Source organism: Humulus lupulus, chromosome 2 (genome assembly GCF_963169125.1).
Source record: "Humulus lupulus chromosome 2, drHumLupu1.1, whole genome shotgun sequence".
NCBI lineage: Eukaryota > Viridiplantae > Streptophyta > Magnoliopsida > Rosales > Cannabaceae > Humulus > Humulus lupulus.
The window spans coordinates 5,763,533-5,835,621 of NC_084794.1; the positions used below are offsets into that span (position 1 = coordinate 5,763,533).

The following is a 72,089-nucleotide window of genomic DNA, read 5'->3' on the forward strand; positions in this document are numbered from 1 at the left end:
TGAATTAATTGGAGTTTGTGCATAGCTATTGTAAATATATGTATAAAAGAGCTGATGGAAGATGTTTTTGTGAGTTTTAGCTAAATATTATAGAGAAAGTGTATTACAAAATACATCACCAAAACATATTTTTTTTTATAATTTACCTCAAACTTTTACATTATACCATACACCAGCTTCTCTATTTTTTCTCTACATCATTTAAATATTATATTTTAAAAATATATATGTTATACCCAGATTTCGAGCCATGAGAATTGTGACCTCGAAAGCTGGATTCATAATGAATGAACTCGTAAAGTCTGGAATATGTTCGAAATCTAAACAACGAGCCTGCGAAGCAGAGACGACTTCGAAGATGGTAGCCTCGAAATCCTCACGAGCTCAAAGGGTAGGCCTTGAGGTGCATCTGTTCTCTGGGATGACCTCGGATCAGGGGCTCTGAGCCTGACACGCGTACGAGCTCAAAGTCATGTGGCCTCGGGAGATTTTATAGCTCGAAAGTCAATAGGAAACCTGGGAGAATAGGGCCTTGGTGGTATAGGATAATAACTTTGAATATCCTAATGAGTTATCTATAAGAGACACGGTCTACATTTATTACTGTAAATCCCCTACAATCAAGGGATATTGTTTGATCAGTTATACGCCCCCTGATCTTCAGGGGACGTTTCCTTTTATATCGGATTACAGGCATTTAATGTCATTTAATTTATTTGCATATAAAGAGTAACTACCTGAAATATGTGGGATAGTATTATGAAATCTTCTCTATAAATAGAGAGGTCATGCACCATTGTAAAAGAGGGAATTTTTGTGATCTTGAGAGAAAACTCTGAAGAATTCATCCTTGAAGAATTTTCAGAGATCATCTTGAGTTTAATAACAAAGACTCGTGGACGAGGCAGATTTAAGTGCTGAACCACGTAAAAAATCGTGCTCGTATTATCATATTTTTATTGGTCATTACTGATTATTGTTTACGTGCTCTTCTTTCATTGTTGACGAAAAACGGCGTCAACAATATATTTTATTCATTTTAAGAAATAAAATAATTAAATATAATAGTATCACACTCATATATATATACAAAAGTTTATAAAAAAATAATAAAATATTTATAGCTTGATGAATATTATTTCACTACATATAGAGAAATACTATTTATTTAGTATTTATTTAGGTAAAAAAAATATATGTTTACATCACTCATTGGAATACTATTTAACAATTTTTCACTATATTATAAAGAATTATATATTTTTGCTCATCCATTGGGAGTCCTCTCACTCTAGATGCTTTAAAATGGGTTTTACTCTATTTTAGAGAAAAGATGAAGAGTGAAAATGATACCTACATCAAATGATGTAAATTAACTTTTCCTTAATACAATTAATAGTAATTTCTCTAAACTTAGAGGGTACCATTCGTTGCCTCAAACTTATTTTATTATTTTTTTATGATTCAAACTTATTTTATTAATTTTCTTTAGCAAATTTACTTTATTTAAAACTTATATATATACTAGATATAAACAATGTATAATGCACGTTTGTTTAGTTTTATTTATAGAATTTATTAATTATTTTTATTAAATTTGCATAATTGTCGTATAAATTTCAAATAATTAATGACATAAACATATTACTAGAAAAAATTAAACCAAAACGTTGTTTATAATTTTTAAAATATATATAATATGATAATATTTTAGATCATAAACTACCATATTCATTTATGATATTATTCAAATTACACCTTAATAATTGGAGAATAAGTTTATTTATTCTCGATAGAAGATAAATGTTATTCTAATTTCTTATGTAGTTACACAGTCATACTATTTATTGTCACATATATATATTTATTATCACATGACACACATATATAATATATATTTATAATATTTATTATTATTCGACATGAATATATATTTATATAAGTTAGATCAAATAAAAATTTAACATGTTTTTTAAAATATAAATAATATTTTTTAATAAAAATTAAGAATATGTATTATATATTATTATTAATAGAATATAAATATAAATAATTATTTTTTAATAGAATATAAATAATATTTTTTTAATAGAATATGTTAGAGAATAGAATCTCCCATGGAAAATGTGTGAGATTATCATACCGTTTATATACAAAAACATGAGTTACTCCACTCATCACCAATTAATTTTGAGATGGAACTTCATACTTCTTATCATACACCATACTCCACTTTCTAGCTAACTGATATTTCACATTCTAATATAATATATATATATATATATATATATTCATCCATGTATTTTTTTTAGATATGTTTCAAATATACTTATATATATATATATATTGCATTTAGTTTAAACTTTACCAATTCATGTATATGCATATATATAATTGCAGGAGCTACTACCACTACAAGAAAAATGTTTATAGAGACAGAAATAGTCCGCCAGTAATATACAGATTATTAGCGGCAGAGTACTGGGTCTGCCCTAATAATGGAGAAATTAAATAAAAAAATTAATTTTTTTATTAGCGGCGGACTTACCCATTATTAGCGGCGGGTAGTCCGCCGCTAATACAATGCCCGGGAAACAAAGAAGAGGGCGTTTCAAAATTGCAAGAGGGGGGTATTTTCCCTTATTACCGGCGGACTATCCGCCGGTAATGTTAATATCGACGGGCCTTTATCCGCCGGTAATAACACTTATATCGGCGGATTACACTGGCCCCGCCGCTAATACTGTATTACCGGCGGGAGCATTTTAATAGCAGCGGATTCCCGCCGGTAATAATGCTATATATGGGATTGGATCGTCTGTCCCTCCCATTTCTCCTCTTCTCTCTAAAAGTTTTATTCCTATCAGTCTGAGCACCACCACCGTCCGCCCCTCCGTCTGAGCCCCACCGTTCAGTCGCCACTCTCACCGCCTCATCTCATCGCCTTTCAGTCGCCACTCTCCTCTCCCTCGCGTTTCTCAGGTTTCTCTCTCTCTCTCTCTCTCTCTCACTTCAAGCCCTAGTATTGTGAATCTGTTATTAGTTTTGTTTCTCCATTTCTTTTAGATTGGGGTTTCTCCGGCCTTCATCCGAGCTTGCAGCGGCGTTCGTTTGAGCTTCCAGCAAAGGTACGAATTAAATGATTAAAATTGTTGAATTTGATTGATCCTAATCTATGAATTTGTTTTTTTAAAATCTTTCATATATTTTTTTTAAGTTTTTGAAAAAATGTATAATTTACATTTTTTTTTTCTTCTTATTTGAGCTTATTGTGCATTCTAAACTGATAATATAACATGAGTATAATTGAGTGTTATTTTCAAATGAAATATAGAATATCTATATTGTTAGATACCGTACAGAATTCAAGATTTGAATATAGAAATTGAAAATTTTATTTAATAAAAGTTTTTACAAATTAATTAAAAATTACTACATATCTTGTAATAATTTATTTTTTAATTAATTAAATAATAAAAGTTTGGTTCAACATTATTTAATTGAATAATTTAATTTAATTTAATTTTTTATTAAATAACATTATCTAATTGAATAATTTAATTTAATTTAATAAAAGTGTTAAAAATTAATAATGATTAATTAAATAAAAAATAAATTATTTTCATAAATGATTTTGATTTGTTTATTAAATATTATTATCTAATATTAACTAGTATTAAATTATTTGAATATAGAAATTGAAAATTTTTATTTAATAAAAATTTTTACAGTTAATAATGATTAATTAAAAATTACTACATATCTTGTAATAATTTATTTTTTAATTAATTAAATAATAAAAGTTTGATTCAACATTATTTAATTAAATAATTTAATTTAATTTTTTATTAAATAACATTATCTAATTGAATAATTTAATTTAATTTAATAAAAGTGTTAAAAATTAATAACGATTAATTAAATAAATAATAAATTATTTTAAGAAATTATTTTAATTTGTTTATTAAATATTACTATCTAATATTAACTAGTATTAAATTATTTTTCTGTCCCGGTATGCTTGTGATTGATGGTTGTTGACTACAACCATCGATTACAGGGATATCAGCACAGAAATGATAAGTTTAAAGTATTAATAATAAAATAATGAATGATTTTTTTTTTAATTTGAATAACATTATCTAATAAAACATCATAAAATAACATAAGATATTATAATATTGTATAAGATTTAAAAAATGATAACAAATTTTTTTTGTTATTTATTCCTATTCACATTACTAACACTTAGAGACTCTTGTAACACTTTAGATGGCGATTGACAAGACTTTGACAACATTGAGAAATCGTGCTTGTTAAGAATATTGGAATGGTCCACAATCTTTTTTGACGATGGCCTCGGAACATAAGGATTCGGATGGAAGAATTAGGTGTCCGTGTGTCAAATGCATAAATAATAGGCTTGAAATTTTACCTGTTGTCGAAGCACATGTATTCGATAGGGGATTTTATCGAGGTTATGAGAGGTGGATTTATCACGGGGAAGCGGAACTAGATGTTGTTGATGGGGTAGTTGATGATGATGAAGTTGACGAGATGATTCCCATAGTGGAGGACTTCCTTTTACTAACAACTGAGCAAGTAGACAATAATTACGGCGCAAGTCAGTATTATGACGAGTTATTTGAGGAAATTGAAGCTGAGTTGTATCCTGGATGTGATTGGATTTATTCCCTTAACTTCTTAGCTAAGCTATTACATTTGAAAGTTAGAGGGAAGATTCCTAACAACATATTCGATGAATTATTGAAGTTGTTAAAGCTTTCCTTTCCGAAGAAAAATAAAATTCCATCAACGTACTTCGAGGCTAAAAAGAGATTGAAGAAATTAGGGTTGGGATACGAGTCGATTCATGTGTGCTAATATGATTGCTGTTTATTTTACAAAGAGCATGCAAACAAAGAGGAATGTCCAGTTTGCGGAACTAGTCGATGGGTTACTTTTGAAAAAACTAAAGGAAAAAAGGTGCCGCATAAGGTGATGCGTTACTTCCCATTGACATCCCGGTTGAAAAGACTATACAGCTCAAGGCTTACAGCGAAGGACATGCTATGGCACCACACTAGGAAATCGAAAGATGATGGAGTGATGCGACACCTGGTGGATGGGACGGCGTGGAAGAACTTTGACGTCAATCATCCTGTTTTTGCAAGTGATCCTAGGAATGTTCGTTTAGGCTTAGCTGCAGATTTAATCCATTTGGCAACATGAACCTAGCATACAGCATGTGGCCTGTGGTGTTGGCGAACTATAATCTTCCACCTTGGTTATGTATGAAAGACAATAATTTGATGTTGACCATCCTTATTCCTGGTCCAAAATCACGGGGTAAGGACATAGATGTATTTCTAAGACCATTGGTTGATGAGTTGAAAGAGTTGTGGGTTAACGGAGTTGTTACAAGAGATAGTACGTGTTATATTATTTTATAATATAATGTAATATTATATTATATTATAATATAATGTTTTAGATTAAATAAATGTGACAAAGAGTGTCACATATTGTAACATATAATAGAGAGTTACAATATTTAGATATAGGAGATATATCCAAATAATGTAACATATTTGGTGTTACAAATTTGTAATTTCCAAATATTACTCTTTATTGTGTAAATTTGTTGTTACACAATATTGAGATGAATTTCATAAAATCATATGTGATATGACTGTTAGAGATATGATTTTAACCCCAATAATGTGTTTTGGGAGTTACAAAATCATTTGGGAGGGTTTGGAACCGTTTGGAAAAATAGCACATTTTTTGTGCTGAAATTGGTCGGTGGTCGCGGCCACTGAATGTTGGTGGCTGCGGCCTGTGGGACAGAGACTAGTGGCCGCGGCCACTAATGTTTCTAGCCGCGGCCACAGGCCAAAAACTGACCAATTTTCCGTTTTTTCAATCTTTGTTGAACGGCTCAAAAAACCCAAATAACTCCCAAATCTCTTTTTTTAATTCCATATTTACAATTAAACATTGGTAACAACCATGGGGGTTGGTGGAATTTGAAATTCAAAGGGTGTCTCTAAACTCTATAAATAGGAGCCTATAGCTCACTTGTAAGACACAACATTTCTATCCATTAGATCACTTGGCTAGAAACACCTTGAGGCTTGATAATTCCATAAAGCAATTCCAATATCTGAGAGAGATCCCTTAGTGCTTGAGTTAGGGGGAAATAAGCTTTTGGACAAAGGTTTTATACCTTGTTCAAGTTGGTGATCCTCAACACTCTTCACTTAGGTTGTGTAAGTGAGAGTTTTCTTTGTTTTGTTCTTACAATTTCCTCTATTGCTTTTCTTCTCATTGCTCTTGTTTTATTTACTTGTAATTTTGTTTAGAGTTGTAATCATCTCTTCTTTTGTTCCAAACACTTTTACTTTATTTGTAATCTTTTGCTTAAAGTTATATTTTTCACTATTCCATTCTTCTTCTCTTCTTCTTCTTCTATTTTGTTTATTTGCACTTTCAGTTATAGAGTTGTAACCTTATTTAATCAATCTTTATTTATTTGTAATATTATTGGATAGAGTTGTAATATTCTTACCTGTAACGCCCTGGATAGCTAAGACCGCTACACTGTGTGTTTATAAAGGTGTGAGACTTGCTAATAAAGTCGTTTACTCAAAACGTGTCATTAGCTAAAGTGTTCTAGGGCTAAAAGACATTTTGGCCACAAAAGAAACATTTTATAGATTATAAACCATTTACAGAAGGGATCCCCAAAAGTACAATGTTTAAAAGTTGGTTTACAAAATTCGGCAGTTAAGAGTAAACATTAGCCATACTAAGGCAAAATACAAAGTTTTGGTCCTTTTGTCCCTGTAATCTCCTCAACCGTGGCGGTTGAGCGGCCTGACATGTACAGTCACCCTGCAGAGCTCTCAAATCAGGGTTGATCAATCTTGCCCTTGCCTTTACCTTTATCACGCAGCACCCGTGAGCCAAGGCCCAGCAAGAAAACAACATACACAGCATATACAATATTTTCAGACAGATATTCTAGTAAGCATGTTCAAATATTCAACCCATAGCATATAAGCATACTTCAAGGTACAATAACTTCATCTATACTTAGATTATTCAACACGCAAATTAATCACATTCATAGCCAAATACAATAATCAACGATCACAAATACTAGGGTCGACACCTTAGGTCGTACCCTCTGTTTAACCCACTGACTCCGGCCCGCTTAAACCGAGCTCGGTGCATAATAAGTTGTCCTCGGATACCAGTGTCCAAGTCGTGCCAATTGCACAAGTTAACCGTGGCACCCTTAGGCCGTTGGTTTACAATTTACATGGCATAATACCATTCTTTCAGTCATATATATCAGGGAGCCCTTAGTCCCGTTCAAATATTCATCCAGGTGTAGTTTTCTTACCTAGCTTCTAGATGAATTAGTTATGGGCGATACTCCTTGAGCGCGATCCGATCCCCGAGCCCTAGCTTAGCACCTAGTCACAATCATGACGAAGGATACCATTAACAATCTTAAATGAGTTTCTAAACCAAGTTCTAGTCCTCGGAACATTGAACTTCACCAAATATGGTAAAAGACTCAACCTCGAGCACCCTAGGTTAAATTCCCAAGCCTAAAATCTCAAAATCCCAAAATCCCTTAAGGGCCCCGGCATGGGCCATCCATGCCGCGGCATGGCCCCAGACAGAACCCTCCATGGGCACAAAAACAGGTAAGGGCAGCGGCATTCCTTAGGCCATGTCGCGGCCCGCCCTCGTTCCTCAGCACAACTCAACTTCCAAGGGTCATGGCTCACCAAGAACCATGTCGCGACCCGACCCCTTCGAACCCAGAAAAACCACCATTTTTAACTCCCAAACCTCATGAAAACTCACTCAAAACCACCGCAAATCCATAACTCAATTATCCAAAGACTTCCTAGAAGATTCCAACAACTTAACCCAACTGAATCCTAGGCTAGAAACCCATCAAAGACCCATTTCAATTACTAAAACTTCCTAACTTAAAAACACAAAACCCAGCCATGGAAACTCTAAAATTCAACCATCAAACCTTGAATTGAACCTTACCTCAGTTGTAGAATCGTTTCTCCAAGGACCCCCTGGCCTATCTTCAGAGTTTCAAGCTTCAAACTCCACCTTAAATATCAAAATCACAACTATCAAAACTCAGCCATTTTTTCCTTAAAGTTCCTAACCATAGAACGAAAATCAATGCTTACCTTGGCTCTAACTCAATCCTTGATTATTTCTTGAGCTCAACCTCTAATTCAGCCCTTTAATTCCTCAAAGATTTAGCTTGATTCCAGTAATTCCTCCTCAACTTTCAATGTTGTTCTTCCTTAGGAGAGAGAACAGAGAGAAAGAGCTGAGAAAGGGTCGGTTTAATTACTGTGTCTAGTATTTTCTAAAGTCTTCCAAGTATATCCTTAGGTTATTAGACTAATCCCAAAGCTCGGGGTGCCGGAAACGTCCCCGAGGGCAAAACGGTAAAATCCCCCAATAATCCCGCCTAGACATCCTAACCTCAAATATATCTCCAATTATTTATTTTCATCACCCGATAGTCTAAATCACTACCCGATACCTAAAATACTCCTTGACTTGTCCAAAGTAATTTATAATGCCCCGTTGTGACTTTTCCCACTATCTAGCCCTAGGATCGCCTCAAGTCGCCGTCTGCAGATTTATCCGCATAATAATGTAGTTCTCACATATATCTCATACATATATATCATATCATCATATAATATCATCAATTATCATATGCTCACTATTAATCATATAATTACGCATTTAAATCAATAACATTCATTCTAATCCCAATTATGCCCTCCCGGCACACCAATCAAGGCCCTTAAGCCTTATTGGTGATTTTGGGTCGTTACATTACCCATATCCATTGAGGCAATATATATTTTCCTAACAGTAAGACCAATACTATGTTCAAGCTGCGCGCAACCCTTTTATGGGCAGTCAATGATTTTCCAGCTCGAAGTAGTTTGTCTGGATGGAGTGGTCAGGGATACAAAGCTCGTCCCACATGTAATGAAGACACATCTTCCATTCGAGTGATCAGTAAGACATCTTATGTTGGTCACAGAAGATTCTTGCCCAGTTCACGTCGAATGAGAAGGGACACTGAGTTCGACGGCCAAATTAAGAGAAGACGTCCTCCGAGACGATTTACTTGTGAGGAAATATTATAACAAGTGAACAACCTTTCACCCCAAGTTCCTGGAAAACACTTGCAGTTTGGAGGTGTGAAACGTAGAAGAGTTGCGGAAGACAGAAATTGGAGGAAAAAAAGCATTTTCTACGAGCTTGATTATTGGTGTACAAACATTTTAAAACATAACATTGATGTCATGCATGTCGAAAAAAATGTGTGTGATAGTCTCCTCGGCACAATCTTGGACAATGACAAGTCTAAGGACACCACTAATGCAAGATATGATTTGAAGAAGATGGGAGTAAGAGAATCATTGTGGATTTATGAAGATGAGAATGGAAAGTTGATGAAGCCTGTAACTCCCATTTCTTTTTACAAATACATTACAACAATTATGAAAAATAAGAGAAGATAATTTTATTCATACTTTTGAGTGCATTACAATGCTAACCGAATGCTAGAGCTATTAAGTAAAGTGGAAGAATAACTAATGAATATGCAACTATAACATTCATGGGCATTTCATTAGTATAATACCCATAGAATGATGCTAAATACAAGCAAACAATCACTAAAGTTATAAAAAATAAAGAGAAATTCATGATTTGACGATGAATTTTATCTAGAAGGTTAAGAGATGAAGAAGTTGTGCAAGTAAATGGTTGAAGGAACAAGTATTTATACTAGCCGTTTATGACCGTTGGTGAATAGTGATCCTGACCGTTGGTGAATAGTGATCCTGACCGTTGGGGATATAGTTGTTTTCTATTATGATATTTTAACAATTCTAAGTTGTTGAAGTAACCAACAGGTGAGAATAATTAATTTATGGGTGTTAGAGAAATATTTTCAGAAAAGTTTGTGAGTAAAAAATGTTAAACTAAGTAATATAAGAAGATTGAGAAATTTTCATTTTTTACTATTCACCGGGTACTATTCATAGTGGGTCTCACAGTGGGGTCCGCAAGGGTCCCACAGTAGGGTCCCATAGTGAGGTCCACCCCATGGTTCCCACATGATGATGCAGTAGTGATATAATGATGACTTTAGCAAACCACCATGTTTGTATTTTGAATATTTTATTTTTCCACTATGCTTATATTTTAAATATTTTATTAGCATAACTCAAAATTTTCCTATAAATAGCCCTTCTAAAACTCATATTGAATCACAAAAACCTCATTTTCTTTCTCTTACTCTACCAAAAAAAAAAATCTTCTTAACACCCTTCTAAAGTTCTAAACCTCGAAGATCTAGGTGAAGTTCTGTTCATAACGCTAGCCTACAAAAACTTTTTAGGTAAGCCCTTTCCCGAGTCTTTCATTTCAGTTATTTAGTTATTATATATGTATAGATTATTTTACTATGCCGTTATAATGCCAAAATTTATATATAGATTAATTTACTATGCCGTTATAATGCAAAAAGTTATATATAGATTAATTTACTATGCCGTTATAATGCCAAAAGTTATATATAGATTATTTTACTATGCCGTTATAATGCCAAAAGTTATATATAGATTATTTTACTATGCCGTTATAATGCCAAAATTTATATATAGATTATTTTACTATAATGCCAAAATTTATATATGGATTATGTTACCATGCCGTTATAATGCCAAAAGTTATATAGATTACTTTACTATGCCATTAAAATACTAAAATTTATATATGGATTATTTTACCATGTTGTCATATTTTACAATGCCAAAAATTGAAATATAAACTATTTTTTTTATGTATCGTTATAATACTAAACTTATATAGGCTATAGTCACACTTTGGACTATTTGGACTTTTATTATATGACCTTATTCCCTATTATTATGGACTGATACTATGACCTGGACATTTCCGTATGACCATGACCGCGACTTTTAGACCGGGATCTTGCCATGGACAATTATAGTATGACCATATGCTTGGACATAAAATAAACAATAAAATAAGAAAAAAAAATAGAATAACAACAACTATAAACTAAAATTACATCATGTAGATTTTATGTAAGTTAATAGTTTGTATTTTTATCAGGAAGCTAACGATTTCGGTTGTTTTATCAAGACGCAAGGTAAGTAGAATCCTCATCTACAATACAAGTCTTTTTTGTGTCTTATGTGCATTTATATGCTTTATATGTTATCCTGCCATGTTCTTATGCATAAGTTATTTTCAAGAATGTTATATTTATTATGCATAAGCACGCTTAATGTTCACAAACAAGTTACTGAAAGCGTTAAAGTAGAGGTGCTGCTTGGGAGACTTAAGTCCCAAATATGTAAGGAGGGAGATGTACTTCCCTATATAATGAATGTTTATGAGGGAGAAATTCCCTATTATCATGTTTATGTTTAGGTGGGAATGTGATTCCATATGTAATGCCGGCGGCAGCATCCTCTAGGGCCCAAAAGAAAGGAAAGTGAAAGAAAGAAAATACATAACATGTTGCACGTTTATTTTAATGCATATGAGGTAGTTATTCTGCTTACTTTGCCTTAGCTCATCAGACAATGTTTTGTATTGTAGGTAAGAGGCCCCAAATATAAATTGTTGATGAGTATACGTGGAGCCAACATGACTGTACATATGGGGCTGACCTGAAGGGAGTGGAGTTCTGCTATGCTATTTTATAAATAAACGAGAAACTTGATTTTATAATTATATTTCATTAAAAGTATTTTGTGAACTTTATAATTTACTTAAAGCTTTAAAAGTATTTCATGAACGTTGTAATTTACATAAAGCTTTTCAATTTATCGGTTGGATACATCTTCATTTCTATGTTAAGGTGTAGTAACGCCACGAAAATTATTTATAAAAGTATTAAGATTTGTATGTAAGATAAAGTTTTTATTTAGTTGTGAGTATTGTATGGTTTGAGGTTATGAACATTAGTTATGTATTGTTTAATAAAGTTTTTGTAAATTCAAAATTTCAGTATTGTTATATTCAGGTTAAACTTTGTTTTTACACTATATATATGTATGTTAAGAAAGGAGGTCGTTACAAAGTCGCATGCTTCTTACATGTTAACTCCTGCTCAGAGACAACAATTTTGTCAATTTATTAAAGAAGTGAAATTTCCAGATGGCTTTTGTTCAAATTTGAAGAAAAAAGTAATCGAGAATGAAACAAATATCATTGGGTTGAAATCCCACGACTGTCATGTTATAATGCAACGATTCTTGTCAGTGGGTGTTCGCAAGTTTCTCCCAAAAGATATATCGACCACCATTTCTGAACTGTGTAATTTTTTCAGGCAAGTATGTTCGAGGACTATAAATATTACAGATATGGAGGAAGCACAAAATGACCTTGTTCTGATATTGTGCAAGATGGAGTTGATTTTTCATCCGGCTTTTTTTGATATAATGATTCACTTGGTCTTACATTTGCCTGAAGAAGCGATTTTGGGTGGATCGGTATTTATGACGTGAATGTATCCTTTTGAAAGATACATGAAAAAATTGAAGAACTACGTGGGAAATAAAGCTCATCCTGAAGGGTCGTTAGGTGAAGGCTATGTTGCTGATGAGGATTTGACATTTTGTACGATGTACTTCAAAGGGGTTGAAACAAAATTTAACCGTCTTGATCGCAATGAAGATGAGGTGTATGTCCCACGACACCTTACTGTGTTTCAATCTGAATGTCGTCCCCTGACAAAGGGCACTCTCAAGCCTCTCGACCTTGCGACTCGTGAAATGGTTGAATGGTTCATACTTGACAATTCTCCCGAAATTCAGGATTACTTAGAGTAAGTTTATTCCCTTTAAAGTGAAATTTATGTTCATTCCAAATTGTTTTATCTAATATAGTCAAAGCATTCAAATTTACAGCGAACACCTAGTAGAGATCAAACTGAAATACCCAGATGGTGATCATAATTTTTTACACAAGAAAAATTTTCGCCGGTGGTTTCATAAGAAGGTAAAATTGAGATTATTTTTAAACCTTTATTGTTGTAATGATATTTTTATCATTCTAATATAGGTTTATTAATTTATTTAGATATATGACTTGCACAAACTTGGATCTTTAGAGAATGGTGATGAGTTGCTAGCTTTAGCATCTCAGTCAGATCACTTGGCAACCTACTACGAAGGTTGTATAGTTAACGATGTTCGATTCATCGCTTACGACCGAGATCAAAAGCGCACCACACAGAATAGTGGACTGTCTGTTGCGGGAACTGAAGGTTTTAACTATTATGGCACGCTTCAAGAAGTACTAATGTTATCTTTCACTGGTGTCTATTCAGTTGCATTGTTTAGGTGCAAATGGTTTAACACTAATCCAAGCAAGAAGAAAACAATCACTGAAAATAATATCACCAGTATAAACGTCAGTAGCGAATTGTACAAAGATGAGCCTTATATACTTGCTAGCCAAGCTAAGCAAGTATTCTATCTCGATGATCTACTTAGAGGCCGACACTGGAAAATTGTTGAGGATGTCAATCATCGTCAAATTTGGGACATCGAGGACGATGAAGCTGATGGAGATGTTGATGTTGTACATGACAGAAGCTCATCAAATTTTGTGTTGACCGTGGATCTCTATCAGTTGGTTATGGAATCTCATGAACCTGCAACATATATTGGCACTATACAAAATTTACCTGCTAATCAATTGGATGATAATATCATAAATGACGACTTAGGCGAAGAAGAAGTCGATGAAGAAGATGAATTGCTAGTTGATATTTGTGAAGACGATGTTAATCATGTGTCTCCGATTGATGTTAATTTAATTAATGATGAAAGTGACAGTGATTATTCTACATAGTTTTTATATTTTTGTAATAAAGAGAATCGTTTAAAATATAATATATGAGACTTGTAATCATTTTGTTCATTTCCATTGGTGATATTTGATACTAACTAATAGTTTTTGTTCCTAAGTACAATGTCAGCGGATATAGCCACCTCTCACGGCGGAGATGGTGGAGGTCTAGACCCGCCAGATCCTAGTAGAGTGCCCTCTTCCTGCGAGTCAGGTTAATAATAATTTTCAAATTTTGTTCATAGCTTGAAAGTCAAGCTCAACGAATGTTTAATATATATTAATATTTCAAATTTTGATTATTGTTGAAAATGTGGATAGCTGAAGTGCCGATAAGAAAGGGTCGTGGCCTGGCTAATAACATACCACTTGAAATTCGAAGGCGGAATGCCGGGAAACCACTAGATTTTCAGCTTGATCCTAGGACGGACAAAGTGGTTGGCTTGGAGGACCAAGCTTTTGTCCGCGAGACAGGCCTCCAAGTCACCTTGTTGTTGCCAGGACATTACTTGGATTTTGCTGTGTACCTCAACAATTTAAGGAACAAGTCGTACAAAAGATGAAGGTAAGAATTTAGAACAAGTCTTGTGGTATATATTTTTTATTAAAATCATTTACAAACTAAACTAACGTGTTATTTTTTAATGTAGCATTTTTATAATGTTGATGGTCATCCAGAACCCGAGAGAGTTATGAAAACTATCTACACAGAGATGCGCAAAAGATATTCTGAGAGAAAGAACATCAGACATACTCACTTCAAAAAATATTACTCTAAGCCAGAAGATTTGGAGAGTGTTCTCATTTCCCCACCTGACCATTGCACCAAGGAGAGTTGGAAAGATATTGTTCAGTTGTTTTTTAGCCCAAAATCGACGCAAGGCACAAAATCGATGGCAGCTAAGCGTCACAAATTTGTAAGTAAAAATATTAATTTAATTTAACAAAATTTAACATTCTAACTTCCTATCTCTACATTTGTATAGGCGAACCCTGATGAACATGTTATTGATACTTGGAAAGAAAGCCATTTGAGAAAATCAACAAAAGTTTTTGTCAACGACGCAGCTCGAGAAACTTTTGTGTTATTATTTTCATTAAACTATGTTACAGTTGTGTTTCTAGCACTTTTTATGAACAGGGAAAAATGACGAGAGAGCTTGAGAGGGCACGACTTCAAAGCCAGTCTCAAGGACCGACGGAGGGATCTGAAACTGGATCTGCTGCTGATTCCTCGTCGATCGATTAGTACGAGATTATGAGTAAAGTACTTGGGGAGAGGTCTGACTTTCAAAGAGGAGTAGGTTACAGCAAAGGCAAAGGGAAAAAATCAGCTTCCAACTCCACAAGTCAAAGTCAGTCACAAGCCCAACCTGCTCATACACCTCAAGAAGACATGGCTACTATGACGGAAATGATGAAGTCAATGCGTGAAGAGATCCGGATGTTGAAATCTCAACAAGGTCCATCTGGTAATCCTCAGCATACCAGTACAGAAACTGAGTCGCGGTTTGAAAGCCTTCTGCAACGATATTTACCATCACAACCTGAAGGTGGTATATCTTCTCAAAGTCCACCTCCTTGGTCGATGCCACAACAACAACAACATTTTTATCCACCTCAACAGAATTATCCAAACATGTATGGACGCTCCTCCTAGTCCCCTCCTTTTTATTACCACGACGTCCCTACAGGATCTCAGACGTCACATCCTAGGCGTCGTCACTTTGGGGATTCATTGCAGCAGCAACATCCACATCAGATGTATGATCAATTTGTGAGTTCGTCGCAACAGCAAAGGTATGGTCAGTTTGAGAGTTTATTGCATCATTCTCCCTCGGCGCGAACACATAGTCGAAAATTTGGATCATCTTCGTAGCAGCACTCTCCACAAGCACCACAGTTTGCTTCACCACCATTGCCGCGCCCTAATACTGGTGATCAAGATATTGACCTTAATGAATATTTTACACCTGGTTGGTCTGATCAAAACAATAATAATTAGATTACGTTTTTTAATTATATTAAGACAATTGAAATTTTATTATGTTTATTTTATAATTAGTTCATATGTAATTAAAATGAGACAATTGATATTTTTATTATGTTAATTTTATGATTAATTATAATGCTATTTTTGTTTGATGAATATTAATTGTGTTATTAATTTTAATTTATGTTAAATATTATTATTTTTAAATAAGTATTATATGTATATTTATTATGAAATAAAATAAAATCAATTATTATATTTTAATATTAGTATTTTATTACCGGTGGATTTATAGAGGCGGAACCCGCTGGTATTAAATGAGTCAAACGAGGTTGACAGTGTTAATTTATACCGGCGGAGTCCCGCCTCTATTAATCCGTCGGTATTAATACAATACTGGCGGGTGTATCAGTCGGTCGGTAATTCTACTAATTACCGACTAATTATTACCGACGGAGCATTACCGGCGGAATCCTCTGCCGGTAATACTATATTTTTTTGTAGTGTACATGTGCACACACCATGGATGCAATGTAAAGAAACAAGTTCAAAGGTTAACGAAAGATGAAGGTGTTGTAGTGACCACTTACGAAGGAATGCATACCCATCCTATTGAGAAGCACACTGACTGTTTTGAACATATCTTGAATCAAATGCACATTTACACTCCTTTCTGATTCAATATATATATATATATATATATGAGAATTCTCCTATAGGGGTTTCACTTTAAGCCCTACCGATAGGGCTCTCAGTATTTACAACCCGTGAACAGTTTTCAGCACGATTTTTTTTTTATGACCGTGTATATTGTAGCTATTTAGAGCATCCTGCAAATTTTTAGAAAATTCCGAATAGTTTGCAGTACCGAAAACTAGGTTCAAACATGTTGTTGCACGCGTGACTAATTTTTTTATGCGCGTAGAAAACAACATGTTTGAACCTAGTTTTCGGTACTGTAACCTATTCAGAATTTTCTGAAAATTTGCAGGATGCTCTAAATAGCTACAATATACACGGTCATAAAAAAAAATCGCGCCGAAAACTGTTCACGGGTCGAGAAACACTAAGAGCCCTACCAGTAGGACGTAAAGTGAAGCCCCTATAAAAAAAAATTGTCATATATATATAAATATATATACTGTATGCGCTTGGAAAAATAATAAACTAGCTAGCTTAATTATTATTAATTAGTACTTTATATACATCATATATATGGTAATATGGTATCAATATATATTGTATAACGGCTAGCTAGAGAGAGTGATTAATTAATTATTAATTAAGATACTATATATTTTATATTGATTATAATACATATATATATTAATCCCTCGTACTTAGCTTAGGAATATTTCGCAGGTTTGTAATAATAATATTCTTTGATTCAGCCAATGTTTTATTCTTCTCCATTGGTCACATGCCATCTCTTCTAATTCATATATACCACTAACTTAATTAATTAATTTATTACTTCATATGCATTATCTTTAATGTTGAAAATAACTTAATTATTTTTAACGTGTTTTACGAAATAACATTCTTTTCATACGTTTTTGTCATGTACTTTTGACAATATATATATATATATATATCACGAATAATTATAGGCAAGAAAATTATTAAGCAAATTGTGTAGTACTATATAAAGAAAAAAAAATACTATTTTGTAAAGTACTCTTTGTTTAATTTTGTTACACTTTGAGTCCATGTCATCATGACCTATTAAAGTTTCTTCACTTGTTCATATTCAGTATAATTTCAAATTTTAAAATATCCCAATGACATTTAACATAAAGATTACAGTACTAGATAATAATCATAAGAACCTTAGACTTCTGCATCATGAATTATATTGTGACAGTTATAGTAACACAAGATCTATCTCTCAATATCATGAATTGTAGATATATTGTTGGAGCTTTTTTAAATGAATTATTAAAAATTGGAAAAAGTATAGTTGTGTGTGATATGGGAAAAGTCTCACGAAGAATTGAAACACTCTTCTAGGAGTCTATATAAGTTGCAAGTGCCATGTATTGGGGTATGCCTCAGGGGTACCCAGTTTTGTGCACATGGGTGATGACTCACACACTTGACCACTACACGCGCGCACCACCGCCTTCCAGCCTGGTGTTGTACTTTATTTTTTGTGAAAAAATTATTTAATAAAATAAATATTTTTAAAAGGTGATCCAATATTTCCTCCCCCACGTTTGAAAAACGTTTTTCTTACTGTTTTATACAATATTGTCTTCTTTACATAAGGATTATCATAAAACCGTTTTTTTTTTTTTTTGACAAAAAGAAAAAATCACCATAGTTATAATCGAATTTTCTCTGAGCTTGAGGGTGTAAAGAGCGAAGCCTTTCGGTGCAGAGAGGAATCGTATACAGAGGCTGTTTTATCTGGAGGACGGCGTGGTTGATAGACTGCCATGCACACTAGGGGCAGAGCCGTGAAACGTCTTAAAGAGAGCGACATAGTCCGCAACTCAGCCATAAAAATTGATCGGTAATTTCGTTCCAGTTTTATTTTCTTTTGAGGAATATCAATTTTAAGACGTTCTGTTCTGCTATGGCTACTACTGATGATTTTTCTGGTTCTGCCTCTGTTGATATTAACAAGACATTTCGTTTTGAGGGTTTGCACTTTAAGCGTTAGAAACTAAAGATGCTTTTTTATCTGACCATGAAGAAGGTTGCGTTTGTACTCACTGCTCTGAAGCCGGTTGTCTCTGAAGCCTCGACCGACAAAGACAAGGAGACTGAACGCGAAAAGCAACAGAAGGACTTGGACTCCTGGGTGGAAAACGATTTCCTCTGTAAGAATTTTATTCTTAACGGTTTATCTGATGATCTTTATGACTATTATAATTCAAACAAGTCAGCAAATGAAATTTGGGAGGCGCTGCAAAAGAAATATGATACAGAAGAGGCGGGGACTAAGAAATACTTTGTCAGTCGCTACCTGAAGTATCAAATGGTGGACGACGAATCTGTGGAGGCCCAATCTCACGAAATTCAGAAAATTGCGTACGAGATTATCTCAGAAGTTATGACCCTTGATGAACAGTTTCAAGTTGTTTTAATTGACAAATTACCTCCTTCCTGGAAGGATTTTAAAAATGTTCTCAGGCATAAGACTAAGGAATTTTCCTTAGAGAGTTTGATCACCTGCCTTCGTATCGAGGAGGAAGCAAGGAAACAAGATCAGAAAGAAGAGGTGCTTGTTGTCTCTAACAGTAACCCCAAGAAGTCCACACCTACGGTTTTGAAGCCAAATAGCAAAAATTTTAAGAATCAGAACCGCAACTCGAATTCAAATTCCAACCGCAACAACTAAAACACTCATCGAAATAACAATCAGAGTTGGAACCATAACAAGAATCAACATGGAAGGCAGCAACCTCCACCTAAACATAATGACTCTGGATAATTCCTTTGTTACAACTGTAACAAGCCAGGTCATATGGCACGCAAGTGTAGGAACAAGCCAAGCACTGCTTCGCAGGCTAACTTGACTGAAGAAGCTTTTACAGCTATGATTTTTTAGACCAACCTTATTGGTGGATCAGATGGGTGGTGGGTAGACACTGGCGCTTCTCGCCATGTCTGCTATGATCGTGCTATGATTAAAACATATATTGTTGTTGATGATAAGAAAGTGTTGTTGGGAGATTCCCACACCACTATTGTTGCTGGGATTGGGAATGTGGAGCTTAAGTTTACATCAGGAAAGACTTTATTACTGAAAGATGTAATGCATACTCCTGAGATGAGAAAGAATATGGTTTTTGGTTTTCTGCTTAATAAGGCTGGGTTTACTCAAACTATTGGGGCTGATTTGTACACCATCACTAAGAATGGTATTTTTGTTGGGAAGGGTTATGCTAATGATGGCATGTTTAAGTTAAATGTTGAATTCAATAAAGTTTCTCCTTCTGCTTATATGTTGTGTGATTTTAATGTTTGGTATGCTAGACTTTGTCATGTTAATAAGTGCATTATTAAGAACATGAGTAACATTGGTTTAATTCCTAAAGTGTCAGATAACGATTTTGAAAAATGTGATTTTTGTAGTCAAGCAAAAATAACTAAGACACCACATAAATCAGTTAGTAGAGAATCTGAGCCTTTAGATTTAATTCATTCCGATATTTGTGAACTTGATGGAACATTAACTAGGAATGGTCCACGTTATTTCATCACTTTTATTGATGATTGTTCATATTTTAATTATGTGTACTTAATGAAAAATAAAAGTGATGCGCTTGACATGTTCAAATTACTTGTGACTGAAATTGAGAATCAATTCAATAAGAAAATTAAAAGGTTTCGTAATGATAGAGGAACTGAATATGATTCAAGCATGTTTATTGAGTTTTACAATTCACATGGCATTGTACATGAAACCACTGCATCATATTCACCTGAAATGAACGATAAAGCTGAAAGAAAGAATCGAACTTTTACTGAATTTGTTGTGGCTATTTTATTGAATTCTGGTGCTACATCTCATTTGTGGGGTGAAATTATTTTGACTGCTTGTTATGTGTTGAATAGAGTACCTAAGTCTAAGAGCAAAGTTTCACCTTATGAGATCTTGAAAAATAGACAACCTAACCTGTCTTATTTTAGAACTTGGGGTTGTTTGGCTTATGTTCGTATTCCTGATCCTAAGAGAATGAAGCAAGCAAGTAGAGCCTATGAATGTGTATTTATCGGATATGCAATTAATAGTAAAGCATATAGGTTCTATGATTTAAATGTGCATGTTATTGTGTAATCAAATGATGCTGATTTTTATGAACATAGATTCCCTTTTAAATTGAGAAATAGTGGGGGCGCATCTACTAGCAACATTCCTACGATTAGGAATAATGAACACATTGAGGATAAAGAATCATAACCTAGGAGAAGTAAGAGAGCTAGAGATTCTCATAAGATTATGGTTGTGATTACCGTGTCTATACACCAGAGGAAGATCCTGCTAACCTCCAAGAAGCCTTGTCTTCTTTAGATGTTGACCTCTGGCAAGAAGCAATAAATGATGAGATGGACTCTCTTTAGTCTAACAAAACACGGCACTTAGTTGATTTACCTCCTGGTTGTAAGTGGATTTTGAAAAAGAAATTGAAACCCGATAAAATTGTTGAAAAATACAAGGCTCGTTTGGTAGCCAAGGGTTTTAGGCAGAGAGAAAATATAGATTTCTTTGACACTTTTTCACCTGTTACAAGAATAACATCCATTAGAGTATTGATTTCCCTAGCTGCCATTCACAATTTAGTTGTACACCAAATGGATGTTAAGACTGCTTGTTTGAATGGTGAATTAGAAGAAGAGATCTATATGGATCAACCTGAAGGATTTGTGATCCATGGCCAGGAACATAAGGTTTGCAAGTTAGATAAATCTTTGTATGGTCTTAAGCAGGCACCTAAGCAATGACATGAGAAATTTGACAATTTAGTTATCTCACATGGGTTAAAGTGAATGAAAGTGACAAATGCATTTATTATAAATCTGAGAATGACATTTGCACTATTGTATGTCTATATGTGGATGACTTGCTCATATTTGGTTCGAATATTCTTGCTGTGAGTGCTGTGAAATCTTTGTTGTGTGCTAACTTTGATATGAAGGACCTTGGAGAAGCGAATGTAATCCTTGGTATTAAGATTACTATGTCTGAAAAGAGAATTTCTTTGAATCAATCTCACTATATTGAGAAGATTCTAAAGAAATACAATTGCTTTGATTGTAAACCTGCTTGCACACCATATGATTCAAGTGTAAAATTATTTAAGAACACTGGTGACGGTGTGAGACAATCTGACTATGCGAGCATCATTAGCAGTCTTCGATATGCCACTGATTGTACGAGACCCGACATTGCCTATGTCGTGGGATTACTGTGCAGGTTTACTAGTAGACCTAGTATAGAGCATTGGCATGCTATTGAAAAGGTCATGAGATACCTTAAGAGAACCATGAACCTTGGATTACATTATCAGAAGTTTCCAGCTGTTCTTGAAGGTTATAGTGATGCAGACTGGAACACTTTGTCTGATGAATCCAAAGCAACAAGTGATTATATCTTTAGTATAGCTGGTGGAGCTGTTTCTTGGAAATCTAAGAAACAGACTATTTTGGCACAATCCACTATGGAGTCTGAAATGATAGCACTAGCTACAACTTATGAAGAAACAGGTTGGTTGAGAAGCCTGCTAGCTGAGATCCCTTTATGGGAAAAACCGATACCAGTTGTGTTGATCCACTGCGATAGTACCACGGCTATTGCAAAAATTCAGAACCGTTATTACAACGGTAAGAGACGATAGATACGTCGTAAGCATAGTACTGTTAGAGAGTTTCTCTCAACAGGAGCTATTAGAGTGGATCATGTACTGTAACTCCCACTTCTTTCTACAAATGCATTATAACAATTATGAAAAATAAGAGAAGATGTTTTTATTCATACTTTTGAGTGCATTACAATGTTAATCGAATGCTAGAGCTATTAAGTAAAGTGGAAGAATAACTAACGAATACGCAACTATAATATTCATGGACATTTCATTAGTATAATACCCATAGAATGATGCTAAATACATGCAAACAATCACTAAAGTTATGAACAATAAAGAGAAATTCATGATTTGATGATGAATTTTATCTAGAAGGTTAAGAGATGAAGAAGTTGTGCAAGTAAATGGTTGAAGGAACAAGTATTTATAGGACAAAAACTAGCCGTTATGACTGTAGCACCCACATTATTTTGATATATATAGCCAATAATCACATGATTGCATTGCATTACATATCATACAATATGTATAATTTGAGCATATGCATATTCTTATAAGTGTTTTCATGTATAAGTATAAAAGTTGTGTATGTGATGTCTATATGTATGCTCAATATTATTAACCTTGTGGCATTTGAGTTGTCTTTTATGGGTGTTTGATGTGCTCAAGATATAAGAAAGTATGAAAAATATGGACAAGGCATGGAATTAAGTGTTGAAAGTGAGATATAGAAGGCAAAATAGGTTAAGTAGTGGAAAATAGTACAATGTCGATTACTAGTATTTCGGTGTAAAATTGAGTATTTATGGATTTACCAAATGTAATCGAGGTAGGATTAAGGTCTCATTGATGATGTAAAAATGGTTTTAGAACCATTAGATCAATTCTTGATGGGAGGTATACATAATCAGTGGTATGGATGCAAAGTCAAAACGAGCTTAGCATAAGTGCGCTACGCTCGATCGGGTAAGCATAACTATTGGGTATGAAGTCATATGGACCTAAGGTTTGGTGTGAGTGTTTTACACATAAGGATAATAGGCCTAGCAGATGATTAAGTCGAAATTATTGAAGTGATAAGGTTTTCATAAGTCAAAAGGTGAAATGATGAGATGAAAGGTGTCAACTTTTGACAATAAGGCTAAATCATTGAAAATAAGGAATTTTCATCAAACCTTATCACTTTGCACGACCATTATTCTGAAAAACAGAGAGAAAAGAAAACCAAAAACCATTTCTTGGCTGGTTTGAAGAAATTCTAAGGAGATCCAAGTGAAAGCAAAGCCAAAGAAGTAGATTAAGCTTAGTTCTAGCCTTTTTATGGTAAGTTCTTGTACTTGGAAGTTAAACTATGTTTTTTAATTTTTCTGAGAACTTATATATGGTGTTTTATCCTTTTTAAGATATTTCTTGGGGTTTCCAAGTGGTTTGAGGTTTATAAAAGCTTGAAGAGATTGTTTTCGCCGAAAAGTTGCTCGGTAAGTGAAATTTTGTGTTTTATGAGGTTTTTGGGGTTCTTGGAGTACAAGATGATTTTTGGTTATTTGATTGAGTTTATAAGAGAGTATATATGTTTATAAATGTTTGAATATATGTGGAGACTCATTTAATTTGGGTGATGATCTAGGAGATAAGAATTTTATCAAAATCGGTATATGATAACTTTATGATGAATCATGTTGGTATTTGGGATATATGGTTATGGCAGGTTAATTGATGTTGATTATTGGTGTATTTTGATATTTGAGGATAGCTAAAATTAAGGGGAAACTCTGTCAAAATTTCCCCAAATGTCTAAGATAAATCTAATGCTCGATCTAGGTGGTTTAAGGCATTTTAGGCATGTTTTGGGTATGAAATTTGATATGAAGTCTTATGGGTATTTTTTAAATGAGAGTTCAATGTATTACTGCCATCATTATGATGAGAAATCCATGCTATTGTCAGGATAAGCACATCAATACCTAAGACATCACTTGTTACACGGTGAAATATATTGTGGACAAAAGGTAAGTAAAGTACTCAACTACAACACAAGAATTATGTGTTATGTGAAAGTATGCATTATATGAATATTTTGTGAGTAAGTGGTATTAACATACAGTGACACTTCATCATAAATTTGTATGCATGGCATAATAGTGATATGGTAAATTATTATATGATATAAGACCATGCATGATATTATGATGATTAATTATATAATGCCTTTGCAAGTTTTGTGCAACATAAAAGAAAGTTGTAATAAGAAGTTTAAGTTCAGTGCCACTGTTTTGAAAAGGCAAATGAAAGTGTTAATAAGTGTAAACGGATGCCTATAGTAGGCTTATAGTGGCTGCCCAATAATTTGGGCTAGGTTTAGTGAACCAATTATATTGTTTGCCATATTTCCGTTTTTATTCTCCTCCATATGAGTTATTGTTATATGTATTGACATCACAGTGTGTGGCCGCCTTAACTCTTGAGCCTGACGGGGCAACGATGGAATAAGGATTTTAATGTGCCCTACTGTGGTGAAGGCTAGCCGGAGGAGAACCCATGGGATTTTGTATTATATGTGTAACAAGCCCTGCAGGCATTGACCAATTCAAACAGTGTGCACAATATTAAGGGGCCCAAAATTTAAAAAAAAAGAAGTTGTATATGTCCATTGATATTGGGTAATCATTAGCATTGCATGCATTACTTTGCTTACTGAGCTTTAGGCTCACAGTTGTCTTGTGTTGCAGGTAGAGAAAGAAATATGTGAATGATATGAGGAGAACTGAAGCATGGTCCTGACCCTGATTTGTACATATGAACACATCGACCTTTTTGTGGGTTATTTCAGTTATCAGTGAGATGTTTGTAATAAAGTGTGAAGTTATGTTTTGAAAATAAATTGGGTTATTTAATACTTATGTATAATATGTTTGAGACACACTTTATGTTTAATGTAAATAAGGTGAAATAAGTTTTCAAGTTAAAAAAAAAAAAAAAAAAAAAAAAAAAATGTCCAGACTTCCGCAGAAATAAATTATGATATAGTTTTAAAACGTAACACCTCAAATATGGTTTTTAACTAAAATAAGTGAGGGTGTTACAATGACCGTTGGTGAATAGTGATCTGACCGTTGGAAACAGTAACCTGACCGTTGGGGATATAGTTGTATTCTATTATGGGATTTTAACAATTCTAGGTTGTTGAAGTAACTAACACATGAGAATAATTAATTTATGGATGTTAGAGAAACTTTTTCAGAAAAATTTTTGAGTAAAAAATGTTGGACTAAGTAATATAAGAAGATTGGGAAATTTTCATTTTTTTACTATTCACCGGGTACTATTCATAGTGGGTCCCACAGTAGGGTCCACATGGGTCCCACAGCGGGGTCCACCCCATGGATCCCACATGATGATGCAGTAGTGATACAATGATGACTTTAGCAAACCACCATGCTTAATATTTTGAATATTTTATTATTCCACTATATTTGATATTTTAAATATTTTATTAGCATAGTATCCCAAGTTTTTCCTATAAATCGCCCTTACAAAACTCATTTTGAATCACAAAACCTCATTTTCTTTCTCTCCCTCTACCCAAAAATCTTCTTAACACCCTTCTAAAGTTCTAAACTTCGAAGATCTAAGCGAAGTTCTATCCGTAACGCTAGCCTACGAAAACCTTTTAGGCAAGCTCTTTCCCGAGCCTTTCATTTCAGTTATTTAGTTATTATATATATACAGATTATTTTACTATGCTATTATAATGCCAAAGTTTATATATAGATTATTTTACTATGTCGTTATAATGCCAAAATTTATATATATAGATTATGCTACCATGCCGTTAAAATGCCAAAATTTATATATAGATTATTTTACCATGTCGTCATAACTTACAATGCCAAAATTGAAATATAAACTATTTTTTTATGTATCTTTATAATACTAAACTTATATAGGCTATGGTCACACTTTGGACTATTATGAACTTTTATTATATGACCTTATTCCCTATTATTATGGACTGATACTATGACCTGGACATTTCTGTATGACCATGACCACAACTTTTAGACCGGGATCTTGCCATGGACAATTATAGTATGACCATACGCCTGAACATAAAATACACAATAAAATAAGAAAAATATAATAACAACAATTATAAACTAAAATTACATCATGTAGATTTTATATAAGTTAATAGTATGTATTTTTATCAAGAAGCTAACAATTTCGGTTGTTTTATCAAGACGCAAGGTAAGTAGAATCCTCATCTACAATACAAGTCTTTTATGTGTCTTATGTGCATTTATATGCTTTATATGTTATCCTGCCATGTTGTTATGCATAAGTTATTTTTAAGAATGTTATATTTCTTATGCATAAGCACGCTTAATGTTCACAAACAAGTTATTGAAAGCGTTAAAGTAGAGGTGCTGCTTGGGAGACCTACGTCCCAAAAATGTAAGGAGGGAGATGTACTTCCCTATATAATGAATGTTTACGAGGGAGAAATTCCCTATTATCATGTTTATGTTCAGGTGGGAATGTGATTCCCTATGTAATGCCGGCAGCAGCATCCTCTAGGGCCCAAAAGAAAGGAAAGTGAAAGAAAGAAAATACATAACATGTTGCACGTTTATTTTAATGCATATGAGGTAGCTATTCTGCTTACTGAACCTTAGCTCATCAGATAATGTTTTGTATTGTAGGTAAGAGACCCCAAATATAAATCGTTGATGAGTATACGTGGAGCCAACATGACTGTACATATGGGGCTGACCTGAAGGGAGTGGAGTTCTGCTATGCTATTTTATAAATAAACAAGAAACTTGATTTTATATTTATATTTCATAAAAAGTATTTTGTGAACTTTATGATTTACATAAAGCTTTAAAAGTATTTCATGAACGTTGTAATTTACATAAAGCTTTTAAATTTATCGATTTGATACATCTCTAATTCTACATTAAGGTGTAGTAACGCCACGAAAAATTATTTATAAAAGTATTAAGATTTTTATGTAAGATAAAGTTTTTATTTAGTTTGTGGGTATTGTATGGTTTGAAGTTATGAACATTAGTTTATGTATTGTTTAATAAAGTTTTTTTTAAATTCAGAATTTCAGTATTGTCGTATTCAGGTTAAACTTTGTTTTTACACTATATATGTATGTTAAGAAAGGAGGTTGTTACATGTACGTACTGATGATAACTTAGCAGATCCTTTGACGAAAGGATTAGCTAGAGAGTGTTTACCGAGATTTTCGGAAACTATATTAATGAATATTAGGTAAGACTAATGATATGGAATTTAGAAGATAAAAACAGGATTTTTACGTGGTTGGAGCGTTAATGAGCCTTAGTCCACGAGTCAGTTGTATTAGAGCTTGGAATGTCTTTTACAATGGAGTTTCTCTCTATGTTTTGACAGAGTAACTGTATCCAAGTCTCAGAGAGATCCTTTCCCCAGTGCTCTATTGCTTGTATTTATAGGCTCATAGGAACACTGGGTCTGGGTCGGGCGTGACCCGAGCCCATCAAAGGCGTGGATACTCTTGGCTTCTCTGGTGGAAGCCCAATACAAAGGATTGAAATACATAAGTCCAAGAATCATTAAGGCCCAAAGGGGCGGCCCAAGAACCATATTTCGCCCGACAAAATGGTGCTTTTGGTCTGGGCACTCCGAGTTACGAGGCAGATTCAAGGGACAAAGCCAGTCAGTGTACTGGCAGCGCAGGTCTGAACTAGCGGCGTGCAATCCCTAGGTTGCTTTTTCCGCAGGTGAAAAGTGGGGACAACCCCCACGCGTCGTGGGGCGGCTTCAGGGTCATGGATGCCTTTTCCTGCCAACCTGGAGGACATGACCCAAGTCCGTTTACCTCCGTTCCTCTTCGTTTACCAGAGGCTCGAACCATTTACCAGGCTCTGGGATAGCTTTGCGTACACTTCGACCGTAATCCCAGCCGACCATACGTCTCCTAGGCGACTGTCCTGGATCACCTTCCCGGACACCATCTGGGTTCGGAACAACCCTTGGGCCGTCGTCCTTGGTTACTCCTACACTAAGCGGGCCTAGGCTGGGCCCATATCCAATCGCCCAGACCATGGGCCTAGACCATCTTCTCGGGCCCACGACAGGAAATGGGGATAACAGAGAGAAAGTCCATAAAACATCGAAAGGAATGGGACTATTGCGCTTAGAATGATGAATCACTCATGATGGTAACCCAACCTAAAGATTGGAGATCCCAAGAACTAGGTTCAATGGGTAATAACAAGTTGTGAAGTGATATGAGTTGGATCATGCTATTTCCATTAAAGCATAAAGAAGCATGAATTCCTGATGCGATGAGAGGATGAGTTAATAGAAACTCTTAATGAGATCTATACTCTATGTGGAGTGGAGTGCCGAGCTACAGGAGTACTCTTGATAGACTCACCTATGTGAATGTGGAAGTGGGGCCGCTTCCTATGGAATTTGGGCAAAATTTCTAGAGCATTCACTATACTGGGATAGACGTGCATAGCCATTAACGCACAGGCTTTTGGATTACACCCTTGAAAGGTTGGTGCATGGTACGATGTTAGAAATAGAGTTCAAGACTACGTGTCACTCTAGTATAATCTAAAACGTATTCACTACGCAAATGTTCAAATCGAAATATACATTTGTTTATGCACATTCTTATAGATTCTGAAGTTGCTCGAGAAAATATTTTTAAAAATTCAAGTGGGGGATTGTTGGAGCTTTTTTAAATGAATTATTAAAAATTGGAAAAAGTATAGTTGTGTGTGATATGGGAAAAGTCCCACCTGGAATTGAAACACTCTTCTAGGAGTGTATATAAGTTGCAAGTGACATGCATTGGGGTGTGCCCTAAGGGGTACCCAATTTTGTGCGCATGGGTGAGGACTCACACACTTGACCACCACACGCGCGCGCGCTGCCATTCGTCCGGCCGAGCTGAGTTGGCGGGTGGGTGGTGTGGTGCCGTACTTTATTTTTTGTGAAAAAATTATTTAATAAAGTAAATATTTTTAATTATTTATTTATTAATTAATTAAAAAAAAAACAGTTTTTTTGGAAGGTGATCCGATATTTCCTCCCCCCACATTTGAAAAACGTTTTTCTTACCGTTTTATACAATATCGTCTTCTTTACATAAGGATTATCAGAAAACCTTTTTTTTTTTACAAAAAGAAAAAATCACCATAGTTATAATCGAATTTTCTCTGAGCTTGAGGGTGTAAAGAGAGCGAAGACTTTTGGTGCAGAGATGAATCGTATACAGATGTTGTTTTATCTTGGGGACGGCGTGGTTGATAGACTGTCGTGCACACTTGGGGCAGAGCCGTAAAACGTCTTAAAGAGAGCGACATAGTCCGCGACTCAGCCAGAAAAATTGATCGGTAATTTCGTTCCAGTTTTATTATATTTTGAGGAATATCATATATAAATATAGGACAATTCTTATATTGAGACTTCACTTTAAGCCATACTGGTGGGACTCTTCAGTGTTCTCGACCCGTGAACAGTTTTTGGCGCATTTTTTTTATGACTGTGTATATTATAGCTATTTGGAGAATCCTGCAAATTGTCAAAAAATTCCGAATAGTTTACAGTATCAAAAACTAGGTTCAAGCATGTTGCTTTCCACACGTATAAAAAAAAATTAGTCACGAGTGCAACAACATATTTGAACTTAGTTTTTGATACTGTAAACTATTCGGAATTTTCTGAAAATTTGCAGGATTCTCCAAATAGCTACAATATACACGGTCATAAAAAAAATTGTACAAAAAACTATTCACGGGTAGAGAACATTGAGAGCCCCACTGGTAGGGCTTAAAGTGAAGTCCCTATATGAGAATTGTCCTATAAATATATAGGAAACTTCTACTGTAGGGGCTTCAGAAAGAGTCTTATCAGTGTGGCTCTTTTGTGTTCTCAACCTGTGAACAGTTTTCGGAACGATCTTTTTTACCGTGTATATTGTAGTTATTTGGAGCATCCTGCAAATTTTTAGAAAATTCTGAATAATTTATAGTGCCGAAAACTAGTTTAAAAAAATGTTGTTGTACAAGTGACTAATTTTTTTATGCGCGTGGAAAATAGCATGTTTGAACCTAGTTTTTGGCACGGTAAATTATTCAAAATTTTCTAAAAATTTGCAGGATGCTTTAAAGAACTATAATATGCACGATCATAAAAAAAAATCGCGCCGAAAATAATTTACGAGTCAGAAAAACAAAGAAACCCTACCGGTGGGGCTCTTTTTGAAGCCCCTACCATAGAATACTCCAAATATATAAATGTCCAATGTTCTTAATCATTAAGTCCAAGCTAATTGGAACAAACACTACAAAAATAGAAAGGTTAGGACATAATTAAATAAAATTAATTAGCTGAATATGGTTTAATTAAGCCAAGAAAGTACCAGTAAAGGAGTAAGTACTAGCTGGACTATCAAATATAGAAAGAGAAGTTGCCTAGCCTAGGCCTATATAGCTAATTCCAATCATCTTAGGCAATTCATGACTAGTACGTATGTGATGATGATGGAATCAAAAGCCACAAAAAAGTTGATTTAAAAAAAATGTTAATATTTATCCTACTAAACTTTATTAATTAGTAGTGTGATATTTTATTTGAAAAGACAAAACTGAGATAAAATAAGGAAAGAAAAGAGACTAAATAGCACTTGGCATCCCAAATTTTACCGCTTGTGTCGTTTAGGTACCCAATTTTTTTTTATTTTGTAGTAATTAGATCCCAAACTTTTTATTATGGCCACATAAGTCTCTAATATTATATTTTATTAATAAAATCTAATTTATAAGAGTAAAATGAGATTTTTAATAACCAAAAAATATAGCACCTATTTTAATTTTATTTTTGACCAAACTAATTAATTAATTTACCAAATATTTCATTTTGATAAATTGACCTAAATGTTCTTATCAAATATTAAAAATTTATTTTTTATTATACTTTTAAAATATTTAATATTACTTATATATTAATAATTAGTTTATTATTTTTTATAAAAGAAATTTACTTACTTTAAATTTTAAAATCATTAAATTTATTATGTGAGTTTTTATCTATAACATTAATTTTTTTTCTCACTACACACATTTCTATTAAACTCATAATTTTTTTTTCTCACTATACACTTATTACATTTTTTTAATGCGTGAAAAGAATCTTTAACAATTTATGAGGAGTTTAAATAGAAGTATATCTAGTGAGAAAAAAAATGATATAATAGATAGAAGCACTCTTAATAAATTTTATGCTTCTAAAATTTAAAGTATATAATTTTTTTTATTATTATTTTTTAATATTTCAAGAGAATATTTAAGTCAATTACCAAAATAATATATTTAGTAATAATTAATTAATTAAGAAAGGTTTAAAGAGAAAACAAATGGGTGCTACTTTTTTTTGTTTGTTGAAATCTTATCTTACCTTTATAAATTAAAATTTATTTTATAAAATATAACTTTGAGATCTATGTGAGCCTAAAAGTAAATATTAGAGATCTAATTACTACAAAATAAAAATTAGAGAGAGGCTTTTTGGTAGCTGCATACAATTGAGGGGCGAGGAAAGGAATCCATCGTCCAGATTTGATGAGTGAGAAAAATGTGTAGTACTGTTATGTTAAGTATGCAAATTAAGATATTTTAATATATAAATAGTGTGAGATATTAAGCATGAAATCTCATTAGTAGTACAATATGATTTACTTTATATTACCCATTCTTATATTTTTTTATTGTCTCTAAATTTTATCTTATCATCTAAATTTTCATTCTTCTATCTATTTTAGTCCACTCACACTAGATGCTTTAAAATGGGTTTTGCTCTATTTTAGAGAAAAGATGAAGAGTGAAAATGATACCAACATCAAATGATGTAAATTAACTTTTTCTTAATACAATTAATAGTAATTTCTCTAAACTTAGAGGGTACTATTCATTGTCTCAAACTTATTTTATTATTTTTTTTATGATTCAAACTTATTTTATTAATTTTCTTTAGCAAATTATTATATAACATTTTTTTAACTTTTATATAAATATATATATACTAGATACAAACAATACACAATGCACGTTTGGTTAGTTTTATTTATAGAATTTATTAATTATTTTTATTAAATTTGTATGATTGTCATATAAATTTCAAATAAATAAACATATTATACATAAAACAATTAATGACAAAAACATATTAACAAAAAAATAAAACCAAAATATTGTTTATGATTTTAATATATATATATAATATGATATTATTTTAGATCACAAACTACCATATTTAAGATATAAAACATTCATGATATTATTCAAATTACACCTTAATAATTGGAGAATAAGTTTATTTATTCTCGATTGAAGATAGATATTATTCTAATTTCTTATGTAGTTACAAAGTTATACTATTTATATACACACGACATCTATATATAATATATTTATAATATTTATTGTTATTCGATATGAATATATATATATAAATATATTTGTATAAGTTAGATCAATTTTTTTAAATATAAATGATATTTTTTTAATAAAAATTAAGAATATGTATTATATATTATTCTTAAAATGATATTTTATTATATTTAAATTTATATTAATATAAGTATTAAATATTTAGTTTTGTATTAAATATTATTATAATAATATTTTATAGTATTTGAATTCATTTTAAAATAATTAGTAAATAATTAGGATTATATATTACTATCGTAATAATATTTTATAGCATTTGAATTTATATTAATATAATTATTAAATATGTAGTCTTATATTAATTATTATTATAATAATGATATTTTATAATATTTGAATTAATATTAATATAATTAATAAATATCTATTTTTAATTAGATTTAAAGGTATATTCCGTTAAATATTTAGAATATTTCGTTAAAATTAACAAAAAAAATCATTAAAACTAATAATTTCGGTTATTTACACACTTTTTATATAAAGATATATGTTTGTGCATGTATATATATATTGTTGTATGATATAATTATTATAACTTTTTTGAAAGGGATAATTATTATTTTTTTAAGTATAATTATTATATTTAGAATTATATATATTTTTAAATTTTAATTAATTTATTTTGAGTTTGTTTTATAAATTTGGATTAATTTAACATTGAGTATAAATATATTGATATTATATATAGGAAGTTACGTAATATTTTTAGATATAAAAATATTATTGACAGTAAGAGAAAAATATTTAAAATGAATAATATATATTAAAAAATAGAATATTTAAATGTTGTAGAGAAAAAATAAAGAAACTGATGTATGATATAATGTAAATGTTTGATATAAAAAAAATAAAATATAAGGTTTTGGTGGTGTATTTTGAATGAAAGAAAATAAATATTAGTGTGAGAGGCCTTAACATGGTATCAATGTTCGGTAATTTAAAAAAAAAATAACTACCAGAAATCCAATTTAATATTGGTACTCAGAAAAAAGTCACCCTCGAGAAAACATATAAAAGTCTCACATCAAATTGATATGGAGATATCATCTTACTTATAAGAACATAATCTACTTCACTCTTTACTAATTGTGTTTGCATTGGAATCCAATAAATTTTAACAATGAAATATTATTTTTATGTTTAAACTAATTTAAATTTGTTTAGTGGTGTATTTATAAGGTTTGATATTGATGCCACTGGTGCAAATATTATTTTGATATATTTGGAGTCATTATGGAAGATTTTATTAATTTTTTTGCTCTTATTTGTCTTGCCATCTAAATTTGATTTGGTTCACATTACCTTGGTGGTTGGTTTCATTTTTCTTTTATATATATATATATTTCTTTAAATATTGGCATTGTATTATTTTTTCTTTTCAAGTTGTAAATAAAGTCTTTTTTTCTACTCGATGTAAGAATCATGTTTTTTTCTTTAAAAAATAATAAAAAGTGACAACTTTTTTAGACATAATAGAACTTTATAATGTAGTTAGATATAAATAAATGTGGGGCAACTTTTGAAGAAACTTGTGGTTACATTTTATAATGTAGTTACATTTTTTTTTGGTTGAGGGGTAATGTGGTTACATTTTAAATGTTGCAATGTTTAGTTTTCATAAAACATTAATTGGTTATTTCATCTTTAAAGTCAAGAAATTACATGGTAGTATTGGATTTTGTATACGGATTCACCAATCAATTATTACAAATTTAATATATATATATTTTTGCAAATTTAAATATATATAAATGATATGATCTTAAGGACATAAATAGTGACATGAAGACTAAAAAAATTATATAATTTCATTACAAGACAAAACTCAAAATTGCTTGGTGAGATAATGATATATATGTAGGGTTTGGATTTTGTCTCTAAGAGATAATGTTGTTTCACCTATAGCCATACGCAGTGAGGAGCCAAGTTTTTCTTATCGAGAGGCAAAGGAAGTGCATAAATTTCCAAAGGGACAATACCATATTTTTTCTTTTTAATTTTTTACACTATATACATATTTTTTTGAAGTTAAATAATAATAAAAATATAAAGAAAACAAAAAATTGAGGAAGCTTGAGCAGCCTAAATAAGGATGTCAACATGGCAAATAAAATTGGCGAGTGCTCTCTCGTCCCATCAATGTATGTACAAAAAATGTAGGGCCTATTTATTTTTATTAAAAAAATTATAAAAAATGTAAATTACATAAAAATTAATATATTATGCTATGTTAACCGTTCAAAGTAGATAATATTGTCAAAACAAATTATAACATTTAAAAACTTACTAATATGTTACGTAAACATACAAAGAAACATGTAAAATATTATAAAATAAATAAACGGTACTTGTTGGGTGAGGGAGGGCTATCCCCATCCCCACCATGTTTAACATTCGGGGATGTGGAAAATGATTCTCATCCCTACCCCCAATTCCTGTTTAAGCAGGGAATCGCCATCCCATTAGGGGCAGGTCTCTGCATAGCATCGTTCTCATTGAAAAAATTAGCATCCCTACTCCTTAGTCTTTATATGGCTCTATTATTGGGCGTCTGATGAGAAATTAAATTTATCATATAATTATTAATTATAAGTGACCTAAATATATGAGATAAAATCCAAAATATAATAAATTTAAATGGAAATTATGAAATATGATGCATGCAAGGAGTGATGCAATTAATTAACAACCATGTTGGTCTATACTGGACAATTAGAGGTCCCTAATGATGATGCAGAGAATGACATAATATGCTTAATACATATTTTTCTTATAATGATGGACAAGGATATCTTTCCCCACTAATAAACAATTCACACACATAAATAACGACTAGTTTGCACACAAACCATAAAAACAAGTGGCTTTCATAACCCTTTTTTAAAAAAATAAAAGAAGAGAGAAAACAAGTGTTAAAATTGTACTTATCTTCTTCATCATGCCTATATTTAACTAATTGACATTATTTTCAGGGGTTGTTCTTGTTTTGTTTTATTAAACTTTTTCAAGTGTAAAATTCCCAAATGGGGTTTTTGTAGGGTTAATATTTGGAAAAAAGATAACAATTGATAGAAACTACTAAATATTGAGATAATTATTAGATAAACAAAATATATGCTTTCCCTGCACCCATCTGGATTCCCCAAACCCCTTTTGTTGATACTTTTCTCCCATAACATGATTTAAATATTTGCTATTCTTTTACAAATTTTTAAAGTAACTTATACCTGTCTTTTTCTTTGCCATTCTTTCTCTCTCTCTCTCTCTCTCTCTCTCTTTCCTTTTTTTTTTTTAATTATTTATTACAATATTATTCACCATCTCACCTTATTTAGATATTGATTAGCGTGGACCACTGGCTCTGGAGATTAAAGAAAAAGGAAAGGGACAAACAGGAAAACATAAGTAAACCTCACTCACTAAACAAATCCCATACCATTGTCTCAGGTGGTCCTTGTACTTCTGTTTTTTTCCTTCGATTTCTTCTAATTTTTATTCTCTTGCTGCAATGGTTAGATAGCTCCTTAACTATTATTATTATCATATATTTTTTTTTAATTACTGGATTCTTCCAACATGATCGACTTTCCAACCATCGTTTTGACCTTCTTTGTTATTGGGGGGAAACAAGGATATTATGCTTCTATATATATATATATATATTTACTAAACCATTTCCTTGGAAGTTTTCTTAAGTATATCTAACTACTGGGATATATATCATATGTATATAGCTTAATCTAGAAAAGTTTATAGTTAACTTAAATGAATATATGATAACTACTTCAATGCTCATGTATGTCCTTTTTTTTCCCTTTTTCCTTATATGTTCACAGTCTCAAACCTTAAACCTTGTATATTTATGGAAATTAGAAACTATTTGTTTTATTTAAAGAAGTGATTTTTATCTTTTTTTCTATTACATTTTTGCTTCAATCGATGAAACCCAATAAAAAAACAAAAAACAAAATCTGGGTTCTTAAGTATGTATATATATATATACCATATTGTCTTTCCATGAATTGGTTCTTGTATATGTGTAGGAAAGGAGGGGACCGAATTGAGGAAATATATGGTGCATTAATGGACTGGGACTTTAGAGAGTTTGGTTGGGAGGAGTCAACTGAGTTGGACCCGAAAGAAGATGATGATGATGATTTGGTATTTGACTTCATTAGCTCAGGAAGAACAACAACACAGAAGAGTAGTAGTAGCAGTACTACTACTACTACTACTACAGCTCCATCTTCGGAGGGCTTAAAGCTGGGTTCGACCACCACCATGACTGACCCAACTGAGCAACAGTCGTTGAAAAGACCAAACCAAGTCTTGGGGGACTCAAATTTGGCCTCTTCACCATCTGGGTCATCAAAGAGGCTTAATGGTGGTGCTCAAAAGCTGTCCTGCTTGGTCGATGGTTGCAGAGCAGATCTCAGCAATTGTAGGGAATATCACAAGCGCCACAGGGTCTGCGAGCGCCATTCCAAAACCCCAATTGTTGTTGTTAAGGGAGAAGAGAAAAGATTTTGCCAGCAGTGTAGTAGGTACGGTACATGATGAGCTCGCTTGGATTTCTTTTATTTCTATAGATGAATGATTAAACACATCTTTTCATTCTACAGCTGGGTTTGGTTTGGTTAGTTTTTCTTGTGATCTATATATCCAAATATGATTTTTTTTGTTTGTTTAGATTCCACTCTTTGGGTGAGTTTGATGAGATCAAAAGGAGCTGCAGAAAACGCCTGGATGGACACAACAGGCGCCGGAGAAAATCACAGCCTGAACCTCTCTACTTCAGCTCAAAGGGCTTTCTGTCTGGTTACAAAGGTTGGGATTTTTTTTCGCTCTTAATGTTTGAAACTTTGGTTAAGTTGTTCCTTAAGAGTTTGGAGACAGAGATATTGTTGTTATTGTAATAGTTTGTATACACTTAAAATCTTTAGCTAAATTTCATGTTTATACAATCCCTTTCCTTTTCTTTTTTGTACAAATCAGTCTGTACTTTTGGATGTTCAGGCCCCAGAATCTTGCATTTCGGGAGTCCACAAATATATGCAGCCACAAGTGTGAAAAGTTTATGGCCAATGGATACCAAAACTGGAGGACAAGAGTCATGGATTTATAGTCCTCCTCTTCCTCACAAACGTTTCCAGGTTAACCAGCAAAGCCCTTCTCCAACTCCCTTTAATGGAGGTGATAAAAGGGTCTTTTTCTTGCAGAAAAATGACCCCAAACAAGGCAACCAAACATACCCTGAAGCTATTCTCTGCCACCCATCCGAGCCACCAGGAAAAGGAAGGGAAAAAAGCCACATACTGTCCTCTGAAGAGATATCCCTACCCATCGACTCGGGTGGTCGTGCCCTCTATCTTCTGTCAACAAATCCAACACAGCTCTCTGGTGTGAACCAGATGGGGCAACACAATGAAAGTTTCCCATATCCATTTCAGCTCCTTGACCACAATGATGGAAAGGACAAGCCTTTGGATCATCATCATCATCTTTATCATCATCTTCCAGCTTATGATGTCAACAAATCCAATATTTATGGCAATATGATGCTTAGGATGGGACCAGAAGACTGCTTGGAAAATGGGGCTGCAGCAGCACTGCAAATGCTTCCAATTTCGTTGGAGTAATTGGCTTTGGCTTATGAGGTTTATGTCTTGAAATATTATGTTTTATGTTCTGTTTTAAGACTCAGTTTTTCTCTGAGAGCTTCAATAAAAGCTACTTGTCAACTTGCCATATTTACTCGGACAAGAACTGGTTTTTTTAAGACTCAATTATGAGATGTTTGTGTTGTTATGAATTGCATAATGTTGTTTGCTCTGCTTGGCCATGTGTCGGAACTTTTGAGACACATAAATGTTATTGACAAGAAACAAAGTAGGTTGCTTTCGTTCTAATGATCAAGTGTAAACTATAAGTTTATAGTTTATTTGTACTACTAACATGAACAATTAAAGTAAAAAAAAGTATAAAGAATTACTCCAAAGAAATGTTGTTGTAGTAACTAGCAACAAATGGTCTTCGTTTCTTTTCTTTTGATATTCTTATCTAAACTTGCCTTTATACAAACTTGTACAACCAAAATGGTTCGAATAAATAAGCAATATTATTATTATCATAAAAGAAAAATACATGAAAACCGACAAAGAAATCCAATATACCCTAATCGTGCCCTCGACTAGTGGATGCAATCCAACCATGATTGAGAGCCAAAGTCAAGAGATCAGACAACGACATTAACCAAATATCTTTGGCTGCCTTGATGATAAACATTTAAAGGTTTCAAACAGTGACGTGTTTCTAACCTACTAACCTTGTAGGGTTAAAAAAATGATCTTGAAAACAGACCAAGTAATGATAGCTTCATTGACTAAAAGTTTTGAAGGTGATATTCAAGATCAAGATAAAATTATTCCGATTAGTGCATGAGTTAACAGCTGGTGCTTAGACCTTTCCAGCAAATTTTGGAAACAAAAGCAGAAAATGAATAATAATAATAAAAAAAAAGTGATGAGCAAGTTGACACAGAGCTGAGCTCATCACACACAAGACTGCACAACGGCCAACAATCTTGTTGATGAGAATCCTTGTCAGCCATCAACTTACTTAAAAAAAATATAGATTCACTGCTTAAAGACAATTTAAGTTTGGTCATGTGCGAGGGTTACCTTTGAATACAATAGTGATTAATCCATATTCATCAGAGTGCCATATTTGTGGCCAAAATAAGCATGATTTGTCCACAAACTTCCAATTACAGAAATATGCTGGTATCAAAAGTTAAAGATAATCTTGTTTAAAAAAATTAAATATGGATTTATTAGATAGTTACATATTTGTATTTGAAAAGAAAAAAAGTAGTGACTATTTGAACAAACTAGAAAAGGAAAAAAAAGAAAAAGAAAACTAGTGATTGATTTAAGCACCAGAACAATAGGGACACTAGTGCTTGTCTCCCTTGGGAATATCTTCTTTTGACGCCTTTGATTCTAGCTCCTTGACCCTTTTCTCTGCAGCCCTGAAATTTCATCTATCAAAAGTTAATTGTCAGGAAGAGTGCACTATTTATCAACAGTAATGGTCAGATAATCAAAGTCCAAAAACCATCCAATTCAAAAGATGTACTTATAAACTGTTGTTATGTGATCATTATTTTACGACTCATACTGGTACCTGGACTAGTAAGTAAGTATATCTAATGTCCAGACACTTATGAGAGATTCAACAATGATCAACCTTAAAAATCATAGCCAAGCCCAAAACAACCAGTTGAACAGAACTATTTAAAACCCCCCTTTAACCTGGACTAGTAAGTACCTAAAGTCCAGACACTTATAAGAGATTCAACAAGTCTCTACCTCAAAAATCATAGCCAAGACCAGAATCTGAGTAAAAAAACTTCCTAAAAACGGCTTTAACCTGCGGCTCTTCCCCATTTTAAATTGCTAACTAACTAATGCTTTGCTCTAACACACGAGGCAATGCTAACCTATCAATGGTAATGAATGAATAAAGAAGAACAAGAGAAAATGACCTATCAAATATGTCAACCATTCCATACCACATATCTAGGATTCTCCATATCAATATGATGAGCAATTTTCTATAGAATTCCCTTAAAACTAATTCAAGCATTTCTCCAACAGCATCAATATAATAAGCCAAAATAACCAGGTAACTTTAGAAGCTCCCATCAACACAATGGAAAGTGCTAATATGGCCTTACTTGGTCCATAACATAAACAACCCCAACTTACTAAAAAAAAAGGAGCAATTTTTGCTCCTTAACAGTTGACTGAATTGGCCTAAAATCATCATATGCCGGGGTCAAACACACGCAGATATATACATATATAGAACACAAATTAGCATACAAAGATCTTAAACACAAGTTACTACTAATTCCCCTGAACTAACAATCAAAACTGAAAGCAAATCGAAGCACTGAATTTCCCCCTAAGCTACAGAATTATAAACCATAAACCCTACAATTATGTCAGAACATATAAAATAAATATAAATTTTATATATTTATAGAGAAAGAAAATTACTTGGAGGCAGAGGAGGATTCTTCTTCGAGCCAATTTCTTATGTGCTTAACGTTTCGCCTGAAGATTGAGGCCGACTGCTTTACATCGGACCTGAGAAGAAGGACGACGGCGCTAACACCAGCCACGGTGAGGATAAAGTTGGTCAAAGCCATTGAATCCAACTCCTTGCTTCTCGATTTCAACAATACAAAGAAACAACCCTAATCTCAGTTTCTGAGGGTTTTACAGTCTCTCTCGGAGACGATGACTGATTTTCAGAGAAGACTGGAATCAGTCCTAATTTATGGGCCTAGGCCCAATATTTTGTAGTTATTATGGGCCTTTCTCCTCTATACAAAGCCCAATCTTTTTTCCCAAAATTAAAACTTATGTGCGACATGTCGTATTAACAAGATACTTGAGCACACCAAACGACCTTTAATTTTTATTTTTCTAAAAAGTGAATCATACCACCCAAGTTATAAATAAGATTTGTACCAATTTTTTTATTTAATGGAAAACTACCATAAAATACAGCAAAGTGGTTTCCTAAAAAATGGTACAAATCAAATAAAAACATAATTAGTGGTATAAATCATTATATGTAAATGAAAACGGTGGTACAAAGTTGGACCCACAAACTTTTATTTTTCTTAATAAACATATCAAGGTTAAAAGCATAGAGTTACAACAAAGAATTCACATAAATCGTTCTTCGTTTATTTTTTGAAAAAATAAAATAAAAAAACTTTGGTGGCCGTAAATAGATATTGGCACGGCTCAATCAGATAAAAGAACCCATATGATGATCATCTAGGTGAGAGCTTTGATTTGATTGAACTATGCCAACATCTTCCTTAGCCCATATTTCATACACACATATATATATATATATATTCAATATTTATATATATTGAAATATATAAACCAGCTAAAGAATGAAAGCAAACAAACGAAGAGTATTAAAGGAAGAGGAAAGAGATTTAGTGGGATCTAACATATAGATTGGAAGAAGCTAATCGTGATTGATTGAGGGAGTGATATACATATATAATGTTAATAAGGAAAATGGTGAACAAGTGAGCTATTTATATATATATATACATATATGTGGAAACTATGCAAAAACATGCAATGAATTGAGTGGAGTGTGATATTAATCATAAAGTAGTGTGATAGAAAATGTGGAATGTGATTTCTCATCTTTCGTACCTAATGTTTTGTTGGAAAGATGGCTGATAAAGCTTGTCAAGGCTCCTCATTCTGCAGCTCTGGCTTGTTTTTCAGAATATATGTATTTAAAAAAATTATTGGTTAATGATTGTTTTTAATCAATATCTATATATAGGTCATTTTAATATTTAATATTGTTAGTATATGAATAAGTTGCAATTCTATATTTTCTATGATACAATTATAGGGGATTTCATATAAATTTTTATGAAATTTTAAATAATTTAAGATGTTGAAATTAAGATTCAAACAATTTGTTGCACTCGTACAACAAACTATCTGAATCTGAATTTATGCATCATTACATTATACACCATTATATACGGAAAATACTAAAAGATACCTATAGATAGTGATTAAAAACAATTACCAGTGACCGTGTACCCAGTATATATATATTTATGTTATATATAATTGTGTCAATCATATATGCATGACAAATATGTCTGTCATCACAACATCATCATTATCAATTTTTATGGTTTTTAATTAGTTTAGAAGCTCAAATATCATTCCATGGCTCTTACGTACACTTCAATAATGTCCCTCATATATTTGCTTTTTCACTATAATTTCATACATTTACAACATGGTTTTAGCACATGGTTATTGTTTTGGGGAAGGTAAGGGTGTGCTTACAAAGCTTTTTGAATACATGTTAATATTTCATTCTCAAACATTATAATATATATATATATATAAAAAAAAAAAAAAAGAGGATTAGCATTCTTCTTATATATTCCTAATTTCCTAAAGATGTAAATGTGGGGTTGAGCTTTTTTTGACATGGCATGACACCAAAAATATAAGGGTGGGCCAGACACAACACAATAATATTGTGACTTGTGAGCTGTGTTGGACTTAGATGTAGTCATCCACGTAGGCATGCCATGTAAGCATAAGTGAACAAGTGGCATGTTACAAATCTTAAATTAAGTATGATAATTTTAACATTAATACTAATAAGTATTCATTTTTTAATAATATTTAAATTAAAATTATTAGAAAAAGTCTAATATAACTTTAAGTATTTATAGTCCGACAATTCAACCTTTTACCCTATTAGATCCCAAACTGAAATTTTTTTGTATTTAAATCTTCAACCTCTTAAAAATAAATTAGTATCGAGAGTCATTTTCACTTTTCCATCTAATTTTTTTGTTTGTTTAGAAACTAAGGTTTTGTTTTTTATATTTTTCAATCCAACAACGTATAAAACGGGTTGAATTGCATACACAACTAATTAAAATAACCAACTTATTAGGTTCTTTAAGTTGTCTACAATGTTCACCATCAAAGATATATCAATTCCAATAGTGACTAGAGACCTAAAATAAATTAAAAAACTATAATTGGAAATGAAATAACGATCCACAAATCTTATAAATCTCAATGCATCCTATCGAATGATCATGAAATAAAGATCAATAACCGGATCCAGATATGAAAGAGATCCAACCAAGAGTTATCTAAACTAAGCACACCGAGTGGTTCTACTAAGCAAAAAAAGCAGAGCACCACCACAAAAATCACTAATTCCAGTAAGGTAGTGGGACAGTGGGTGATAGACAAATTTAAACAAAGTAGAATCCAAACAATACAATATGTTCGGATGTTTGTGGTGTGAGTGGTGCGGTTTGAGCCTATAGTTTTATAGATCTGGCCACATATATAGTTTAAGTTATTTTTTTATACTCACAATTTTATTAATAACCTCAAACCACAAGTAATAGGCAGTGGAGTATGGTGTAGTTTCAGTGTATACTTTAATTTTATTTTTTCTTGTATACTTTATACAAAGTTTAAAAATTATATTAATATATTCGTAACAAAAATTCAACAATATTTACATTAATATATATGGAATATCCATTCTTAAGGGGAAAATTATTCCTCTATAAGAAAAAGAGATCATACGTATACAAGTTGCAGTGATCTTTTTTCCTTTATTTTTTTTTTTTTTTGAATGACAGTGCCAAAACATAAGAATTTTGAAACAAGATGAGATCCTATACATATATAGTGGCTGTGGGACCCAATGATATTCTTAAAAGATCAAAATTATTATTCAAAAAACCCACAAAAACCTATATTATTCAATACATACTTATCTTAATAATTATCAGCTAAAAATATTAATAATTGAGTTTATTATTTTGTATTATCATGTTGCTTCACTACTTCTACTACTATATTATACATGTATAAATGGATATATATATATATAGTTAGCTAGTTAATTATTAATTGCATAAAATAATTGCTATGTGTCGACCTCTATTTTACTCCAAAATCTTCATAGGAAAAAGTGCGCATATCAATCTTTTAGGTCCATTTTTATAAAAAATAAAATAAAAAATATTCCCCACACACTTTTACAATTCAAAAAAGCAAATCTAAGAAAAGACGATAGAGTCACAAAGAATTGAAGCACTTTGTATCATGACCTGACCCCTTATGGGATATGGGGTCAATAGAAATTCAATGTACCAATTTCCAAATTTAATTTATTTGGATTATTTAGTTATATTAGATTAGGCAATATATATATATATATAAATAGAGAGAGACATGTTATTTATAGGGTTCTTTTTATGGAAATTTGATAAATCATGCTTACATTAGCTTAATAATTAAAATTTGAACCAAAGTTAACCACCATATGATACAAATGCTGATCTTTCATTTAATACTAAAAATACCCCTCTCATAACAAAATCCCATACCTTTCCTCTCTAAAATCTTGCAAGAAAGATACACATGGGTAAGTGATTTTCTTTGATTCTTGTTGTTGTTGGTTGTTTTTATGATTTAGAATGCTGTTTAGATGTTGGATCTATAGTTTGTTGGTATTTTTTGCTGTTTTTTGGGTGAAAATCGTGGTCTGTGAAAATCTGCGTTTTTTTGGGTTCCTTGAGTTTTTTTCTAAATGCCCGATAGTATCCGATAGAGGCCCGATGCAGGAACGATAGTTGTTGAGTTTCAAGGTTAGGGATGAGGTCCGATGGCCACCCGATGCTTGCCCGATATGTTTGGTTACCCGATGGTTGCCCGATTATTATTTTCAATCTACATACCCTTTTTAAGTACAATAATGGATCGATAGTAGTCCGATATATGCCCGATAGTTGTTATAAAGTTAATGCGGACCTATTAGTACGATTGTACACGATGGTACCTGATAAGTGCCCAATGCTTGCCCGATAGTACGGTGGTACACGATGGTACACGATAGTGATAAAAAAACTTAAATAAAAACCGTACCTTTCGGCTTTTCCCCTGCCCATTTCCCGTTCCCTCCCAAAACTCTTCACTCCCACAAAACCATCGAGCAACATAACTACTCTCACCCGACGCCTCTCTCTCCCTCACCCACCCTCACCCGACGCTTCTCTCTCCCTCACCCGACGGTCGGAAAAACCCCCACCGGAGACGAAGAAAAACCAAGCCCCAACCCCCACCGGAGACGAAGAAAAACCAAGCCTCACCGGAGAAGAAAAACCGACACCCCATTACGCAAAAATGTCTAGGGTATGTGTTTTTTTCAATTTCTTTTCCATTGGAAAATGTTATAGTATGTATTGTTGAATTTGACTGTGTGAAATCTGATAAACCGTAAAATTTTGAAAAAAAATTCTGGGTTTTTTATAGGTACGATAGTGGGTCGATAGGGGTACGATAGTATTTGTGTTTCTCATAACTTCAGGTTGAAGATGAGTGTACGATAGGGGTACGATAGTGGTTCGACGTTGGTACAATAGGTTTGTGTTTTCTGATAACTTGAGGTTGAAGATGGAGGTACGATATGGTATGATGTTGGGTACGATGTGTGCCCGATAGTGGGAACAAATGGTTGTGTTGTTATAATCCGATGGTGTACGATGTGAGGTACGATTGTGAACGATAGTGTTATAGTTCCAGTTTTTCATTGGTGTCCGATATGGTGCGATAGTGTCCGATAGTTGCTCGATAGTCTATTGCAGAATATAAAATTTGATGTTTTTTTTTGTTATTCTATTTAATTGGGTATTTATTTGTTTTATGCAGAACTTAAGACCTCCACAACTGATAGTTCCAGTAGAGGAACATTTTACTGGACGTATCACTTGGCGCGGCAGTTGGTACTTTCCAAATATTAAAGCAAAATTTATACAGTGTGGTTTATTGGATAGGGTGAAGGAATCCCCTTTCAAACAGTTCTTCATGGCGGAACCATTAAATTTTTCTGGTGCCTTAGTCCATCAGCTGTTGTTGCACAAATTCAGAGGGGAGAAGACTGACGAAGTCCAGTTTTATATTGGGAAAAAAAGATGTAGATTTAGCCAATTGGAGTTCGCTTTAGTTACTGGTTTAAATTTTGAGGCCGGACCGTCTGAAGCTGAGATTAAAGCGAAGAGCACTTCGGATCGGTTGATTCTTGAGTACTTCAATGGTCATTCCCCAGTGAGCATAGGGCAACTGCGCAGAACTTTTGAGAGTTGTCAAATAGTTGATGATGTGTACAAGATGGGTTTGTGCTTATTAGTTAAGGGTGTTTTGAAAGGTCGAGAGGAGAAGTTGATGGTTTGGACTGACATGCTGAAGATGGTAGACGACGTTGACATCTTTTTCCAGTACCCGTGGGGGAAGATATCATACCAGAAGTTGTTACAAACTTGTCAAAAAGACTTTGTTGAAATGAAGAAGTATTTACAGAAGAAGATTGAGAAAGGAAAGACTCAGAAGGAGGCCAAGTACTCTATTTATGGGTATGCTGCAGCATTGCAGTATTGGGCTTTTGAGTCCATCATTGAGTTTGGTCAGGATTATGCTGTGAGATTGGGCCAAGGCATTCCAAGAATGATCAACTGGCAGAGCAAGGAGAAAGTAGAGATAAACAAAGAGCAACTTATTAAGTTGTTTGCCAAAAAGGTGAGCTTTTACTTTACTTTTGAATGTTCTATATTTTTTTCTAGATATGCAATTTTATGGGTACTGCACGATAGGAATACGATAGGGTACGATTTGAGTACGATTATGGGGTTATTTTGTGGTTTTTTGTCAACTGTTTGAAAACTGGCTAAGGGGTACGATTTGGTACGATGATGGTCCGTTGGGGGTACGATATGCATTCTTTATTAATGTTGTTGTAGAGGTACGATATTGGTACGATGTTGTACGATGATGGTACGATAGTTAGCAAGTAATTCTCACTTACGGGTACGATATTGTTATGTTATGGGTACGATATGGGTACGATAATTGCATGATATGGGTACGATATGGTACGATTGGGGTACGATAGTGTACCATTTTTCACGAATGACAATTACTTATTTTTTATATTGTTTCGCTTTCCAATCTAAATATGCATTGTTTTTTGTGGCAGTTGACAGTATACCCCTACCTGTGTGCCCGACCTGCTGAAGAACAGTATGTGAGGACCCTTACAGACAATGAAGCCCCATTGTATGTGGACATGGGGTTAGAGGAACTAGAGGTGGGTCCCGATGGACAGCCTACACAGGAAGCCTTACAGAGTCAGGCTGAAAAGCTTGCTGAAAAGTTAGCTGAGCAAGCAGAAGCAGCAAATATTTTTAAGGAGGTTCCACCAGCTCAACCTGAGGCACCTGAGGTTCCCCCATCAACACCTCATGCCAGCACCTCCTCCCAAGCTGAGCAACCAGGCTACTCTATGATTTTGGCCAGGTTGGAAAAGGTTGAAGGGCAACAAAGTGCCCTTATTAAAGGTCAATCCGAGATCTTGGGTCAATTGCAGAAGCTGATGACAATGATGGAAGATCTTAGTAGGCCAGCTCCAGATCCACACCCTCAGTCCACTGAAGAAGGCCCTTAGTCTCCTGTAGATGAAGACATTCTCCCTAACGATTACAGACCTGATGATGTAGATGATCACATTTTTCGTACACCAGAGGATATGCAAATTACTGTAATCAGAGATACTGAAGATTCTGAAGTACAATTCTTAAACATAGCTCCACCAGCATCGGAGAAGAGGAGAGAAAGAAAGAGGCCTAGGTGGTTCGATGAGTACACTGCAATGAGGAAAAGGAATAAGAAATCGAAGACAGCAGTGAATGTGGATCCATTGAGGGTTGTTGATGGTAAATTACTTATGACCTTTCACAAGTGGTTGCTTGGCACTATTGGGAATAAATATCCGAGGGAATGCTTCTCATGGACACACGATGCTGCTTGGTTCCTGAAACTGCATACTCCGAGGACATGGCTTTCTGACTCTGTAAGTTTTCTATAACTTCATAATTAAATAATGTTGAAAATTTATTTAAATGTTTCTATATGTAGTGGTACGATATAGGTACGATTGGTGTACGATGGTAGTACGATAATTATAAGTGTCAAATTATAAACTGTTTATATGTCAATGGTACGATTGTGGTACGGCATTAGCATGATAGGGGTACGATATAATTTGTTAAGTAGTTACTATTACCATCGTAATTTTAGAATTTGTAGTGGGACGATATAGGTACGATGGTAGTACGATGATGGTACGACAGTGGGACGCTAGTGGGTACGATGTTGTATAATATTAGTTTTTGCCATAAAGGTACGATGATGGTACGACATTAGCACGATATGGTTACGATAGAAGGTTTTATTGTTGTTATTTTGTTACTATATTCATGTACGATTGGGGTACGATTATGGTACGATTGGGGTACGATAGTTACTATATTCATGTCTGATAGTTTTTTGTTTATTTATTTTGGTACGATAATGTGGTTACTGACTTAATTTTCCTTTAATGTAGCATTTAGATGCAGCATTCCATCTCATGAGGAGGCGTCTAGAATTTTATCCTAACGTGTACCCTCAAAAATGTGTTGTTATGCCTACAATTTTTCCCGAATCATTGAAGGCTCGGTGGGACGCTTTTCCAGGTTCTGACTACTCTAGATTTAGTTGGGATGACAGTATATTGGACCTGGTTAGGGGTGATGCAGTCCAGTTCTTACCGAGTTGGCAAAACAAGGAGTTCATTTATTTTGCCCTCTTCTTGAAAGACCAATTGCATTGGGTAGCTGTAGAGGAAGACCTGAATGGGTGGATGCTCAACATCTTTGACTCCAGTATTGGATCAATTTCCGAAAATGATTTGATCAGCTTGATGGTTGACTAGTGTACCATTTTCCCGTCGGTCTTGCGACAGTCCGGTTTATTTGAGAACCATGACGTTATACTCGCGCCTCAGTTGACAGCATCAGAGAGCCAGGTCAGACCCTTCGATTGGAAACTCACTCCACGTGAATTCGTACCGCAAACAAAATCCAAGTGAACTTTATTAAATATCACATATTAATTATTATTTCTTAATTACAAAATTTATTAAATTATTGTTTATTTTCTAATGCAGTGGCGATTGCGGATGTTACGTAATTGAGCATATTGAACATAAGCTTCTACAACTACCATTTGATAATGTAACTGACAATAATATGAAACTTTTTAGGCAAAGGTGGTGTGAAGACTTATTCTACCAAAACTTATGTTGAACGGTCTTAATTTTTTTGAATTGTATAATTTTTTTTATTGCTCTTTTTGTAATTACTACATTTTAATGTGCTTAATCTTTGCATCGTACTATCGTCGATCACTGTCGTACTCTATCGTACCCTCACATGCCTCACAAATTTCACGAAACTGTACTGAAACCATACCATCGTACCATTATCGGACCAATATCCTACATTATCGTACCCCCAATGTCGTACATTAACTATCGTACTACATCGAGCAACATCGTACCATATTGTAAGATACATTTAAATAATCATACAACAAACAATATCGTGCATTGTCGTACCGGCATCGTGCACTATCGAACCAACACTGGATTATTACATATTTAAGAGTTTCATAATGGAGAAAAAAACAGAAAAAAACCTGCAAAATCCAGCACATAACAAATATTACTAGTTCAAGCAGAAATGAAACATAATAGGTCAACTAGAATACAAACAAAACAATTTAACCTCGGTACTTGCAAGACGCTTTGTTGTGCCCTTTACCACCACACTTGCTACAACATCGTTGTATCACAACCTTGTCTCCATTAGAAGGATATCGATTTTTCCCAATTCGTCCGACCTTTTGCTTCTTCGGTCGGCCTACAGGTTTCTTCTCAATCGGTACTCCAACTTGGATGTTCTTAATGTCTTCAGGCAATTCCCAATCATCCTCATCACCAACTGGCATAATTGTCCCCTCATATGTGCTCTTCCAACTCTCTCTTGTGTAATATTGAGAGCACAATGCGTACATGCTAATATTTCGTTCTTGAGCAGCAGCACATGCATGTGGACAAGGAATCTTCATGATTTGGAATAGGCCGCAACTGCATGTTCGTGCCTCCAAATCAACTATACCACCGCTCTGAACTGTTCCTCCGGGGTGGACATTAAATGTATAAGGTCCAGCTCTATCGACGCTTAAGAACCGAGATTTCTCAAATTGACATGACAAGTCCCCCTCCATAACTGGTGATAGAGTCGTGCTACACTTTTCAGCGTTTTCCTTTCGAGTAGCAAACCATGTTTGAATAGTAAACCTGATGAATTCAACAAAAGCAGTGATCGGGAAGGCTCTTGCGTCCTTAGTTTTGCTGTTGAAACTTTCAGCCCAATTACTTGTCATTACATTGTAACAGTCCCCTGGAAAGTACGCACGAACCCATCTTTCAAATCCAATGCCCTCAAGAAATAGTGCAACTCGAACATCCATTGCTTTTATCTTCTCAAATTCTCTTTCAAAATCTGTCTTCTTATACGAGTATGCACAACTGTAAATATGATCCGTGAAGCAATCAGTCTTGAACTTGCTAGCCACGTTCATAATAATGTGGTGGTAGCATGCGCCATGGGGTGTGTTGACTGCGTTTTTAGCCAACGACGTGAGAACGTCAAATACGACAAGCCTTCAAGAGAAATCAAAACGACAACAGACGGTATCAACAAGAAAAGTAAAGAACACAGGAGATTTTTATAGTGGTTCAGCCCCGATTGTCGGTAATAGCCTAATCCACTTAGAGTTGTGATTTATAAATCTATACTCAAGATCAGATGGACTATGCCAACTGAGTTTCTTCAGTATAAATTGTGAAAATACAAGAATTCTCTCTAATTTCAGCACTTTCTCTCTCTAGAATAGACAGACCCAATTTTATCTCTCTAGAAAGAATAAGCAGAAGCCGCCCCCTTCTCATCCCATCAGCTCTCTATTTATAGAGATGGGATCCTCAACTGATATCCCCTTATAATAGGGATATTTTATTATATTTATTACATTTATATTACAAATAAACATTCAAAATTCAAAATGTAACAAATTCCCCATTTGTGGGAAGAATGAGAGATTCCCGCGCATGTTGTTGAAGTTGTGTCTGACTTAGTCTCCTCTAGCTAGTTGGTCCACCTCCTACTCACTACCCATGCAAGTGCTGGTTAAACATGCATGGTGGTAGGATATGCATGGTGGTAGGACATGCTTTGGGTGGGTTGAACGTGCACTTCTCTCCTCTAACATGCACTCTCCTCTAGCATGTCATGTTCTCCCTTGAACCAATCTCCTTGGCTTCTCCTCGGACCAAGGTAGTCCGAGGCAACCTCCTTGGCACCTCACCTTGAACAACATTGGGGCAACCTCACCTTGGACAATATTGAGGCAACCTCACCTTGGACAACATTGAGGCAACCTTCTTTAGCATCTCCCAAACATGTCCGATCGAACATTGTATAGACTTTCCTTATGAAAGTCTAAGTCTCCATCCTCTTGCATGAGACTCCTCCTCCTTAGCTATTTACCTTGGACACGTTCGAACCAACACTTAGAAAACCTTGGGAGGCTTGCCTCCTACACACCCTTGAGGTCTCCTAGGACCACACCCTCCTTGGGGTCTCCTAGGACCACATCCTCCTTGGAGTCTCCTAGGACCACTCCCCTTAGCTCTCCTAGGAGGCACTCTCCTAGATGCATTCTCCTTAGCCTCCTAGGATGCATTCTCCAATTTTTGGGTATAACATTTTCCCCCCAAGTTTATTATACGATTTCCCTCGTATGATAAACTTTTCTTCTAGCAAAATGTTCTCGAGGTCATCCAAAGCTCCTATCCGGTTGATAACTTTCACGTAAACTCCCATGACAGAACTTGTCTTGAACTTTCCTTGTGATTTCTTCAAACTCTATTTTCTTGATGTAATGAAAATATAAGCTCCCTTTGTATATGTTGCAAAAACATCATAGTATAGAGGCAGGTTGTTGAATATCCTCGATTTGGTTGCGCTAGGATTAGAATTTCGGTGATCGATCGGATGCTAGGACTAGGGCCCTTGAACAAGATTGTTCGATCGGACACATGCATTAGGCTCCTTGGACATGCTCGGCTTGCACCATGCAAAACATGGTCTCCTTGGATGTGATCCGATCGGACCTGGACACTCTTCTTGGCATCTTCAACCATGTCCGATCGGACAATGCACTTTTGGCCCAAAACTAACTCCATCTTTTGGCTTGTATGGGACTTCTCCTCTGACTTGCTCCGAGCCAACCATTTTGGAACACATGCATGGCCTCCTCGGACATGGTCCGATCGGAGCTTTCATGACATGGTTCGATCGGGCAAAGCTTGACCAAGGAAACGTCCAGCCTTCCTTCACGCGAGCCCAGCGTGAATTCCCCCAGGATGTCCGATCGGGCATGGGAGTTTAAGGGGGTTCAAAGTCTGCTGCCAAGTCGGGCATTTCAATGCAAAGATAGGTAAGTGTGGTCCGATTGGACTACACAATTGCCTAAAGTTTTCAATGCCCGATCGGAAGTGATCACTCGCCTCGTTCAAAGAAATGCATGCCTCAAGCCTTAACAACAGCCCACCATCTCCGATCGGATGCAGCCTAGTTGTTCGGACACCAACACTTAGACGCACACGGGCCTACCTGAACACTTATGGCATCCGCTTTGGCTCTCCTCGGTCATGTCCCAGCTACAAATTTTTGGAAGCCCAAACTAAGGTCCGATCGGACTCTTTGTGGCTTCTCCTTGGACCATGTGATCTGAACTAATCTCCTTGAAGCTCACCTCGGATAGGTCCGAGCCAAGCACTAGGATCCTCCATCCATGTCCGATCGGACATTGCGTGACCTCGGCCAAAATCTAGGTCCTTTGGCGTGGTCCGAGCCATCTTTTTCTTGCCATCTCCTCGGACCAAAATGGTCCAAGGCACCTCTCCCATGGCATGTCCGATCGGACATGACACCCTTCTCCTCGGACCAAAGTGGTCCGAGCCTATCTCTTTCAAGCAAGGTCCGATCGGACCCTTGGCACACATGGGTGAGCTTCTCTCGAACTTGTCCGATCGGAGCTTTCCATTTAGGGACTCCTCAAGTTAAGGTCCGAGCCAAGCATTTTGGAGCTCACCAAGCTTAAGTCCGAGCCAATTCCTTGGCACACATGCATGACTCTCCTCGGACATAGTCCGATCGGAGATATTCAACATGGTTCGATCGGAGATATGCAACATGGTTCTCACGGCCTTTCCTTGAACCAAGGTCCAAGCCAATGTCTTGGCTTCTCCTCGGACATGGCCCGAGCCAAGCATTTGGCTCCTCCATCAAGGTTCGATCGGGTACTTTGTGGCCTCTCCTTGGCCAAGATCCATCTACTTGGACGCAGCTGGGTTCCTCGGACTAGATGCATCTCCTCGGACAAATGCTCCCCATTCCGATCGGATATAATGTAGCTTCCAACCACTCAAGTATGTTTCTCCTCCTCAGATGCAGCACCTTAGGCACCAATATTTCTGGGCCTAGATCCTTGGACGTAGGCGAGATGCTCCTTGGATCAACATGCATCCGATCGGCCGTCTCAAGGTATGCTTTGACATCACATTTTTCAAACACTTTAAGCATCTGTATTGATCGTGAGCATGGTCAAACAGGCATAAGTCGTGTTGACATGAATGCAATGCAATGCATGGAACAGTAACCAGCCTTTTAAGCATGCACATCCGATCGGACATAGGCAGCATCCCCATTTGGACGCTTCTCCTTGGAACTAGACACACCTTTCGGACCAAACATGGTATACTCCATGCTATAATTTTTCCAAACATTTCACCTTTAGGCACTCTTAGGACCTTTTAAGAAAGACCATCGAAGCACCTTTGTTCGAGCCTCCCAAAATTATTTTGAGAGATTGATTTTTCTCAATAAATCTTGGTGAAAACTTGACTTCTCCTCCCAAGGAGAAATTTTCACCATGTAGCATTTATTTTGCACGTATTTGTTTGATTTACTCCAGGGAAGTCGATTGGTGATACATGCTTAGCCTACCAGGGAAGTTGTATCTGCTCTCCTGAGCAAGAAAACTTTGCACCTGGTGAGCTAAACTTGTAGCTGTTGGCATTTAGACTTTACTTCTCCTTGTTAACTTAAAACATTCTAAGTCTCCTCTAGACTTAAAAAGTTATAAGTTTTTTGTGAAGAGTAAAGTCACTCTGGTGTATGCCTTAGATTTTCGCATGAGTACTTAGTTTTCTAACTTAGAAATTCTAGACATTTTATAAGTCCATGCTAAGTATACTTTCTCACACTCTTATTGCTCCAACATTTTATGAGCATGATGTTTATGGTCACACGAATATCTGCTCCTAACTTGAAATTTTAAAAATTCCAAGTTACTTAAGCTTTGCCAAGCAAGTTAGCTTAATGGCCTTTTTGGACTTCGAAAATTTACAAGTCAGCCTAAAAACAGATATATTACCTCGTGCTCTTATTGCCTGTGTTAAGTTATATACCAGCATACCCCATGTTCCCCCCAGGTGGTTGGAGGTTGAAAGACCCTTAGTCACTTGCTACATGACTGAATCTGTTCGAGCAGTTAACTACTCGTGAAACACATAGAATATATGGAAAATACTCAAGCAGTTGAACACTGCTTGAACACATCGACCAGTTGAACACTGCTCGGATAACTAACACACATGCATATTTGTAGCAAGAATCGACCACGTTGCGCGTAGTCTCTTTTATTACTCGTAAATTAAAAATGACAAAACATGTCTAGCAACGAGTCTTAAACAACCAAAATTGTTCAAAATAAAATGATTGGTTAGCAAATAACCAGTTCATACACCAAACTTAAATAACAAGTCTAAAAAACTCGAAACCAAGCTACCACTCTGAAAGCGGTATTTAAAAATAATATCTCCTTCGACGCTCTATGTGCACGCCACCCCAGTGATTCCTGCTCCTAGCACTCCTCCTTAGCATACTCCTCCTCTTGCTTCGTTGCTCTCCTCAGCTAAGGGTGGACCTCCACATATAATGTCTACGGTGAAGTCCACAGGTCCAGGATGCAAGGGTGGAGATTGTTGTCGCTTGAATCCGGAGTTGCTTCTACCTCCTTCTCCTTGGGGTGTCTCTGCTCGGTACTTCTTCAACTTGCCCGACCGGAGAAGAAATTCTATCTCGTCCTTGAGGTGGTTGCATTCATTTGTGTCGTGACCATAATCTTCATGGAAGCGACAATACTTGTTCATGTCTCTCTTCCTCATCTCTCTCCTGATGGGTGGAGGCTTCTTGTAAGGAACCTCCTCTTGACTAGCAAGATATATCTCTGCTCTACTGGTTGAGAGAGTGGTGTAGTTGGTGAATTGAGGCTCATACTTGGTTGGCTTCTCACTTGAATCCATCTTTGCCTTCTTTTCTTCATGGTGGTCAGACCCATTACTTCTACGTTTCTTTCCACCATCACTAGGATAGTCAGTTGGTCTGCTTGGGTTGTTTATGCCATTCTCCCCTTTCTCTATCGCATCATCCAAATTCATATATTTTTCCGCCCGGTCAAGAAATTGTTGAAGTGTTGAGATTGGATGGCGATGGATGCTATCCCATAGAGGACTTCGATAAATTATCCCAGCAGATATGGCAACCATCTTCCCTTCGTCTCCTACAGCAGTTGCTCTATTGGCTTCTCTCATGAACCTCTGTATATAGCTCTTTAGAGACTCATCTTTTCTTTGTTTGATATCTGCCAAGTCGTTGGCATAAACTGGTGGAGTCCGGGCAGTGCTAAATTGTCTACAAAACTCCTTCCTGAATGACTCCCAAGAGGTAATGGAGTTTGGTTTAAACCTCCAATACCACTCTTGGGCAGTGTCCGTCAAGGTGGTGGGGAAGACTCTACACCGATAGTCATCACTCACCCCGAGTAGTTCCATCTGGTCCTCAAACTTCCCAACATGTCTTATTGGGTCCGCCTTTTCGGTATAAATTGGCAGTATCGGTGCTTTGTACTTTGCTGGTGGTTGGGCTGCTCTTATTCGAGCAGAGAACGGGCTGCCACTCCGGTAGTCTATCGGATCTATCTCGGAAGGTCGCTTCGACAAACCTTGCACTGCAGCTGCTAGCATGTCAAGCTGGGCTTGGATAGCTGGTGCAACTGATGAGGTTCCAAGGTTTTGACCGCCTGGTCGGGCATTACCATCTGGCACGCCACCGTCAAGTATTTCTAATTGACTGGTAGGACGGTCCAGATTTTGCCCTTTGACCGGGACGGTCCTCCTCTTGTTGGTGATAACGTCCCTCAGATCCTTCTGAGAAGCATGCTCTCCTACCCGATCAAACACCGTACTCTTCGATTTCCCAGTGGGCTTACTACGTGGGACTTCATCTCTCCTGCTACGCCGCTGGTCGGGGTGCAATGGAGGCTTCTTGGCACGCTCTGGGCAGTGTTCTCCTCCTTGTGGGTTGTGGCCCTCCTTTTCCTTGGATTGGCTGGTTGGATGACTATCAGCCTCATCCCCACCATGCCCATCTTTGAACTGAGAGGTCCTCTTCTCTCTAGGAGCTTTATTTTGCTCCTGCCCAGGTGGAGTCTTTTTACTGCCCGATCGGTGACTTCTGGAGGGGGTTCTAGAGTGCTCCCCTTGGGTTGAGGTAGTGTGCGATCGAACTCCATCTCCCTCACTAGGTGGGTTATTACCACCCCTCCTTGGTCTATCATTACTCCTACCACTAGCTTCTGTGGTCCTTGCTCCTGGAGTGGTTGCCCCTCGTGCTGTAGCTTGGGCATTGGCCTGGGCCAACTTGGTAGCAGCCTCCAAAGCAAGCGCTGCTTCACGATGTTTCTGGTTGACCTCCTCCTGTTGTTGTCTGAGCTCCTCACTTCTGGCCTCCATATCGCGTTTTTGCTGCTCTAAGGCAGCTCTCTGCCTGGCCATCTCTTCAGCAAACGCCTCTTGCTTAGCGTGGAATCGTGCCATCTCCTCCTGGAAGGCCCCCATGGTCTCTTGGAGCTCTTCAACTCCTGGAGTCACATCCTCAAGCATGACCCTAGGTTCATTCTCATGATATTGTGGGCAAGGACCTTCAGATCTAGCAGGTTCTTTAGAGGAGTTCGTCCTCTTGGAAGCAGCAGTGGTGTTCTTAGGCGCCATCTTGCTTCAGGGACCGTCTGTTCTTCTCTTCAGGCTCTCAATGAAAGCACCAAAATGTTGACTGCGTTTTTAGCCAACGACGTGAGAACGTCAAATACGACAAGCCTTCAAGAGAAATCAAAACGACAACAGACGGTATCAACAAGAAAAGTAAAGAACACAGGAGATTTTTATAGTGGTTCAGCCCCGATTGTCGGTAATAGCCTAATCCACTTAGAGTTGTGATTTATAAATCTATACTCAAGATCAGATGGACTATGCCAACTGAGTTTCTTCAGTATAAATTGTGAAAATACAAGAATTCTCTCTAATTTCAGCACTTTCTCTCTCTAGAATAGACAGACCCAATTTTATCTCTCTAGAAAGAATAAGCAGAAGCCGCCCCCTTCTCATCCCATCAGCTCTCTATTTATAGAGATGGGATCCTCAACTGATATCCCCTTATAATAGGGATATTTTATTATATTTATTACATTTATATTACAAATAAACATTCAAAATTCAAAATGTAACAAATTCCCCATTTGTGGGAAGAATGAGAGATTCCCGCGCATGTTGTTGAAGTTGTGTCTGACTTAGTCTCCTCTAGCTAGTTGGTCCACCTCCTACTCACTACCCATGCAAGTGCTGGTTAAACATGCATGGTGGTAGGATATGCATGGTGGTAGGACATGCTTTGGGTGGGTTGAACGTGCACTTCTCTCCTCTAACATGCACTCTCCTCTAGCATGTCATGTTCTCCCTTGAACCAATCTCCTTGGCTTCTCCTCGGACCAAGGTAGTCCGAGGCAACCTCCTTGGCACCTCACCTTGAACAACATTGGGGCAACCTCACCTTGGACAATATTGAGGCAACCTCACCTTGGACAACATTGAGGCAACCTTCTTTAGCATCTCCCAAACATGTCCGATCGAACATTGTATAGACTTTCCTTATGAAAGTCTAAGTCTCCATCCTCTTGCATGAGACTCCTCCTCCTTAGCTATTTACCTTGGACACGTTCGAACCAACACTTAGAAAACCTTGGGAGGCTTGCCTCCTACACACCCTTGAGGTCTCCTAGGACCACACCCTCCTTGGGGTCTCCTAGGACCACATCCTCCTTGGAGTCTCCTAGGACCACTCCCCTTAGCTCTCCTAGGAGGCACTCTCCTAGATGCATTCTCCTTAGCCTCCTAGGATGCATTCTCCAATTTTTGGGTATAACAGGGTGCATCAGGGAAGACAAGTTCCAAAGCATGAACAATGCTTTGATGCCTATCCGATACGAATGCTAAGTTCTCAACATCACCAATCGCTTGTTTCAACTTCCTCATGAAATAGGTCCAAGAGTCGCGGTTCTCACTGTCAACTATTGCGAAAGCAATCAGAAATATGTGGCTGTCTGAATCCAATGCCACGGCACACAACATTTGGCCACCATACCTAGTTTTCAAGAAGGACCCATCAATACATATAACAGGTCGACAAAACTTGAATCCCCGCCTACAAGCACCCAGAGAAAAAAAGCAATACTTGAAGCGACCCTCGTCTACCTTGAAATCAGTAATGGAATCGGGATTGTTCAACTGCAGCATGTGCAAGTACCCAGGTAACTTCGAATATGAAGCTTCAGGCGTACCCCTAACTATGTGGAGTGCTTTCTCTCTGCATCTCCAAGCCTTCTCATAACTCATTTCGATCCCGAAAGAATTCTTCATATCTTCTCTTATTTTGGAGGCTAAATAATCTGAACCGTTAACTGAGAATTTATCCTTGATCAGTTCGGCAACTACCAAAGGTGATGCTTGACGGTTATCTTTTTTTCGAACATCGAGGGAACATGTGTGTTCATTTTCAAATGCTGTCACCTCGAACATGTTAGAAAGTTGCTTCTTCTTCCCTCTTAACCTACACCCACAATCAGGATCCTTGCATGTAATGTACAAAACATCAGTACCAGACTTCTTAACTATAAAGTCGAATCCCTTCTTCATTGCAAACAAGCCAGCAACCTTCTTTAAATGTTCCTTGTCTCTGAAAAACTTTCCTAAATGAATCTCCTTGCCCGATGTGCCACCCATAGATATATAGTGACTATTATCCTCAATGTCTTCTCTTGTAAACATCTAAGCTTTGAATTTACTATAATATGTCGAAGAAGAGAGTGGATCACTAAATTCTCTAGCATCATTTGTTCCGTCTGGACGACTACTACTAGAACCAGGTGTTTGGCGATCTTCTCTACGGGGTCTACTTCTACATGTTGTTTGCCTCGGTATTTGGTACGACAGTGGGCTCAGGCTCAAAGCTTGAGAACGGACCTCTGTTTCTTGGTTGTCTCTTACATCTTCATTGCAATCAAAATCAGCATCAGGTTCAGGATAATCAAGAAGATCGTCATTGCCCTCAAAATCATTTTCAGGGTCAGGACAATCAGGAAAATCATCATGAAATGGCATCTGTGCTACATGATCAACTGTCGGTATGAAAGGGTTTGATTCAGGTACAGCAGTGGCTACCAGCACCTCCGGATTTGTTTCTGGAACATAAGTCCCAACCTCACTACGAGTATCCTTAACAGTACTTGGTGGAGGATTACGATCAACAATGATATTCTTCTCCACCAAAGTCACAAAAAGGGGAACAAATTCATCTGGTTTCTTCAAAAGCATTGACAAATATAAGCTTACACCCTTGTCATTCCTTATAAGTTCAGGCCGATACATTAACCCTTTCATATACTTATAATTCACTTCTAATTTCAGGTCATACTGCACTTTGTCAACCTCCTGCTCTGAGTACAAAAGTTCAACAAGTTGTGAGTAAGTTATGTCCTTCTCCAACTCGAACGTTAAATTTTCGGCTCCATTAAAAACCCAATCTCTACCTTCACGCTCCCAAACACCATTATACATTAAGTACGCGAACAAAGTTGACCCTATCATGTACAAAGAAAAAAAAATCAGTAAATGGCAACAAAATGTCGAAATTTAGTTCAAATGTTTTGGCATCGTACTAGTATCGGCCCATATCGGGCGGTATCGGGCAAAGTTTTATTTATGTTTTTGATCACTTAAAACACTAATATCGGGCAAGTATCGGGTAACATCGTGTACCATCGTACTGTTAGGTCCGCAGTAACTTAATAATAACAATCGGGCATATATCGGACTACTATCGATCCATTATCGTACTTAAAAGGGTGTATAGATTTAAAATAATAATCGGGCAACCATCGGGTAGCCATCGTACCTTTATAACCATCGGGTAACCAAACTATCGGGCAAACATCGAGTTGCCATCGGACATTCATCCCTAACCTTGAAACTCAACAACTATCGTGCCTGTATCGGACACTATCGGGCATTTAGAAAAAACTCAAGGAACCCAAAAAAACGCAGATTTTCACATAACACGATTTTCACCCAAAAAAACAGCAAAAAATACCAACAAACTACAGATCCAACATCTAAACAGCATTATGAATCATAAAAGCAACCAACAACAACAAGAATCAAAGAAAATCACTTACCCATTTAATCTCTTCACTATGAGCAAAAATAACACAAAGCTTGGTGTTTCTCCTCAAACAATCCACAATGTCCGAATGTGTATCTTTCTTGCAAGATTTTAGTATAAAAATCTTGTGTGTAAAACGTATGGTGAAGAGAGAGTGAGAGAGAATGTATGGTGAAGAGAGGTATGGTAAAGAGAGGTAGAGAGGAAGAGGGAGAATAGATAGGAAAGGTTTTATGAGAGGGGTATTTTTGGTATTAAATGAAAGATGAGCATTGATATCATATGGTGGTTAACTTTGGTTCAAATTTTAATTATTAAGCTAATATAAGCATGATTTATCAAATTTCCCGTTTTTTTATCTCTTTTGTTACTTTGCATGCATGCATGTTGGCATTGATAATTACAGTGTACTATATTGAAAAAGAGCGCTATATATGTGGTGTTTTTGGATATATATATATATAGGGTATTGCCATGGTGCATACCTAAAAAGGTATGTACCGGTGCCTATCTTTTGTGATTTTTAATGTTTTTTGGCTCATAAATAGTTTTCGATGCGAGTTTTTTTATGACTGTGTTTATTATAGTTATTTAGAGCATCCTGTAAATTTTCAGGAAATTCCGAACAATTTACAATGCCGAAAACTAGGTTCAAACAAGTTGTTACACGCGTGATTAATTTTTTTTATACGCATGGAAAACAGTCTGTTTGAACCTAGTTTTCGGCATTCTAAATTATTCGGAATTTCCTGAAAATTTGCAGGATGCTCTAAATAACTACAATAAACACAGTCATAAAAAAAATCGCGTCGAGAAATAGAAAAAGTTACAAAAAATATGCATCGGTGCATACCTTTTCAAGTATGCACCACAAAATTACCCTATATATATATATGGATATAGATCATGTCTACCTAGCTAGCTTATAGTTACTAGTTTTGAATTAATGAAAGTACTTTGATTGATAGTAATTGATACCTATTTATACATCTTTAATAAAAAAGCTCTAGACAAATAAAAAGATTAATCTCAATCCAAAGAACCTTTAGAGCACTCTCACTACAAAAAACAAGGCCTATACCGAGAACAAATGTCATCGGTATAAGCCTAAATGTTCTCGGTATAGCCTCTACCGAGAACATGTCGTCGGCAGTAAGTCCTCGGTACAGCCGCGTCGGTAGAGGTAAACTTCTACCGACAACAATCAACATGTCTCGGTATAGGTTGTATCGAGGACAATGTCATCGGTATAGAGTGCAAAATGTCATCGGTACAACCAACCCAAATTTATCATATTAATGGGATATACCGAGGACAATGTCCTCGGTATAGACTAAACCAGATTTTTTTTTATATTTGTAATGTTTATTCACTTATTTATTTATTTAATTTGAATTAAATATAAAACAATAGAATAAAATTAAAACACTTATATTAAACATATAAATAAAAACATAAGAGTATGTTTGCTGAATCAAAATAAAGAGTTGTCCTAAACATGATAATGTAATAGTCCATAGTAATAAAATTCATACGTAAGTCCTACTGAGTCGGTGCTCCAACATTGGGATCATCGGGTGGTGGTGGGGCACATTGAGATCCCGGGGTGATACAATGAGTCCGGACATGCTCCTCTAATTGTCGAACATGCTCTCTCATCTCAAACATCTCTTCATCTCTAGTTTGTGAAGGATGAAAATCAAATGGAATTCGGTCCCTTATGTTAAGGATACGTCCATATCCTTTTTGGTGGCCCTGTCTTTTTCCGAAGACAGTTTGTACCAAATATATGTCTTCATCTTCAGGCGCACTCGAAACTGGTGTGGAACTCTCAGTATCAGTTGTTTGTGTCTGCTGTGTGTCGCGATATGCACGCAATTCCTCATATGATACAATGTATAATGTAATTATGTATTGTAAACAAACAATTAAAATTTTGAAAAATGTTTAAAAAAACTTAACGTACCCAAGTATTTTTGGCTGTCTCTGTCACCCACCCTGTGTCTGATTTATAGTGAGTATCCATCCAGCTATCCGGGATGGGCTCAAGTTGCCCAGTCTCTAAATTGCGCTGTCACGTACATATATTTTTATAAATTTAATAATTAAACATAAATAAGAAAAACAAACTAAAAAATAATTAATTAACTAATTTTTTTATAGCGCAGCGCTGGGATTAACTGAGAACCTCCATAGCTAAGCTCTTTCAGTTTCTTCCTATTTTCCTTGTTGACCACAAAACGTTTCTGCAAAAAGTTATCGTTAGTAATATATTTAATCAAGATAGTTAAGCTTAGCAAGAAATTAATACCGTAATTTCTGGGCGTCGAAAAAATTCAATGGCTTTTTGCCACTGCGTATTTGTGCAACCACCATAACGATTTTGTGGCACATTAATCGTTAAATGCTCTTTAATATCGTACTTCCAGTCAGAATACTTTTTAGCACACGATGTATTAATGCCTCTCAAGATCCCAGGCATGTGCCCTTGTCCATATCTAGTACGCCCAATATCAAACAAATCATCCTAATTTACAAACATTTATTAGTAAATATGATATATAACATAAAATTAGAATTAACATAAAAATACATAAACTACTTACCTCCAGATGTGCAAGTATTCTTTGTTTCGAGGTGTTAACCGAGATTTTCGGTAACTATCCTAAGGAAGGATGCTTACTGATAATGATAATGAAAATGGAAGATTGACACAAGATTTTTACGTGGTTGGGGCGTTAACTAGCCTTAATCCACAATTCTGTATATAAGTCTGTATTAGAGCTAGGATAAGCTTTTACAATGGAGTTGTTTGACTGTATTTGAGCAGAGTTTCTGCCTTCTCTCTCTTTCTACGTTGCATTACAACTCATATTTATAGTTCGAGGGGGACATCAGGTTTGGGCCGGGCCCGACCCGGACCCATCTGGGGAATGTATACAAGGGGCCTTCCTAGTGGAGGCCCACGCTAAAAAGATATACAGTACACCAAACCCGAACCAGCTCAGGCCCAAGTACCTGCCCTGAGGCGCAAGCATTCTCCCGACAAAACGGCGCTTTGGCTCTGACCACTTGGAATCACGAGGCCGATTCAGGGGACAAGACCGGTTAGAATACTTGGCTGCGCAGTCCTGACATGCCAGCAGATAATCCCAAGGTGACCCTTTCTGCAGGTGAAAAGTGGGGGGACAATGCCCACGCGAAATGAGGTGGTTTCAGTGTCCTGGACGCCTGACCCGTAGCCTGGGGATGAAATGGCCCAGGTTCGTTTACCTTTGGCCCGCTTCGTTTACTTCGGGCCCGGACCATTTCGGGCCCGGGACAGGGACGCGATGGCCGCGATGGTCCGGGGCACTTCGGACAGTGCCGGGACCGTTCAATCTGAACATGACCCGGAGGAACGTCCCAGACCCTTCTACACAAGCCCAGTCCGTAGTCCTCGGACCAGGCCCAAATACCAAACCGGTCCCTCCGACCGCGGGCCGGGGCGAGGGCCCAACACCCTGACAGGAAAATGGGGATAACATTTACCCCCCAAGCCTTCACCCGGGCTAGCCGGGGGGAGGGTTGCACCACCCTCGCGGTTCTTGCCGAGTTGCCTTCCCAATTTCTGCCAAGGCCAGGAGGCTCGCGGGAAGGCCGTGGCTGGGGCAGGTTACCCAGCCCGGACCATTTGATGTACCCCGGGGACGTTTACCCTTGGCCTGCTTCAAGAATAGCGACACACGTGTCGCCACGTGACTGTTGCAAGGGCCTCGAAGAGTCGCGTAGGCCTCCCAAAGTCCGCTAGGCCTAGGTTAGGGTGTCAGCGCACGTCACGAGGCGTCCCATCCGCACGGGGAGAGTCATCATTAATTTCCTTGGAAGGGGGTGGACCGTCAGATGGGGCGTCCTTTGACATCCACCACTCCTGGACCGTCGGATTGGAGGTGCTGAGGATCCAGACCAAAAAAGAGCTCATAAATGTCCTCTGCACGATCCTCGGCCGTTGGATGAAGAGGCACCTGACCGTTGGATCGGGGGCCAGGATTTGGGGGCTGATATAAAGACTCGGACTACGAACATTCGGCACTTTTCCACTTCCGAACCAGCTTAAGAAAAAGAAAAACCAGAACGCTCGCTAGAGCTTTGCATGTCCGACCTCGCCGACGAAATACTTCGCCGTTTGCTAGTCCTGCGCCACCGCCTGTTTCCCAGGGCCTCAACCTTCGTTCTGCAACCTGACGGCGCTTATCGGACTTGCCCCGCCGACGAACTGCTGCACCGGTTGTGCCACTTCAAGAACGAGGTCCTGCCGTCCTTGCGATCGGACAACCGCTAGCCTCAACCGTCGACACCACCCAGTAAGTATCTTTTAATTCTATTGCCAACTTTGTGAATTTAGGCTTTCTAGATGCATGTACCTAGGCTCCGTGCCTTAGAATCTGCTAGGAAGGCTGCCCGGTCTGGGTTGCACCATTCCGGATGCTCCCTGGACAAGGGACGGACCTTAGTAGCCTTTCCTCCCGATCAGGGTCCCGGGGCTTTTCGGAGTCCTGGACCTGATCCGTCGGGACTCCAAGCAGTCCTTAGGAGACTCCCTGTACCTCGACCGACTCTCTTGGGTTTAGGTACTGACTGCTTGGCCTTTCTTTCTTTGTTCCCAGATCGTCAACCATGGCCACGGGCGTCACACTTCACTCCGAAGAGGAGGTTAATAGGGCTCCTGTAGTCATTCCCGGCTGCAAGACGCCCAAAGGCAACAGGTGGGAGATGGACGTAACGCTCAACCTGTTCCGGAACTACCGGATGATGCAGCTCCTGGAGACGGGGCTGGGCATCGAACCGACTCCGGGCCTATTCCACAATCGTATCGCCAGGTTAGAGGAGCGGGCGCATACGTCCGTGGATGGATTCGGGGCCTGGAGTGCCGGCCACATCAGCGCGGGAGCTACGCTCCTGCTTCATGATTATTTCGTGCGGTTCCTTACGTACGTGGGGATCGCGCCGTTCCAACTACTGCCACAGGCATATTGCCTGCTTGCCGGGTGGAAGGTGTTTTGTGTCGCGAGAGAGATCGCGGAGCCTACCCCGGCGGAAATCATGTACTTCTACAAGCTGGCGCCGCAGGTCAGCGCCAGAGACAAGAGCCTGGACGGCTTTTACAGGCTGTAGCCGCGGAGTGGCTATCCGGCTCCTACCAGCACCTGGAAGCACCCTCCGGATGTCAGGAATTACTGGTTTATGACATCTGGGTTCCTTATTGACAAGAATCCCACACTGCTGATAGACTTCCAGCGAGTGGGTAAGTATTTCCCCGGACCCTCTATTTCACTCCTCTTTCGCTTTCCATCTCTCATTGTATCTTACGGGTCGCAGGTCCCTTCATGCAAACCCCCCTCACCGCCTCCCTCCTGGAAAGGAGGAGGTTCTACGCCAAGCTGACCGCGGAGGAGCTGGACGTAGGGGGCTATGTCAACGACAAAAACCTCCGGCTAGTAGGGTTACTCGCGGCCACCCAGACCATTGTTGCCCCTAGCCTCCGAGGCATCCCGTTTGAGAAGAACGCCGAGGCCCGGGAATGGCTAGCCCTCGACCACATCGCCGAGGTGGTGAGAGCGGCGCGGGCCACCGCAGCCCAGCGTAAGAAGAATCTGCTTCCGGTGGAAGAGGCCACCTCGGAAGAGCTTTTCGAAGATGCCCTACCAAACGTTGGGACTCCCGGGGCTAGCGTATCGGGGCGAGGTAACTCCCCTTTAGTCTTAATTTATGCCCCTCAAGTTGGGGACTTAGCTAGGGATAGGCTAGAGCCGCCGGGCCCCGCGTTTGGGGCTGAAGGGGAGATGAGGCCTTCATCTCCCATCCCTGTAGGATCAGAAACCCTAATGTTCCTGTCCGGGTTCCTCCAATACGGGGGGTTTCTAATCCCGGACGACGTAGGAGACTGGATACACTCGTTTGCTTTAAGGGAATTGAGTCTCACCCGGGGCCTAGATGAGGGTTTGTCCCGGACTATACTTTCTCCTTTCTGTTGTGCTTTCCCGTTCGGCTTATCATACTAACTTCGTTTTCCTGTATTTTTGTAGAGGATTCCAACATGTCTGACCCGGCTAGCGAGATGAGGAGGCTAATCAAGGAAAGGTCAACCTTGAGGGCGGCCAGGAGGTCGAATGTCGTGGCCGGCGCGGAGCTCCCCCCAACCAGTGAAAAACCCGGGACAACGCCCGGCCCAGGCGAGGAACTGGCCGTGGTACCATTTCGGGCCGTGGAGCTGGCCGCAGACGGTCTCCCGGACCAGCCCCCGGTAATTGATTTCGAAGCGGGTGAAGCCGCAAGCCGGAGCTCTGGGAAGAAAGGCCCCGGAGATTATGCCCGGGAGGTCAGACTCGGGAAGAGGCCTCGGACGACGTTGTCAGAGACGGCCGAGGAGTCACACGGGGAGAGTAGGCTAACCGCGAAGGAGATCCCTTCTCCGCCCGTCCTTCCCTTCCGCCCAACCCTTCTCGAGGAGGGGGAGTCCGCTCTGCGGGACGAGCAGTCCCGGCTGGTCAACCGGACCTGGGAGAGCGGCCGATGCTGGAGAGACGATGCTTACAAGGCCCTGATGATCCGCCGTCAGGTCGAGTTTTCGGATCGTCCCGCCGAGTTCAGCGCTCCTCAGCCGATCGTGGATCGGCTAGCTGCTGAGATGGGCTTCCGCCCTAAGCTGGGCCAGGACATTGCCCCCATGGCCGCTGATCTGCTCGATCAGGTCGGGAGCACTATGTCTAACCTCCAGCTGAAGAGGTACGCCACGATAGCCAATCCGGATGGGCTGTTCATCTCTCAGGCTCTCCGACACCAGGCTACCGCGGTAATTTTCAACTCATGTCCTTTAGTCATTCGTTGGTGGTGACTTCGTTTTCTAACTTTCGTTTACTCTAGGTTGCCTTGTTATCTCAAAGGAGTGCCGATTTGATGGCCGAGCTTGCCCTCAAGATGGAGACGGCCAAGCTGGAAATAGAGGCGGCCGTGAACCAGAGGGAGGCCGTCAAAGAAAATTTCAGCAAGGAGACAGCTCGCCTCCAAGAAGAGTTGGCCCGCGCGAAGGCGGAGCGCGAGGAAATTAGCCGTGCCAAGACCGGGGTGGAAGAGGAGTTGTCCCGGACGACAAAGGTTGCTGACGAAAGGGCGACTCTCTTGGAGACGGCTGCGGCACAGTCCGTCCTGGACAAGGAGGAGATCCGGATCCTGAAAGCCCGCGTCCTTAAGCTGGGTGACTCCCTTCTTCAGGAGAAGGCGGCACACGAAACCACCCATCGGGAGAAGGAGGAGGCCGACAACTTAGTGGATGTCACCTTTAACGAGGCCATTTATATGGCCTGGTGCAAGGACAAGAACATGAACCTCCTGATCTTCCCCGATCCCGACTCGAAGCGTGCCGAGTACGAGGCCAAGGAGAGGGAGGATGCGGACCTCCGGGCGGACGCGCTGTAGGCCCTTGTCTCGGCCTTGTTCTTTTGTTAATGTGTTTAGCCTGTAACTAAATTTTAAACACTGCTTTTTCCTTTGGTTTTCAAGAGATTTTTCCTTTCACCGTTCAACAAGTTGTAGTCGCGACTAACTGATTGCGGGGGGTTTTGTCCTGGTTCCAAAGGCCGAGACTGGACCCCACGACTAGCCTCGGCGCTGTTCGGGGCACTTGGGTCTTTGTTTGCCCCGGAGTGCCTAAGGTCGGTCGGATGCTTTTGCACTCCGAACACGAAGACCAGTTTCTTCGAGTCGGACGCTGTTCGCCCGGGGCGGGACAGGCCCTGGTCCGATCCTTTTAATTCTATACCCCCGGACATCGTTCGTCCGGGGTGAGACCAGCCTTGGGTTCGGTCCTCTTTTATTTATACCCCCGGACGTCATTCGTCCGGGGTGGGACTGGCCTTGGGCTCGGTCCTCTAATTTTTACTCCCGGACATCGTTCGTCCGGGGTGGGACCGGCCTTGGGCTCGGTCCTCTAATTTTTACTCCCGGACATCGTTCGTCCGGGGTGGGACCGGCCTTTGGCTCGGTCCTTTTTTATTTATACCCCCGGACGTCGTTCGTCCGGGGTGGGACCAGCCTTCGGCTCGGTCATTTTTTATTTATACCCCCGGACGTCGTTCGTCCGGGGTGGGACCGGCCTTCGGCTCGGTCCTCTTATATTTATACCCCCGGACGTCGTTCGTCCGGGGTGGGACCGGCCTTTGTCTCGGTCCTCTTTTATTTATACCCCCGGACGTCATTCGTCCGGGGTGGGACCGGCCTTGGGCTCGGTCCTCTTATTTTTACTCCCGGACATCGTTCGTCCGGGGTGGGACCGGCCTTTGGCTCGGTCCTTTTTTATTTATACCCCCGGACGTCGTTCGTCCGGGGTGGGACCGGCTTTCGGCTCGGTCCATTTTTATTTATACCTCCGGACGTCGTTCGTCCGGGGTGGGACCGGCCTTCGGCTCGGTCCTCTTATATTTATACCCCCGGACATCGTTTGTCTGGGGTGGGACCGGCCTTCGGCTCGGTCCTCTTATATTTATACCCCCGGACGTCATTCGTCCGGGGTGGGACCGGCCTTTGTCTCGGTCCTCTTTTATTTATACCCCCGGACGTCGTTCGTCCGGGGTGGGACCGGCCTTGGGCTCGGTCCTCTTATTTTTACTCCCGGACGTCGTTCGTCCGGGGTGGGACCGGCCTTCGGCTCGGTCCTCTTATATTTATACCCCCGGACGTCATTCGTCCGGGGTGGGACCGGCCTTCGGCTCGGTCCTTTTTTATTTATACCCCCGGACGTCGTTCGTCCGGGGTGGTAGGCGCACCGTTTGCTGGTGTCTCTGGGATTCCTCCCCCCCATAAACATGGGGCTAGGTTTCCGGTAGTGGACCGTTCTTTCTGTAGCCAGGTAGATGTTTTCCCGGGTATCCACCAAGTTAGTGTATTCTGAATACTCGGGCTCATAGCCCCTATTCCCTTTTTTGGCCAACTCTGGGCGGTTCTGGCCTTTCCCGGCCCGCTTACCCCGGGAGGGATTCACGCTTGCCTCGGTTACTCCGGTCTGTGATTGTTGGGCCACGACGGGGGCCATACTGTGCCCTGCTGGCGCGACGCCATACCCGGAGAAATGCGTTGATTGGGCCGGGGCGTATCCCGAAGCGGCAAGACCGTACACTGTAGGCGTGTAACAAACGCCAGGCGCGACAACCGCCCCCGGAACAATGGGAGGCGTTGCGTAGGACTGTGCGGGGAACTGTCCCGCACCTCCTGGAATCGTCTGAGGGACTGGATGAGGAGCCGAGGGCCATCCGAAAGCCTGGATCTGAGCCTCCTCCCAGTTGATGAATCCTTGGGCCCTCCTAATAAACTCTTCTAGAGTGGCGGCTTTATTGTGCTGCATGTCGTCCCAGAGCGGGGACCCGGCCCGGATTCCAGACTGTAGTGCCACCAGGCGCTGTCCGTCATCGACCTTTGTCTTGGAGGCTTCTTCAGTGAAGCGCTGGATGTAGGCCCTCAATGTTTCCGCGGGCATTTGCTTAATATTGGCGAGGGCACTGATTTGCATGTCCATCCTCATGGCGGCCACGAATTGCTTTCGGAAAGCCGACTGTAGCCCGGACCATGTTTGAATGGACCCCGGTTTAAGCCTTTTCCACCACTATTCGGCGGGACCGCCCAACGTGATGGAGAAGCAGAGGCACTTGCCGTCGTCGCTGACATGAACCACGGTCATGAGTCGGTTGTACCGAGACAGATAATCCCTAGGATCCGTGCTTCCAGTGTAGGCGGCGAGACTTGGCATCTTGAACCCCTTGGGCAATACGGCGTCCAGGATATGTCTTGCGCACGGCTCCTTGTCCTCTTCGTCAGAGTCAGTGTCCGCGCCTTCATGCTTGCGGACCAAACGATCGGTGACCTTTTTTAATGCTGCCATTTGCTCCATGAGCTGCCTGGCCACGCTGTCCTCCAGGGGGATTCTCTTATTCCGCCTGTCGTTTATGTCGTTCCTGAGGTCGCCGTTTCGAGGAAGGATTTTTTGCTTGCGGGCCCGCTCTTTCCGGGCATTTAGTCCGTCACGCAGATCTACCCGGGAAGTGTCGTCCCCGGAGCTGAGAGCGTTACGCTCCTCGCAGCGGGATCGTTCCCGATGGTTCTTGTTGACTGAGGCACTCGGGTGTAAAGACTTTTCCGTCCCGTTCGCCCTTGGGGCGGGCCGGGGCTGACCGTCCTGCGGCCGTACCCCCTGCGGATCGAAAGGGTGGCCTCGTCCTGGGACAGGGCGCACCTTCTCTTTCCTGGGTAACAGTCGTGAACGTGCCCCGGCTTTATTGACGGGGTAGTCTTTTTCCGAGTCGTCCGTCGTTCCCTATCCGGGGCTTTCAGAGCCGCGTCGGGGAGATGCTCCGGCGGACGGATCGGACTGGCACCCCTGGGGCCCCCGGCTTGCGCTTGGGGAGCGAGTTGTTGCGTTTCTGGTTGCGGGCCAGCTGTGGGGTTGGCTGCCGGGCCCTGCGCGGCCATCAGTGCTTGCAGGGCTTGCAGAGACTCCTGCACCCAGCGGTGCGCCTCCGCCTGCTCGGCCATCCTGGCCTCCTGGTCCAGGATCTGCTGCCTCAGCCTAGTCACCTCCGAGTCTTGCTGACCGTCGAGAGGGACTTCGGGGTCCGCGGCTTCATCGTGATACTCCCCTTCGTTCTCCTCGTAGTACTCTTCGTTTTCTACTTCGTACTCTGCCTCACCCTCGTAGTCTTGCGACTCGTCCTTGTGAGACGTCTGAAGAGGCACGTCTTCAGGCGGGTCCTGAGGAATGTGCTGAGAAGGCAGTGGGTCTTCGTTACCCTGCTCTGGGTTGGTAGGGTCGAAGGTGGTGTGACGCGTGTTCACCATCGTAGCAAAGGCCTAGCGTCGGCGCTAGCTTCCTTCAGCTCTCAATGAAAGCACCAAACTGTTAACCGAGATTTTCGGCAACTATCCTAAGGAAGGATGCTTACTGATAATGATAATGAAAATGGAAGATTGACACAAGATTTTTACGTGGTTGGGGCGTTAACTAGCCTTAGTCCACGAGTCTGTATATAAGTCTGTAT

General features: G+C 37.8%; 3 protein-coding genes and 1 long non-coding RNA gene across 7 annotated transcripts; 3 read left to right on the forward strand and 1 right to left on the reverse strand.

Annotated features, from left to right (window-relative positions):
* Positions 1 to 18,656: 18,656 nt before the first annotated feature.
* Positions 18,657 to 19,310, forward strand: LOC133813848 (uncharacterized). The gene has a single exon (XM_062246884.1). The coding sequence runs from the start codon at positions 18,657 to 18,659 to the stop codon at positions 19,308 to 19,310; it is 654 nt and encodes a 217-aa protein (XP_062102868.1).
* Positions 19,311 to 23,396: 4,086 nt separating this feature from the next.
* On the forward strand, positions 23,397 to 25,387 carry LOC133815793 (uncharacterized). The gene is made up of 3 exons (XR_009884841.1): positions 23,397 to 23,601; positions 23,682 to 23,756; positions 24,226 to 25,387. It is a non-coding gene; the product is annotated as an uncharacterized LOC133815793 (long non-coding RNA).
* Positions 25,388 to 36,097: 10,710 nt separating this feature from the next.
* LOC133817046 (teosinte glume architecture 1-like) lies at positions 36,098 to 38,561 on the forward strand. 4 transcript variants are annotated; one of them, XM_062249432.1, is made up of 5 exons: positions 36,348 to 36,591; positions 36,839 to 37,339; positions 37,486 to 37,622; positions 37,791 to 37,948; positions 38,015 to 38,561. In XM_062249432.1, exons 1-5 carry the CDS (start codon positions 36,569 to 36,571, stop codon positions 38,432 to 38,434), a joined length of 1,239 nt encoding a protein of 412 aa, XP_062105416.1. In that variant the 5' UTR covers positions 36,348 to 36,568; the 3' UTR covers positions 38,435 to 38,561. The 4 variants fall into 4 exon arrangements, with proteins under 4 accessions (XP_062105415.1, XP_062105416.1, XP_062105413.1 ...); XM_062249431.1 differs by lacking the exon at positions 36,348 to 36,591 and adding an exon at positions 36,098 to 36,242 and having other exon boundaries at positions 37,791 to 38,561; XM_062249429.1 differs by having other exon boundaries at positions 36,349 to 36,591; positions 37,791 to 38,561.
* A 915-nt stretch (positions 38,562 to 39,476) lies between these two features.
* LOC133817048 (uncharacterized) lies at positions 39,477 to 41,305 on the reverse strand. Its single transcript, XM_062249433.1, has 2 exons — positions 40,859 to 41,305; positions 39,477 to 39,825 (listed from the first exon to the last, which is right to left on the reverse strand). Exons 1-2 carry the CDS (start codon positions 41,008 to 41,010, stop codon positions 39,750 to 39,752), a joined length of 228 nt encoding a protein of 75 aa, XP_062105417.1. The 5' UTR covers positions 41,011 to 41,305; the 3' UTR covers positions 39,477 to 39,749.
* Positions 41,306 to 72,089: the final 30,784 nt, after the last annotated feature.

Bases quoted from the DNA above. Each gene is read 5' to 3' on its own strand.
- LOC133813848 (XM_062246884.1), top strand. From the start codon at position 18,657: ATGAAGAAGGTTGCGTTTGTACTCACTGCTCTGAAGCCGGTTGTCTCT.
- LOC133817048 (XM_062249433.1), bottom strand. From the start codon at position 41,010: ATGGCTTTGACCAACTTTATCCTCACCGTGGCTGGTGTTAGCGCCGTC. The intron at 39,826-40,858 runs GTAATTTTCTTT...ATGAAATTTCAG, and splicing joins GAATCCTCCTCTGCCTCCAA to GGCTGCAGAGAAAAGGGTCA.
- LOC133817046 (XM_062249429.1), top strand. From the start codon at position 36,569: ATGATAACTACTTCAATGCTCAT. The intron at 37,340-37,485 runs GTACGGTACATG...TTGTTTGTTTAG, and splicing joins TTTTGCCAGCAGTGTAGTAG to ATTCCACTCTTTGGGTGAGT. The intron at 37,623-37,790 runs GTTGGGATTTTT...TGTACAAATCAG, and splicing joins CTTTCTGTCTGGTTACAAAG to TCTGTACTTTTGGATGTTCA.